Source organism: Cricetulus griseus, chromosome 3, assembly GCF_003668045.3.
Source record: "Cricetulus griseus strain 17A/GY chromosome 3, alternate assembly CriGri-PICRH-1.0, whole genome shotgun sequence".
NCBI lineage: Eukaryota > Metazoa > Chordata > Mammalia > Rodentia > Cricetidae > Cricetulus > Cricetulus griseus.
Genome location: NC_048596.1, coordinates 54,793,759 through 54,858,380, shown reverse-complemented (window position 1 = coordinate 54,858,380; position 64,622 = coordinate 54,793,759). Strand labels below are relative to the sequence as shown.

The 64,622-nt window shown below is 48.3% G+C and overlaps 2 protein-coding genes across 2 annotated transcripts; both read right to left on the bottom strand.

Annotated features, from left to right (window-relative positions):
• Positions 1-11,303: 11,303 nt before the first annotated feature.
• Positions 11,304-22,769, bottom strand: Rhod (ras homolog family member D). The gene is made up of 5 exons (XM_027408681.2): positions 22,544-22,769; positions 16,975-17,062; positions 16,100-16,209; positions 12,276-12,410; positions 11,304-11,881 (listed from the first exon to the last, which is right to left on the bottom strand). Exons 1-5 carry the CDS (start codon positions 22,673-22,675, stop codon positions 11,714-11,716), a joined length of 633 nt encoding a protein of 210 aa, XP_027264482.1. The 5' UTR covers positions 22,676-22,769; the 3' UTR covers positions 11,304-11,713.
• A 6,997-nt stretch (positions 22,770-29,766) lies between these two features.
• Syt12 (synaptotagmin 12) lies at positions 29,767-62,905 on the bottom strand. The gene is made up of 8 exons (XM_027408680.2): positions 62,646-62,905; positions 52,536-52,592; positions 45,095-45,288; positions 41,695-42,087; positions 38,978-39,193; positions 37,340-37,460; positions 34,966-35,099; positions 29,767-31,594 (listed from the first exon to the last, which is right to left on the bottom strand). Exons 2-8 carry the CDS (start codon positions 52,567-52,569, stop codon positions 31,421-31,423), a joined length of 1,266 nt encoding a protein of 421 aa, XP_027264481.1. The 5' UTR covers positions 52,570-52,592; positions 62,646-62,905; the 3' UTR covers positions 29,767-31,420.
• Between the last annotated feature and the right edge of the window lie 1,717 nt (positions 62,906-64,622).

Sequence of the window (64,622 nt, the reverse complement as noted above, 5' to 3'; positions counted from 1 at the left end):
GGAGGAAGATTCTAACACAGGTCAAGTGCTTTGATTAACTTTAAATATGTTAAATTACTTACAAAGTTGTTAATTTTCCTCTCTCCTCCTCCTTCTCTTTGACAGGGTCCCCCTGAAACCCAGGCTGATCTGGAATTCAGTCCCTTTTCTTTTTCTACATGCTCCTGCTCAGCCTACCACAGGCCTACACATGCCCATCAGGCTATTGGCTGAAAGAGCACTGGGTCCCAACCAGGTCTTTAAGCAGGGCATGGTGGTACATAGATGTAATCCCAAATCCTAAAAGGCCAGCCTTGTAACTCCTGTCCCAAATACGATTCAAGGCTTGGCAGTGGTGGCACAAGCCTTTAGTCCCAGAACTGGGAAGGCAGAGACAGGCCTGGTCTGAGTTCAAGGCTAGCCTGGTCTACACCAGGACAGCCAGAATTACATAGAGAAACCCTGTCTTGAAAAACCAACCAACTGCCCGGTGTTGGTGGCACACGCCTTTAATCCCAGTACTTGGGAGGCAGAGGCAGGCGGATCTCTGTGAGTTCGAGACCAGCCTGGTTTATAAGAGATAGTTCCAGGATAGGCTCTAAAAGTCACAGAGAAACCCTGTCTCAAAAAAACAAAAAAGCAAAAAAAAAAAAAAAAAAAAAAAAAAAAAAAAAAAGAAAGAAAGAAAAGAAAAACCAACCAACCAACAAAAAACCAAATAGGCTTCAAATATATAATGTGGCTAGTTTCAGCAGAAAAGAAATCAGGTCTAACTGGGTATTGTAGAACACACCAGTAATCCTAGCTAAGTGGGATCAAGAGTTCAAAGTCATCCTCTGGGTATATTCAAAGCCAGTCTGGGATACATGAAATCCTGTCTCCAAAAGGGAAGGAATGAAGGACCAAGCATGGTCTGGGACCATCCAAGTGGGGTTCACAATGGTGTTACACAGAGTCGGGAATTGATGACAGGGTAATGGAGCCAGACGTTGGTGGCACATGCCTTTAATCCCAACATGCAGGAGGTAGAGACAGGTGGATCTCTGTGAATTTGAGGCCAGCCTGGTTTACAGAGCGAGTGCCAGGACAGCCACAGCTACAGAGAAACCCTGTCTCAAAAAACGTAACAAAACAAAACAGGGTAATAGGGGCTCTTCTGTGATACTGCTAAAACCTCCTGAGACTTGAGCACAGGTTCAAACTCCTGGGCCAGGGGTGTGGGGATGTAGTTGAGAGCAATGGGAACCTGATAAGAGATGGGCTGGGGGATGTGACAGTGACAACAGTATTCATCAAGACATTCTTTTTTGTCTCTAGCAGGAAGGATGTAGAATGATGAATGAATAGTGTTGGAAAACTGGAGGCTTCTGAAGTGGCCAACTATAGTGGGGCCAGATGAGTAGCGTTACCTCCTGGCATGTGCTCTTTGCCAGCATTGGTGGGAGTACAGGAAGAAGAACATTCCTGGTCCAGGGGACTTTTCCAGCACCTCACATAGGTTTATGTGGTGCTGGGAATTGAATCCAGAACCCTAACACATTTTACCAACTGAGATACGTCTCCTACCCAATAGAAATATTTCATTTTAATCCCAGCACTTAGGAGGCAGAACTCACTCTGTGAGTTCTAGGCCAACATTGTCTACAGAGCAAGTTCCAGGACAGACTCCAAGGCTACACAGAGCAACCCTGTCTGGAAAAACAAACAAACCAAAAAAAAAAAAAAAAAAAAAAAAGGCATACAAATATTTCAATCATCTCCCCAAATTATGTCTCAAATGCAGGGATGAGTTGGGAGTGGGTAGGACTAGTGGCCCCCAGTAACTGCGCCCCTGATTTGCACTGACAACATCAGACTAGTCTGGGTTACCTGGACTCTGTAGTAGCTAAATGCAGGGTTCAGATGCAAATGCCAAGGCACTGTAGACTTATGGGAGCATAATGTTCAGTCTGGGTTCATTCTGGACTGATCAAATAGTCAACCCACTCTGGACCTTTAAAGTGTTGGTGTGGTAAGCCTTGCTCCTCTGGTGATAACCAGTGGAACTCGTTATTCTAGGAAATGAAATGCTGAGGCAAATCACACCTGTACAGGCTGGCCTCCTGTAACCAGGAAATGCTGTTCTTCCTGGGCCCTACTGCCCCCTACTGGTCCAGATCCAGCTACAATGGCTTGAAGCAGCTGAGTCTCCCTGTCCAGCGTCTAAGCACCCGGATCTGGCTGGCCTCACACTGCCTTTGATAATGTTCTTGGTCCCCCTGAACCTTGGTTTCCTCATCTGTAAAGAACTGTGGGTACCAATGGAGACAGGAAAGGAAAACGTCACTGAAGATGCTCAGCCAGATACAACTAATAATACAAATAGGAACAGCAGTTCCAAAGCAGCCCTGTTACAGATACAAGGAAGCCTTTTATTTGGTAGGAAGTACCTCCAATCCATCCTGTTGATTTCGGTGCCAGAAGTCAGCTGTGCTTTGGACTGCAGAGCAAATCATGCCTCAGGCCAGTCTCCTGCCGATTGTGATCTTGTCCACAAAGCTTTCATACAGGATTGAAGATGGGACTTGGAGGACAAGGGATGCATGCTGCCGTGGGCACTGCCATCCCCATCACAGTCAATGTTCAGAAGCTGTCAGTGCCTACAGTAGGAAGCAGGGTCTCATGTCCTCTCCTCCCAGAGGCTGCAGGAGGGCTGGAATGTCCTTTCTCCTAGGTTGAGATGAGAGGACCAGCCTTGAACATAGTCATATGTTTGCTATGGTTTCTGGTTTACAGAGCCAGCAGCAACCTTGCACAATAAATAATAACATTTATTTTGTATTTCATAACCAGTTACTAGTGTACACTAGGTGAATAAGTGAACAAACACTATTAGCATTAAGTTAGTTTTTTTTTTTTTTTTGTCTGTTTGTTTGTTTGTTTTGGTTTTTCGAGACAGGGTTCCTCTGGAACCTTTGGAGGCTGTCCTGGAACTAGCTCTTGTAGACCAGGCTGGCCTCGAACTCACAGAGATCCGCCTGCCTCTGCCTCCCGAGTGCTGAGATTAAAGGTGTGTGCCACCAACACCCGGCAAGTTAGATGTTTTTTAATGTGTATGGGTGATTTGCCTGCATTCAAGTCTATGCACCACATATGTGCCTGCTGCCCACTAAGGCCAGAAGAGGGAGTTTGATACTCTGGAACTAGAGCCTCCTTGTGGATGCTGGGAAGTAAACCTGGGACCTCTGGAAGAGCAACCAGTGTTCTTAACTGCTGAGCCATCTCCACAGCCCCACATTAACTTCTTTTGAGATGGGGTGTCTTTGTGAGTCAGGCTGATATTGAACTCCAGATTGTCCTACCTCTGCCTTCCAAGTGCTGGCATTACAGGTATATGCAGCCATGCTGTGTTAACTCTTAATTCCACCAGGTTTAAAAAAAAAAAAAAAAAAAGCGAGTGATGGTGAGACATGCCTTTAATCCCAGCACTCAAGAGGCAGAGGCAGTCGGATCTCTGAGTTTGAGATCAGCTTGGTCTACAGAGTGAGTTCCAGGACATCCAGGGCTACACAGAGAAACCCTGTCTCAACCCCTTCCAAAAAAAGGTGCTATTTTTGCCTACAATTAGAAATAAGGAAAGTTGGTGCCACTAACGCCCGGCAAAGAAAGTTTTTTTAATTAAAAAAAAATTGTGTGTGTGTGTGTGTGTGTGTGTGTGTGTGTGTGTGTGTGTGTGTACTATGATGTTCATGTGTCCATCAGAGGACAACTTGAGCCTATTCCTTTATGTAGGTTCTGGGATTCTGGGGTCATTAGCTTTGGTGGCAAGTGTCTTTACCATCTTTCTGGTGCATCCTTTTCTTTTGAGACCAGGTCTCACTATGTAGCCCAAGTTACCCTCCAGTTTGCTACATAGATAAGTAGACAAGGCAGGCTATGAACTTGTAGCTGTTCTGCTTCTGTTTCTCATGTACTAGGACTATAGCCCTGTGTTACCATGCTTTGCTCAGGAGCCAGGATTTGAAGCTAGGAAAATCCCTTTCTTTTTCCTATCTAACCTATTTCTCAGTAGCTTCTTATTGCAGGGTGAGCACCCTCACCCCCACCCTTCCAGTGTACAGGTATATAGTAGGCTGCTCCCATATTAGATCTCACTGTTCTCTGGCCTGGTCACAGAGGTTGACTCCCCTCCCTGGCCTTCAGCTTCAGAATGCCTTCCTGTCACTGTGAGTGTTCATCCTGGGATGTAAAAGGAGGCCAGAGAGCAAGGAGGGTGGCATGATCTGCAGCTATTACTTTCAGCCTGGGCAGAGGGCTTTGTGACTCAGTGTAGGCTCCACCCTCTCCCAGAGGATGCCAGGGAGTGGCCTGTCCTGGAGGAGATGACTTGAGGTCCTCCACCCCTGCCCCCTGCCTTCCAGCAGACAACCCCAAGGCTGGGCTGAGGAACTGTGGTCTGTGGCTCTTGGCAGTCAGAGCTGGCTTCCAAGTAGTATCGTCTCAGGTTGGGTCCCACTGTCTGGCCCTGCCCGCTGGTTGTAGGGAACTAACCGAAGCACTGCCGTGGGGGTGGGGTTGATCTGTACCACATTCTTCCTGAGCCCTGTGGGTGCTTAGGCTCCTGAAATGCCGACCTGATGGGAAGATGTCCCCACACCAAGATCATGGTGGATTTCTTTGGTATTTCTCACCTGAGGGAGAGGCCACATTCTTCCCTGGCTCTCACTGTCCCCACCCTTCTCACAGTCCCCTGTCATAAATGGCTTCCCAGCTCAGAAGTCACCGAGCTTTGACTTGTAGTGACTTGCTCCTTGTGTCTTGATGGCTGCAGTTGCCCAACTTGTCTCCTGGCATCTTCCTCCACCCTCCCAGACACTCTGCCTTGTCCTACTGCCAGAACTGTTACCCTAGGGAATCCAGCATGGGAAGAAAGGCCCAGGATCCTTAGCAAAGGAGTTTGCAGAGACCAGACCAAGTTTTGGCCTGTGCAAGTGTGCTCAGAGAGGGGAGAAAGTGGCAGGACGAAAACTTGGAGAAGATGGTGTGTGAGTTGGACCCTAAAGAATTTGGTGGTAGAGGGAAGTTAGGACCACACTACCTTGGTACTGTATCTCTAGGAGGATGTGGGGGCAGCCTGGTCAAAGGCTTAAAGGTCAGTGCCCTGTGGGTGTGGCCCTATATGAGCTACTGGAGTAGGTGTGGTCAGGTGCTCTTGGGATAAGGCCAGAAGGAAGTAGACTGGAGCCAGATCCAGCATAGCCCAAGGCACAAAGGGACTTTGGGTCTTCTCTGGGTGGGGAGGCTGTAAACAGCTTGGTGCAGTGTGGCTTCCTGCCTGGATTTTGTGCTGCCTCTGGTAGTGGCTTTGCCTTTTTGAGGTGAGAACCTGGAGGTTAGGGACTTGGCATGCCCTAGGCCACAGGAGGCAAGGCCTAGAGGAATGCTGCTCCACAGCAGGCTCCACAGCATTCCTCATCCTCATCATGCAGTAGACATTAGTAATGGGACCGAGCTGGGTATGGTGGCACAACCACAGCCTGCACAGATGGCTCAGCAGCAGTTAAGAATACTGCTCTTAGCCGGGCGGTGGTGCGCACTCGGGAGGCAGAGGCAGGTGGATCTCTGTGAGTTCGAGACCAGCCTGGTCTACAAGAGCTAGTTCCAGGACAGCCTCCAAAGCTACACAGAGAAACCTGTCTTGAAAAACTTAAAAAAAAAGAAAAAAAAAAAAAGAAAAAGAAAGAAAAAAAGAAAAAACCCAAACCAACCAACCAAACAAAAATAACCCAAAAACTTCGTAGGTGATGCATACCTGTTTTCCTGGCACTTTCTTTTTTCTTTTTTTTTTTTTTTATTATTTTATTAGTTCTAGTTAGGGAACAAGCTTATTTCAAGTCCCTTCTTCCTTTCCTGGCACTTTCAATGTAGAATAAGGAGAGTCAGAAGTTCAAGATCATCCTAAACTGGGCGTTGGTGGCGCATGCCTTTAATCCCAGCACTAGGGAGGCAGAGGCAGGCGGATCTCTGTGAGTTCCAGGCCAGCCTGGTCTTCAGAGCAAGCGCCAGGATAGGCTCCAAAGCTACACAGAGAAACCCTGTCTAAAAAATGTCTCAAAAAAACAAACAAACAAAAAGCTCATCCTAAGATACATAAGTAGTTTGGAACCAGCCTAGAATAAAACAAAACAAAAAACCCAAAAACTCAAGAGTTGGGGGTTGTGGCTTTTGGTGGGGTGCTTGCTAGTCTGGCATACCAAAAGCCCTGTATTCAGTGTCCAGCAAAGCATAAACCAGGTGATAGTGGACATTTGTAGTTCGAATATTTGATGTCGAGACATAAGGATAAGAAGTTCAATAAGCTGTAGAGAGGTGGCTCAGCAATTAAGAACACTGGGCTGGAGAGATGGCTCAGAGGTTAAGAGCACTGGCAGCTCTTCCAGAGGTCCTGAGTTCAATTCCCAGCAACCACATGGTGGCTCACAACCATCCGTTATGAGGTTTGGTGTCCTCTTCTGGCATGTAGGCATATATGCCAGTACACTGTATACAAAAAAAAAAAAAAAAAAAAAAAAAAAAAAAAAAAAAAAAAAAAAAGAAAAAGAAAAAAGAAAAAAAAATTTAAAAAAAAAAGGAAGAAAGAAAAAAGAACTCTGGCTGTGTTTCCAGAGGACCCAGGTTTGGTTCTCAGCACCTACAAGGCAGCTCACAATTGTAACTTCAGTACCTGGGGACCTGAGGTCTTCTTCTGGCTTCTTCAGGGACTGCATACAAGCGGTGCACAGACATACATGCAGACAAAATACCCCCACACATAAAGTACTAAAAAACATTTTTAAAAAGGAATATATCATGAGGTACTTTGAGGACCAGGGATTTGAGGAGTTGGGGATTCCAAATATCCAGTTTGATGTGCTCTGGCTCCAAGAGCTGTTCATTTTCTTTTCTGAAGTAGATGTAACAAGTCACCTCATCAGTCCAGACCCTGATTCCAGCCCACTCACACTCTTTCCACTGGGCTCCTTGGGCATGGCTAGAACTGTTCGTGTTTTGTGTTTCTTTGTTTTTATTTGTTCATTTAGAGTTTTTTGTTTGCTTTTCAAATTACATTTCTTTATTTAGGGCAAGCACAAGTCATAGCATGCATACGGCAATCACTGAGTTGGTTCTTTTTCTGCCACGTGAAGGTAGCAATTGTCTCTGCCCAGTGAATCATCTAAATGGTCCCTGATTTTTTTTGTTTGTTTTGAAGACAGGATCTTGCCCTATAGCAAATTTGGTCTTGAACCTGAAACAGTCCTAGCTCCCTGGTGTAACAGTCCTGGCTGTCCTGAAACTCTCTTTGTAGACCAGGCTGGCTTCGAACTCACAGAGATCTGCTTGCCTCTGCTCCTGAGTGGACTACTGTGCTGGGATTAAAGGCCTGCTCTACCATTGCCCAGCTTGGGAACTGAATTTAAAGCTCAGGCATGTTATTTTCTAGGTCCCTACTTCCTGTTCTGCCCCGCCCCCAAACTTCCCAAACTGGTTGGATCTGGGCCCAATCACCTGCTCTCTCCAGCACGTGTCCAAAGAAGCTGTGGTGACAGTGGTGAGCAACAGGAGGGAGGAGGCCAAGGTGGGGCTCTCTCAACAGACAAAAGGCAGTTCTGGGATTTTTCTCCCTAAACGGTGAGCTCCTTGGGGTCAAGACACATTGGTATAGACAGGGCCCAAGGTTGACAGCTGAGGGCCAGGGTCCAGGGATGGGGTTGGCAGATCTGATGCAAGTATATTGCACAGTCCTGAGATTAATCCTGGCCTAACTCTGTCCCTCATCTCTGTGAGGTGGGTGCTCTATGGGCTCTATCATAGCCACGGGTGAGCTTTACAAGAGGTATATCATAGAAAAGTACTGTACATGGTGTCTGACACCTGGTGCTAAGGCCTTAAGTAAATATGAATTCTTTTTTTTTTTTTTTTTACAACTGATTCTGCAAGAAAGTGCTCTCTAAATAGCACTGAGATGCCTGCAAGGGTTGAAGGGGATCTGAGGACCCAGCTGAAATGAGACTTGATCCCCTTACTGTTTACTTCTCTGACCCATCTACCTGTTTGGTTTGAATGAGTGATTCTCATGCTTGAAGTCTTTTCATGGACCAACCATGAAACAGTAGTCAGAATGACACTGGTCTGTTTTCTGTCCAGGTGCTCTGGGCTGAAATCTGAGTTTCTTGTGTTGTAATTTGAAGAATGTCAAGGCTTTTGGTAAACTCCATTGACTAAATCCAAGCACATATCCCTTAACGTTGCTGAGCCCTGAGCTGGAACAGAACCGGATCATCACATTATGTCGTGAACCTGAACCTTGGGTAGATTCATATGATACTCAATGAGAACAAGCCACCACCCTCCAGTTCAGCAGCTCCATTCAAAAGACCTCCAGGTGAGGGATCACAGCTCAGATAACAAGGCTAAGCCATAGCAGGTGAGTAGTACTGGGCACGTGTGGAAAAGTCCAGTGGACTGATAGGCTCCACTTTGGGTTTTTAGTCCAATTGCTCAACTTTCAGGACTGTGAATGAGTACTGCCTTGAATGTGTGAAGACAAAAGTTCAGTTCTAAGCACCACACACATATAATCCTCCTCCCAAATCCACTGTTGGGCTAAAGACATCTTTCATCTTGTTCCAGCCTCCCAAGTCGTTGTGAATACGAGCGTATGACATCATGCCTGGCAGAATTCAGTTGTAATATAAAGGCTCTTGCCTTATATTTGTCTCCAGAACACACATAAAAGTAGGAGAGACTCAACTCCACACAATTGATCTCTGACCTCCACATCTTTGCCATGGCAATATGTGCCCACATACACACATATATACACACAATGTTAACAATTAACTTGATAAGCATATATAGAATCAAGAAATCAAAAAAGATATTGGGTTGGAGAGATGGCTCAGGGGTTAAGAGCCACTCTTCCAGAGAGCCTGGGTTTGTTTCCCAGCTCCCTCGTGCAGCTCATAACCATCTGTAACTTCAGTCTCTGGAGCTCTGACAGTCTTCTGCATTCTGTGGACATCAGGCACGCACATGGCACACATATGATGCAGGCAAAACACAGAGAAACCCTGTCTCTCTGACTGCTGAGAGCCTTCTGGAAGCTGGGCCCCTGGGGGGGGGGGCAAAAGACAAACACATTTTAAGTTAGAAAAATAAAAACAGCCAGGTGATGGTGGCATGAGCCTTTGGTCCCAGCACTCCGGAGGCAGAGACAGGAGGATCTCAGGAGAAATTCAAGGCCAGCCTGATCTACCGAGCAAGCGCCAGGACAGGCTCCAAAGCTACAGAGCAACCCTGTCTTGAAAACAAACAAACAACCCCATTTCTATTAAAAAGAAAAGGCAGATGTGATTATGTTTAAATTGGTAGACTTTGGGAGTCAGTGAGATGACTCAGCAGGAAAAGGAACCTGCTACCAAGCCTTGATCACCTGAGTTGATCTCTGGGATCCATACAGTGAAAGGAGAGAACGGACCTTTGAGGATTATCTTTTCAGTTCATTATGAGAGTCATGGCATACTCCCCAGCCTCCCACAAATAAATGCATGAGGAAATACTTTTAAATTGGTAGTCTAAAAGCAGGTGGCACTCAATATGTGTGGGCCTCGTGGTTTCCTGACGCAATCCAGAAACCCTGCCTGAGTTTCCAGCCCACAGCCCTGCAAATTCAAACTCTGAATGTCAACACCAACTCATTTGCTTCACAAATACCAGCCTGGCTAGACCAGACCCCACGAGCACACCAGCGAGCACACCAGCACGAGCAGGTTCCTTAAGGCATAGCACTGGCACACTCGTGTGTGTGTGTGTGTGTGTGTGTGTGTGTGTGTGTGTGTGTGTGTACACGAATGCATACACATGCTCTACAGTGCATGTGTAGAGGTCAGAGGACATCTTTTTTTTTGGTTATTCGAGACAAGGTTTCTCTGTGGCTTTGGAGCCTATCCTGGAACTAGCTCTTGTAGACCAGGCTGGTCTCGAACTCACAGAGATCCACCTGCCTCTGCCTCCCGAGTGCTGGGATTAAAGACGTGCGACACCACTGCCTGGCTCAGAGGACATCTTTGGGGAATCAGTTCTTTCACCTTGCTAGGCAGACTTTCTTATTTCTGCAGGCTCCCTAAATACATACCCAGGCTTGTGAGACTTTGAGCTTCCAGGAGACTAGGGGCTTCCTGTGTCTGCTTCCCATCTTGACATGAGAGTGCTGGGATGCACTCACATATGTAGCTTACATTTTTTATTATTTATTTATTTTTATTCAGGGTTCCCTGTGTAGCCCTAGCTGTCATGTAGCTAGCTTTGTAGATCAGGCTAGTCTTGAACTTGAAGATTTACCTGCCTCTGCCAGAGTGCTGGGAGTAAAGATGTGTGCCACCACTGCCCAGCTTGATTTTATACTTTATGTCTGTGTATGGTTTGCCTGTTAGTTTATGCCTGGTGCCTATGGAAACCAGAAGCAGGCATGGAGTCCCCTGAAATTGAAATTGCAGGTGGTTGTGAGCCACCATGTGTGTGCCGGGAACCAAATCTAGGTCCTCTAAGCCACCTTTCTCGCCTCTAGCCTAAAAAAAAAAAAAAAACCAACAAAAAACAAAAAATAAAAACACTTTTGAGAGATAGGGTTTCTCTGTGTAACAGTGTTGGCTGTCCTGGAACTAGGTCTGTAGAACCAGGCTGCTGATCTCAAACTCAGAGATCCCTCTGTCTCTGCCTCCCAAGTGCTGGGAGTAAAGACTTGCTCCACTACTGCCCAGCTGTGAGCAAAGAGCAAATTCCTTAAAGGAAGTGTGTATGTGTGTGTTTCTGTTTCTGGAGAAGTCTGACATATAAATAAGATTGTGTACCTACCTTCAGAGCTAGGTACCTGCTATGCTCTTTGCATGTGTTAGTCCTCACGACTCTTACTCATGCTTATGGAAATTTCTGATTGGCCATTTTACAGATGAGGAAGCTGAGGCCTAGAACCTTCCCAAGGTCTCAGAAGTGATAGGATGGGATTCTTAGCGGTCCTGCCCTAGTGTCTAGGTGGGTGGCCTCTTCCCTACCTAGTTGTATGTGCTTTTTTTTTTTTTTCTTCGAGACAGGGTTTCTCTGTGTAGCTTTGGAGCCTATCCTGGCACTCTCTCTGGAGACCAAGCAGGCCTCGAACTCACAGAGATCCGCCTGCCTATGCCTCCTGGAGTGCTGGGATTAAAGGCGTGCGCCACCAACGCCCGGAATTTTTCATTTTGTGTATTTTTTTTTTCTTTTTCTACCTAGTCGTATGTAAAGATACTCTGAAGCAAGAGTCAGGACACAAATAACAAGTGATGTCATTTTAATTGTTACACTTATCAATGGGATGAATAAGATGACCAGGAAAGGGGCGGCAGTTTTGTCCCTGGTAAGATGGTCCCAAGAACCCTAAGTCCTGTAGGTACAGTTCACAGAACAGCCACAAGGTGGCGGCAAACCAGACTGCACAGACCCCATTCAGGATGCAAATCCAGCACAGGGAGTCTATTAACGGTTCCAGAGCTAAGGGTCTGAGAACCTGTCTCAGTCTAGAAATCCTGGGTCCAGGGACCAGGCCTCAGTGGAGCCCATCTGTGGGGGTGTGGTTCTACCGGCTCAGCCTGGGGACTAGGTCCAGCCCAGTCAACAGAGCAGATCAGCTTCTGGGTCTTTCTCCAACTGAGGGAAGTGGGAGGCAAGGTGAGTTCCAAACCAGTCAGGTGACCAGGCAAAAACTCCGGGTAATCCGCCGCCAGAAGTTACGACTGCGACTGCTGAGAGCCACCTTAGCAGCTTCCCGGAAGACGGCTTCCACGTTGTCATGGAGGCGAGCAGAACACTCAAGGTAGGTCACTGCGCCCACTGACCTTGCCATATCGTGGCCCTGCCAGGGATAAATAGGAGTTACTTTGAGTTGGGGATGCAGGATGAAATTCACATTGGTCTCTTTGCAGCCCTTTGGGCTATGCTAGGAATCTTGAGGACAATAGTGGGAAGTGGGGCTTTTCTAGGGTACCCATGGGCAACTACCCTGTGTGTTGCAGAGAAAGCCCAAGACCAAATAACATGGATCTAGGGGCTATACATATTCTATTCGTTCTTCTAGAGAAACAGAACCTTCTAGAGAGTATTCTGCTTTTTGCTTCCAAGTGCTGGCAGTTCCTGACTGCTGACTTCCTCCAAGACCGCCGAGTGTGCCACACACCTGGCACAGTAGAGCAGTATCTTGAATTTCCCTCTCCCAAGGCCTCTCACCCGAGTGAGGGCTAGTGTCCTACCCTGTGATAGGTCACGGGCTCCAACCCATTCCTCCGGAGCTTGTTCGCCAGCACCTTGTCCTTGCGAAGATCTGTCTTGCAACCCACGACGATAATGGGCACTCCTTTGCAGAAGTGTGTCACCTCTGGGTACCACTGCAGAGGGAAGAGTTGTGTGTGAGCCAGCGGGAGTTCTGACCCTCAGTGGGACACTCTTTGCCCTGTCAGTAAAACTATAACAAGGACAATGAGCAGAACTAACATTTAGGAACAAGTACTCAGTATAGTCTCTCATTTAAAAATTGCCATGCCCTGGTTTGGGATGTAGCTCAGTTGGTAGAGAGCTTGCTTAGTGTGCACAAACCCCTGGATTAGAACTATGGCACTGCATAAACCAGGCCTGTAATCCCAGAATTTGGGAAATGAAGGTAGGAAGATCAGAAGTTCAACTTCATCCTTAATTACATGGAGAGTTCAAGACTTGAGACACCGTCTCAAGAAAACATAGAGGTGCTGGGCAGTTGCGGCACACACCTTTAATCCCAGCACTCGGGAAGCAGAGGCAGGTGGATCTCTGTGAGGCTAGCCTGGTCTACAGAGTGAGTTCCAGGAGAGCCAGGGCTGTTACACAGAGAAAACCTGTCTCCAAACACACACACACACACACACACACACACACACACACATAGGGGTGTCTAAATACTTTAAATGTATGGTATGTTTGTATGTATGGATGTATTTTGGTTTTTCAAGACAGGGTTTCTCTGTGTAGCCCTGGAACTAGCTCTGTAGACCAGGTTGGCCTCGAACTCACAGAAATCTGCCTCTGGAGTGCTGGGATTAAAGGTATCTGCCACCACTGCCCAGTATTTCTCTTTCTCTCTCTCTTCCTTCTTTTCTTTCTTTTTTAGACAGGTTCTCTTTACATATCCCTGGTTGTTCTATAACTTACTATATAGACCAGGCCTGCCTGGAATTCATAGATCCACCTGCCTCTGTCTCCCAGGTGCCAGGATTAAAGGTGTGTGACACCATGCTTGGCTATAATTATCCTTTTTAAAAAATCTTATGTGTGGGCTGGAGAGATGGCTCAGCGGTTAAGAGCACTGGGTGTTCTTCCAGAGGACCCTAGTTCAATTCTCAACAACCACATGGTGGCTCACAACCACCTTGAATAAGATCTGGTGCCCTCTGCAGGCACAAGACTGTATACATAATAAATAAATAAAATCTATTAAAAAAAAAAAAAAACCTTATGTGTACGGTATTTTGTCAGCATGTATATCTGTGCAACATGTGTGCCTGGTACCCTTGGAGAGTCTCTGATGCCCTGGAACTGGAATGAGACAATTGTAAGCTGCTAAGTGGGCGTGGGAATCAACACTGGGCGCCAGTGTTCTTTCAGGCCCCATGTGTGTTTTCACTCCTACTAGCAGGTTCTGTAGTTGAGCTCGCTCTATATATGCAGTCAGTAAGGCATAAAGGATTTTATAACTTATACTTGGTCACTCAATTGGAAATGAAGGGATTTGAGCCCAGTAGGTGGGGCCCCCAGTCCAACTTCTCCCTCCATCCCTAGGAAGGTAAGGGCTTTTTTTTGGCTACCTCTAAAAATGGGACAAATACACATTTATTTAAAAGTAAGTAAGCCAGATATAGTGGTGCAGACCTTCGATACCAGCACTCGGGAGGCAGAAGTAAAATAGGAGGATCTCTGTGAGTTTAAGGCTAGCCTGGTCTGCCAGCCTAGCCCACAAAGTGAATTCCAGGATAGCCAGGGTTAGGTAGACAGATCCTGCCTCAAAACACAACAAAACAAATAAACAAGAAAGAAAGGAAGAAAGAAAGAGAGAGAAGAAACTTGTTGGGTGTGGTGGTGACACACACCTGTAGCTCCATGAGCCCCAGTACTCTGGAGTTAGAGACAGGTAGATCCTTGAGTTTATTTACTTATTTATTTATTTTTGTTTTTCGAGACAGGGTTTCTCTGTGTAGCTTTGGAGCCTATCCTGGCACTCACTCTGGAGACCAGGCTGGCCTCGAACTCACAGAGATCCACCTGCCTCTGCCTCCCGAGTGCTGAGATTAAAGGCGTGCGCCACCAACGCCCAGCAATCCTTGAGTTTAAAACCAGTCAGGGCTATATAGAAGACCTTGTATTTGCCTCAACAGGAGGGAGGGCCCCTAGGACACTAGGGCTGAGTTATTTTAGCCTTGACCACACATCTGAGGCACCAGGGATGCAAAGGAGGCTTTTCATGTTCAGGAGTATGTGGCTGTTTGGTGGGCCACTTAGGAAAAGCTGCTAAAACTCTCTGGGTCCTAGAACCCAATGGTACCCAGGTAGAGGCTCCACCAAGTCTGACCTAGGCAAGGGGCTACAGTGTGGCTCTATGAACCCAACTGTGAGGCCTCAGTTGGGCTGAGCCTGTGGGAACCTAGGCACCAGGATCACCTCCTTTAGAGCAGTCTGCACTAGATCCAGGACCTCCTGGCTCTCCTGGTCCCTTCTTTCTCATCAGCCTATGGTCTCTCCCCTAGCTGGTCTGGCTTTCAGGTCCTTTGGCTGTACCCTACCCAAATGGTCAGCCTCACACTCCCTCCAAGAAACCGGAAGATTCCGGCTACCACAGGCCTGTGACTCCCCACATCCCAGGCTGCTCCTCATCCCACGGAAACAGTGACTCTGCCTTCTGTTTGCTCTGGTCCAACTTCTCTCTGATCCATCAGTAAATCTGGGGCTCTGCCTTCTAGGAGGATTCGGAGCCTACCCACTGTTGCCTCTGCATCCCAGGCACCACTACTCCTACTCCCCCCCATCTCTCAAGCCCGTAACATTTGCTCAAGTAGTAGTTTTGAAGGAATGCATGTAGCCACTGTCCAGGCTGCAGCCCCAGAGTTGCCACTTTTTAATAAAAGTGATTCAGTCCTTGCCGGGAGTTGGTGGCGCACACCTTTAATCCCAGCACTGGGGAGGCAGAGGCAGGTGGATCTCTGGAAGTTAGAGGCCAGCCTGATCTACAGAGTGAGTGCCAGGACAGGCTCCAAAGTTACACAGAGAAACCCTGTCTTGCCTCGAACTCACAGAGATCTGCTTACCTCTGCCTCCCAAATGCTGGGACTAAAGATGTATGCTGCCCCTCTCCTTGTATGTATGAGTGTTTTGCCTGGATGTATGTGCACCACGTACATGCCTGATGCCTGTGGAGTTCAGAAGGTGTCTGATTCCCTAGAGCTGGAGTTAGGGATGGTTGCAGATGCAGGGAACTTAGCCTGAATCTTCTGCAAGAGCAATGAGTGCTCTTAGCCAATGAGCCATCTCTCCATCTCCTTTATTATTTTTAAAAATAATATATGTGGATGTGGCTGTAGAGTCCACAAGAGGACGTTAGAGTCCCTGAAGCTGGAGTTACAGGTGATTGTGAGCTCTCTGATGTAGGCGCTGGGAACTGGTTGTCTGCACAAACAGCAAATTCTCTCTCTCTCCCTCCCTCCCTCCCTCTCTCTCTCCCCCTCCCCCCTCCTCTCTCCTCCTCCTCCCCCTCCCTCCCTCCCTCTTTCTCTCTCTCCAGGGTTTCCTGGCTGTCATGGAACTCACTTTGTAGACCAGGCTGGTCTTGAACTCACTGAGATCTGCCTGTCTCTGCCTCCCAAGTGCTGGGCTTAAAGACATTCACCATTACTACCACCCAGCTTTTTTTTTTGAGACAGGATCTCATTGTGTATCCCCGAATGGCCTGGAACTCACTATGTAAATCAGGCTGGCTTCTCAGACTCACAGGGTAAAGGGTGATGAGCAGTTAGCCTGGGTGTTGAAGTTATGACTCCTTCACCCCAATACCTACCCTGTTGGAGACATTGTCAAAGCTGTTTGGACTGGTCACATCGAAGCAGAGGAGCAAGACATTGGCATCAGGGTAGAACAAGGGTCGGAGGCGGTCATAGTCATCTTGCCCTAGGCAAAGGAGAGGAGTCACTCTCTCTAGCCCTCCTGTCTCCCCAGCATCAGGGAGGGCACCTTAGCAGGGCAGAGTCAAGTTTTGTGCAGCATGTGGATGTCCCGGGAGCGGCTCTTTTTTTTGGTTTTGCGAGACAGGGTTTCTCTGTGTAGCTTTGGAGTCTATCCTGGCACTCGCTCTGGAGACCAGGCTGGCCTCAAACTCACAGAGATCCGCCTGCCTCTGCCTCCCGGGTGCTGGGATTAAAGGCGTGTGCCACCAATGCCCAGCGTTGGGGGCAGCTCTTACTTGGCTTGCCTGTGAGATGTGGCAGCCTTGGCCTGATGAAGCCATTGCTGGAAGACCCTGTTCAAGGAGTGAGCGTGAGGCAGAGGTCAGGCTTAGGAACCCACTTTGCCTTTGCTTGTGCAGCAAGGGCAGGGACAGATGTGACCCCTACAAAGGGGTCTTAGCAGGTCAATTATAAGGAGGCTGTTGGGTCTCCTTGAGTTTAGCTTTAACAAACCCATGTATGGGCAAGGCCAGGAGGATGGAGGTCAGGGGGTCTTAGAGAAGCTAAATTCAGGATGCAAGGCTTGGGACCCAGGACCTCTTGAGGCTGCCCTGGGTTGGGGAAGTGGGCACATACAGGTGGAAGGTTCAGGTTCCTGGAGCCCCTCTGATGCCAGCGCCTGTCCCCTGGAGACTGGCTGACCTCCCTGGTTCAGAAGACACTGGGGCTCTGCTTCTCTTTCCCACCCCTCCTAGAGACCCACACCTACCTGCTGTGTCCCAGATCTGGAGGTGTACAGGTTTACCCTTCATTTGCAGAGTGACATTATAGCGCTCAAACACTGTGGGGCTGTAGCTCTGAAGAAAGAGAACAGTTAAGGAAGCTTTTGAGGGATCTGATGCATGCCAGACCCCTGGGAATGCCTACATACAACCCCCTTGTTGTGGTTGTTTCTGAGAAGGCTCCCAGTGTCAGTGATCAGCCTTGGGGAAAGGCTTAGAGCCTGGTGCCAGGAAGGTCCCCATCATCCCTGGCCTTGTTTTATTTGATTATAAAAGGGAGAGATGAAGTCCTTGTGGAAGGGGTAGAATATTGCTACAAGGAGTCAATGAAATGGTATTTGGCACAGAGTGTTTGGCACACAGCCTGGTACAAGCAAGCATCCCATACATTAAAAGCCTTCTTTCTGACCCAATTAAATGCTTTCTTTTATAGGACCTGCCTTGGTCATGGTGTCTCTTTACAGCAAAAGAACAGTGACTAGGACAGTTCCTTTTTTTTTTTTTTTTTTTTTTGTTTTGTTTTTTGAGATAGGGTTTCTCTGTGGCTTTGGAGGCTGTCTGGGAACTAGCTCTTATAGACCAGGCTGGTCTCAAACTCATAGAGATCTGCCTCTGCCTCCCAAGTGCTGGAACTAAAGGCATGCACCACCACCACCTGGCTAGGACAGTTCCTTTTTAAAAAATTTATTTATTCATTTATTTTGAGATGGTCTCTCTACATATCCCTGTCTATACTGGAACTCGTTATGTAAATCCACCTGCTTCTGCCTCTTTAGTGCTGGAATTAACATGCCTGTCCCTTTTTAAAATTTTTTTTATTTCATTCATTCATTGTTTTTTCCAGACAGGGTTTCACTGTGTAGTCTTTGCCATCCTGGAACCCGCCGTATAGACCAGGCTGGCCTTGAACTCAAAGATCTGCCTGCCTCTGGAGCAGTGGTATTAAAGGTGTTTGCCACCACTGTCCTCCGAGAGCAATAAGTACTCTAATTATTGAAACTATCTCTCTAGTCCTGTTATTTTTCTAACTTTGTAGTTCAGGCTAGCCTGATGGGGTTACAGGTGTGCAGTACTGTGCCCATCATAACTCTTGGCATGTGTATGTACAGAGATTTGGGATTTTTGTAGGGGTTATTTTTTGTTTGAGATAGGGTCTTCTGTAGTCTTTAAGGATACCCTAATCTCACTGTGTACCTGAGATGACCTTGACCTCATCTTCCCAAGCCTACTTCCTGATGGTGCGCAGGTGTGCAGTACCATACCTGGCTGTTTTTCGGTTTCTTTTCTTTATCTTATGTATATGAGTGACCTGTCTTCAGACACACCACAACAGGGAATCAGATCCCATTACAGATGGTTGTGAGCCATCATGTGGTTGCTGGGAATTGAACTCAGGACCTCTGGAAGAGCAGTCAGTGCTCTTAACCGCCGAGTCATCTCTCCAGCCCTCTTTTTTTTATTTTTAACATTTAGAGTGTGCACACATACATGTGTTAGAATAGAAGCCAGAGGATGATCCACAAAAGTTGATGCTGTCCTCTCACCATGTGGAGGTTAAATTAGGAATTAAACTCAGGTCATCAGGCTTGATAGTTGGCACACATGCTGGAGGACCCATTGGTCAAAGGACAACCCTCAGGAGTCTGTGATCTACTATATGGGTCCTGGGGATGGAAGTCAAGTTGTCAGGGTTGGTGGTAAGTGCCTTTACCTGAGGAACCGTCTCCTTCTCCCTCTCTTTCTTTCTTTGTTAGGTTCTCACTGTGTAGCCCAGGATGGCTTGGAACTTACTGCATTTTTCAACCTCAGCCTCCTGAGGGTTAGGATGACAGGCATGAGCTACCATTCCAGGCTTAACCTCCTGTATTGAACCCCTTAAGCTTCTGTCACTTGGCCAGGGCTGGCTGGTAGGGTCACAATGTGGGGATACCTAGTCTCTTCCTTTCCCTTATCAGGCAGGGTTTCTACCTGACTATGACTCAGGAGGACTTCATGCCTGTCTTTCCGATGGCCAGACTGCCTGCCAGTCCTCTTAGTCAGGCCCTGGCCAGCTGGGAGGAGCAGTCAGTGATGGGGGAGTATTTTCACTAGGGCATGGGAGGCCATGCAGGAGAGGGAAGAGTGGTCACCTGGAGAAATAGGGAGAAGTTAGCATGGCTACTCTGTCACCCCCAAAACGAACAGGAATGGACAAGAACAGACAAGGGCCCAAGCTGCCTCCCTTTCTCTCTTTACATGCTCAGCTTCCTCTTCCCTTGGACATTTTTCCTACTGGAGGGGAAGAGAGTGTGAGGACAACACTGGCTTTGAGGTCAGATGAGCCTGGTTTAGGACCCAGCTCTGACAGCCACTAGTTAGTTGTGTGTGGCCTTGGGCCTGCACCATCACTGGTTAAGAGAAAAAGTGTCACCACGGGACTGCAAAGGGAAGACCTGTTGCAGCATGGATGGTCACTAATTACCTGGTTCTCAGTATCCATACCACCCCTATCCATCCTCTGTATTCCCTTTCACATCCCAAATTGTAGCCTCTGGCCTCCACCCTAGAGCAAGAACCTGTCACTGTGGAGAAACTGATCTTCTGCATCTGAGACCCTCATGTGGTTACCTACATGCCAGTTGAGGGGCTCTCCTGATCCGAGCTTCAGGATGTGGGATGACCCATAACAAAGCTCTTGGGAGACAGGCCAGTGCTTCACGAGTCTGTGAAGATGGCCTCAGCCCACTGCTCCCTAAGGCTCTTCTCCTGGACTCCTACAACCTTAGCAGACTTTCAGAGGCTCTGAGGAAAGTGATTTGCCTAGGGCCATGCACTAGCTGGGCTAGGCAGAAGCTGAGCCAGTGCTGTTGGTTTTTAGGGGCTACACCAGCCACTTTCCTCTTCTGAGGTCATCAATATTTGCTTCTGACATCATACAGACCAGATGTGAGCTGGAAGGGGCTGTGTTACCTCCTCACTGAGAAGAGTCACTGCCCCACCCCTTGTTTTGGAATGTGACTTTATCTATACCTTTTGAGCTGTTCTTTGACCCCCTAGGCAGAAGTGCTTAATCTTATCTGTTCAGTTTTGTTCAGTCAGAGACACAAGGGCTGGCCTAGGTTGACCCAGGATGGAGATGACTCAGCCCTGGGCCTGCCCTCCTGGGGTTCACAGACAGGTGACCATAACAGAATGAGGAGAGGGTTCCCCAGGTAAGATGCCTATGGAAACTGGAGCAGTCTGAAAAGACTTTGGACTTGGCTGGCTCTGCAGGCTGGGTCTCTCTCCAATCTCCTGGCCCAGTCTTGTAGGCTACAATGGCAGCTGAGACTTTTTGGGGACTGATGTCTCTCCATGCCTCATAAGCTCTATTTTGCCCCCTCTGCCTTGAACTTGAAGTTGGGTTACAGCCTGTGAAGGTCACAGAGGCTGCTCCACATTCCCAGCGTGCTCTCTTCTCTGCCCTTTGCTGCAATCAGAAAGCCTCAAGACTACCGGACCCTAAGCCTCCAGGCTGCTGGCTCCTTGGGCTTTTAGGGCTGCCTGAGGCAGAACAGGCTGAAACTGGTCAACAGACAACAGTAGTGACTTCAGAGGTCATAGAGTGCCCTGGGGAGGGCAAGATGGTCTGAGCTGGGAAGTGGAGGAAAGATTAGGAGGCATCAGTGGCTACACATTGAATCTGAGGTCAGCATGGACTCCTTGAGACCTTGTCTCAAAACAAACAAAACCCAGCACTGGGAGGCAGAGGCAGGTGATTGTCTGAGTTAGAGGCTAGTCTGATCTGCAGATGGGAATTCCTTGATAGCCAGGTCTACATACACAGAGAAACCCTGTCTCAGATAAACAAAATAACAACCAGATGTGGTAATGTTACATATCTATAATCCTAGCACTACAGTGGCAGGAGTATTTGAGATGAACCTAGGATACAAATGGAGACTTTGTCTCAAAAACAAAACTAGCTTGATAACTAACTAAAAAGAGCTCTCTCTCTCTCTCTCTCTCTCTCTCTCTCTCTCTCTCTCTCTCTCTCTCTCTCTCTCTCATGTCAGGGAACTCCCAGACAAAGGGAGAAAAAGGACAAGGTTGGTCCAGCCCCCTGGTGACTACTCTCACTCCAAGGTGTCCTGTAAAACATACATAGTTCATGGACTGAAAGGTGTTTCTATATGAAAATAGTACGGCCCCTGCGGTCAATGTCACCATCTAGAATGTCTGATGCAGGACAATGATGCTGAGCCCTCTGCCTCTGTCTCTAAGTGCCTTCCTCTGATCCTCAGCTGCCACAACAGTCAGGTTTCCGTGAGCAGCACCTAGAGACCTGGAAACTATCTCTTCAACTTCAAAAAATTGTGTAACTGGTCAAAGGAGGTGACGTCAATTTTGCAAACCACAAATCCAAAGGCTCTGAGCTGGGTATGGTGGCACATACATGTAATCCCAGCAACCCTCAGGGTGAGAGAGCTGAGGATGGAGCATTCAAAGCCTACACAGTAACATCCTGTCTCAAAAACAAAACGGAAACCACTAAGGTCCAAAAACATAAAAACCAATAGCTCACTGGTGTAGAGTGGCAAGCAAGCCCTGGCACCGTTTGCCAGACCAGCTTCTCCAACTCCTCCATTACACTGCCCAGCTCTGCGCAATCCCAGAGGCTGGAAGGATGCAGGGATAGGAAAGGAAAAAGACGTGCTGCTGGAGGCAAACTCAGGAGCACCTAGAAATCCCACTCCTCATGGAGGCATAGAAAGTGGGCTCAGCCACTGTTCTGGTCACTGGCCCTGCTGAACTGCCTGGAGAGCCTGTCCTGGAGGACCCACAGTCACAAGCCCAGAGAGGCAGGCTATACCAGGTACTGCACTGAGTGTCCATCAGCCTTCTGCCTCACCTTCCTTACTCCCTTCCCTCCCGTGAGGTTGCTTTGAGAAACCGAGGCTTAGAGTCAAAGCAAATCATAAGTCGAACAGGGCTCTTTAGAGAAGGTCTATGTTCCCCATTTTCCTCTCTATGGTAAAGAATGGGATTTGCACCATAGTGGCCAGGGTCGGAGAAGAACTGTACCTCCCAAGGGGCATCATTTATCAACTTTCAGTTGAGTCCTTCTCGCATGCAGACTTGGAGCTGAGCTCTTGACCCCTATCGGCTCGCTCTTGTATAAACTCAGGAGGGGACTGCTAGTCCTATCATGCAGTTAAAGAAACAGGCACAGAGAGGGTAAGGGACTTGCCCAAAGGCACACAGCTGTAAGAGGCAAAGGCTTGGTTTGACGCTGCCAGTCTGGCTCCAAAGTCCTCACTCTCTTAGCCAAGTTGTGACACCAACTGCTCTCTTAGGATTTGCTGTTTCCCCAAGTGGCCTAATTCAGTTCCTGTGACACCCCTCCCCCTAAATGCCATTAGTCTCACTTCGATCCTACTGGCTACTTCTGAAAAACTCTGCCTTCGACCCCAGGCTCTGTTGGGAACCCCCAGGAGGCTGGAATTGGGTATTTCCAGGCAGTTCTCGGCAGACCCACCCGCACACTGGTGCGTTCCAGCGCGGGGACTGCGCAAGGCCAAGGGTGAGGGCACTCACCTCTGGGAAGGCCCCGTCGGCGAAGACCATCATCAGCGATGTCTTCCCGCAGCCCCCGTCGCCCACCAGGACCACTTTGACCGAGCACCCGCTTAGCGGCGCCTCCTCTCCCGCAGCCTGGGCCGCCTTCATCCCGGGCGGGCGAGCGGGCGGGCGAGCGGACAGCCGTGCGCAGAGCAGCGGGTGGTGCGCGGCGGGCTGGCGGCGGCGGGCGCGGGGCTGGCTCGGCGGGACAGGAATGTGGAAGGGGCGGGGCGGCGGGAGGAAGTGGGAGCGGCAGGAGGCGGCCCGGGGGGCGGGGGGACACCCAGCTCAGGTGAGAGGCTCTGACCAGGATCGGGGTGCGGCGGCCAGCCAGGCGTGCAGCGCTCCTGGGGTACGGTCTCCTGGCGTCCTATCTGGCCTTTCAAGAAACACTTTCGGAGCATCGACTGTGCGCAGTCATTAAGGCCACAGGGGTGGGCGGAGACCTATGCCTCAGAGGGCACCTAGGGCTCCTGGGAGAAAAAACAAACAAACAAGTAAACAGGTAGTTGGAGAGGAGTTGAGGACAGGGAGGGAAGAAGCACCTGGCCTGGCCCATCGCCATGGGAGGGAGGTGATCTTTTATGAATGAATGAATGAATGAGTGAATGAATGAATGAATGAATGAGAGTTTCTGTGCTTGGGGACCTAACAATCCAGGCTTCCTTCAAATGTAGGTCAGGTGAGAAGGGAGTAGCCCGGGCATGCCCTCGTGGGTCCCTGCAGGACCTCTTTGGTCAGCACCAGCAATCTTCAATGAAGGTGAATTACTACCTCTTTCACCCAGGCAGGCAGTGATCTAGGGAAAACTGTGGAAACTTCCATCTATGGAGCTCGTATCAGGCTGTGGCATGTGGCTGATGCCATGAGTGGTTCTTAGTATAATACTTTTAAATGTTATTTTTTTTGTGTATGGGTGTTTTATCTGCATGTATGTCTGTGCACCACGTACTTGGTGCCCACTGCCCTCCGAAGGCTTGGAACTGGAATTACAGACAGTTATGAACCACCACATGGGTGAACCTGGGTTCTCTGGAATAGCAGCCAATGCTCTTAACCTCTAGGCCATCTAGCCAGCTCCTTGGTATAATATTTAATCAACACAGATGGTCCTTAGTTTCCAAGAGTCTGGGGGCTGGACGGTGGTGGCGCATGCGTTTAATCCCAGCACTCAGGAGGCATAGGCAAGTGGATCTCTGAGTTCCAGGCCTGCCTGGTCTACAGAGTGAGTTCCAGGACAGCCAGAGATACAGAGAAACCCTGTCTTGAAAAAAAACAAAAAACAAAAAACAAAAAAAACTAAACTAAACAAAAAGTCTGGAGCTCCTGCACTGTTTAAGTCAAAACCTCTACTATAAGAAGCCCAGAATGGGAGACATCAGTGTGAGAAGAACTACCTGAGGCAAGAGGACAGGAGAAAGACAAATGGACGCCTCACCTGGGGTAGACAAGGAGGACCTTTCTCACGGGAGAAGAGGAATCTTGAAGAAAAAGTTGCAGGTGTTTCAAAGAGAACATCAAAGAGGCTGGCATAAGGTAGCCATGCCCCCACCTTCCCATTGCTGGGATAGAGGGCGGGGTTTGGCTGAGGAGCTGGTATCTGGATGGTGGAGCATTTTGGATTTCATAAATAAATCTAATATTGAACTGGAAACTTACTGATATTTATATTGGGCATAAGTAGGCTGGGAATGTAGCACTTTTGCTAGAATGCTTAACTAGCACGCATGAAAGCCTGGATTCCATCCTCAGTACCACAAAAGCTGAGCTTGGATGTGCATGCTTGAAATTCCAGTACTGGTGAGGTTTAGGCAGGAGGATCAGAAGTTCAGTCAATGTCAGCTTGTCTATACAGAAAGTTTAAGGATAGCTTGGGCTGGATGTCCTGTCTAAAAAAGTGGGGAGAAGGGTCTCCTTGTCTCCCCAGACCTTGGGCTGGATGTTTACATGGAAGCTAAGTAGAACAGAGTCAGAAGTCTTTGGGTTTCATCTCCCACCCCCACACTGGTCATGACGTCACCCCCTATGGTATTCAAAATCAGGTGAAAAGAACCTTCAGCCCTACTTGATCCTCATTGTGTCCCAAGGAGGCAGTTTCCAGTTTCCCTCAGGGCGGTGGCCAGAGGTCAACTGCATAGAGGGAACCTCCCCAGGACAGCTCCACCTTTTGGATGCCCCTTCCCCGAAACTGCCCCAGGGCTGGGCAGGACATGTCAGGAGGCTGGGTGTGTAGCTGAGCAGGATGCCCCATCTAAGGAGTGGTGAGGAGGGGCCCTGTTCCCCCCATTCCAGTCAGCTGTCAGCCTAGTCATCCCCGCTGCTGCTGCTGCTGCTGCTGCTGCTGTCACCAGGCCAGCCTGGCGGGCAGGTGGAGCCGGACCAAGGGTGGAGGAAGCTGAGAGTCAGGCAGAGGCAGTTGGCCTTTGTTGCTGTAGGGATAATCACTCTAATGACACACTTGGCAACTGTCACACTTTACAGTTTCTCTGTCTACCTCCTAATAATACCACCACCCACCGACGGTGGTAGTTGCTATTCAGAGACTGTCCACTAGGAGGCACGGGTTGCTAGCTCCATTCTACAGAGGTGGAAACTGAGGCCTAGAGAGCGTACCTTCTTGTTTAAGCTCCAATGATAGTTAAGAGGCCAATGGCAGCACATGGACCCAGGTAAGACGCTAAAGCTGCCCCCAGATATTATTTCTTGTGCGTTATTGCTCTCAGTTCTCACACTGTGAGGTAGGCTCAGTGGATGGTCCTACTTCTTATTTTGCAGACTTGAGGACTGAACCCCAGGGGGAGGCTGCTGTTTAGATTAAGCCACTAAGACCCAGAGCCAGGACTTGGTCGTCCCCACATCCGCCCCAGCCTCATCAACACTCCATGCTCAGGCTCCTGCAAGAGGCCTATCAGTCAGTCATTGACCCATGGCCATCTGCCCTGGTGGCCAGGAATTTTCCCAAATCTGACATTACTGGACTCTGGACTGCACTGTTTTCCTGAAGTTTATTTTTGGAGTGGGGAGGTGGCCCAGGCCACACAGTTGGCCTCACCAGGGTGCTGTTTGCTGTTTTTCTGTTTACTGTAGCTGCTGCTGACTTCCGGCCTGTGGGTGACTCAACCCCCTCCAGGCCCCATCAATCCCAAGCCCAGAATTCTTTATGAACCCTGTGTGGCATGTGACTGCCCTGCAGACCTCAGAACAGTAGCGGGGGTGGGGCCAGCATCTGCCTGGAATGTTGTTCTTGGTGAAGCAGGTCTCCAGCAGCGCCATGACCACCTCAAGAGCAGGGACCGCAGCTGACCCATTTCTGTACCCCAGACTATCTCAGGCTGGCGCCAGCTGTGGTTCCGGATATTATGTCTAATTGACAGCCTGGCTGGACAAACACAGGAAGAGAAGAAAGAAAAGGATAGAATAAAGAAAAGAGGGAGGAAAGGACAGGAGGAGGAAAGGAGGGAGATGGGGAAGGAAGAAGGGAAGGAAAGAAAGAAAGAGGGGATTCAAAGAACAAACTGGCCAAATGGCTTAGTGTTGTACGTGCCTGTAACCCTAGTACCCAGGAGGCAGGCGGTTCTCTGTGAGCTCAAGGCCAGTCTGATCCACATAGCAAGTTCCAAGCTAGACAGGGTTACACAGTGAGACCTTGCCTCGAAAACAAACAAATACATAAGTAAATAAAGAAGAGATGAAGGATAAGTAAGTATAACTGTGACCAGAGGTGGGGCATATTCTGCAGCCTCTGCTTGCTCCAAGGATAGACCCCTAACTTTCAACCCCATTTTCTGGTCTGCCTTTACCCATCCCTGCAGCTAGGCATCTCAGGCTGTTCTAATTCTTTGCTGCCACTGTGTGGCCATTCTGCTCTCTGCAGGTCATCACCAGGGCTTTTCCCTGGGGTTCCTGGCATGGGGTGCTCGGTGTCTGTGTAGATATGGCCTTGCCTTTGGGGAGCCTTCGCAGTGTGACCTGGGGTGCAGCTCTTCAAGCCTTTGCATGTGCACTTGATGCTCCCCCTTTAATCCCAACCGTCAGATCCCAGAAGTCCTTGGACTCAGACTGGACTGTGCCACTCAAAACTTTGCCCTCACATAAACTGACATACTGTGTGCCAGACACTTGGCACACGCCATTTCATTCTGCTCTTTGAAATACATATGAGTCCTAGGCACCTTTGAAAAATGAAGAAACAGAAGCCTAAAGATGAGAGATAATTTAGCTAAGGTCCAGTTGGCAGTTAAACCTGGACATCGAGTTCCAGAGTTTGTCCATACAGAACCCTTAGAAATTATGCCAGGGAGGTGGCAAGGCCCGTAATCACAGCACTTGGGAGGAGGGCAGGAGAAATAGGAGTTCAGTGTTATCCTTATATACATAGTGAATTTGAGGCCAGCCCAGGATCTATGAGGCCCTGCCTCTAAATAAAAGGGCAGGGGGCAACTGGAGAGATGGCTCAGTGGTTAATAGCACTTGTTGCTCTTGCAAAGGACCTTGGTTTGGTTCCCAGCACCAAATGGTGGTTTACAGCCAGTAAATCCAATTTCAGGGTATACTATCCCTCTTCTGACCTCTGTGAACAATGGGAACACACAAGGTGCACACACATCCATGCAAAACATTCACTTGACATATAAAATTACATTTTTAAATTAAAAAAATAAAGTCAGAGGTGTGAGGAGCCTTTTTGTTTTGTTTTGTTTTTTCGAGACAGGGTTTCTCTGTGGCTTTGGAGGCTGTCCTGGAACTAGCTCTTGTAGACCAGGCTGGTCTTGAACTCACAGAGATCCACCTGCCTCTGCCTCCCGAGTGCTGGGATTAAAGGCGTGCACCACCAACGCCCGGCTCATGAGGAGCCTTTTATGGGCCAACTTGTCCAACACTCTTCATTTTTCAGTTGGAGAAACTGAGGCCCTGAGAGTGGAAGTAACTTTTCACACAGCAGATAAGCAGTCCTAGGCCTATGTCCCAGAGAACCCAGAAGGCGCTCCTTCCCAATCATCCTTCTGGGAGAGTCCAACTCCCAGTTGCACCTGCCTCCTGCTAGCCTCTTCCTCTACCTGTCTACTGTCTGGCTTTCCCTGCTAGGAAGGGTGAGCCAGTAATTGGAGGAACTGAACAGGGAGGGATCACTGTGGTCCCATGTCAGCACTCATTTAGCCCCCTAATTAACTCACTTTGGGTATCTGCAGGCACAAATGGGTTGCTCGGGCAGGGGAGAGGAGGAAGCGGTAAGAGATGCAGTCACCAGTCCTCCTCTTCCATGGGCAGACCTCCCTCTGGCAATACTGTGTCAGCTACTGACATCTTTCCTCTTGGATGAGATCTCAGAGAGAGGGGACCCAGACTCTGAAGGTGGCCCGTGGGCAGGTGGAATAGGGAAGATGAAAGGGTGGGAAAGGATGGGAGCTCAGGGACTGGGTTGGAAGGGGTGGGTGCAGGTGAAGAGTCATGAAGAAGATGGGGAAGGCTGGCACTGCCTCTGCCAGCCTCAACCATCCTGCTTCTCTCCAGTAGCACCTGTGATTTTTTTTTTTGTTTTAGAAAAATTTGTTCTTTATCTGTATTAGCGTTTTGCCTGCATGTATATATGTGGATCGCATGCATGACCTAGAGGAAAAAGGGGGGCTCCAGATCCTCTGGAAGTGGAGTTACAGACTGTTGTGGGCCCACCATGTGGCTGCTGGAAACTGAACCTGGTTCCTCTGTTAGAGCAGCAAGTGCTCTCAACCTCTGAGCCATCTCTCCAGCCTGAGTACCCCTTTAGAGTACTCTTTATCGAACCCCCTAGAGATAATTGAGCGACCTGCCTCCCTGCCCCTCTCTGCCTACAACGCTTTTTCACTTTCTTTCCTGGTCCTCACCCCAACCTGAGACCTGCTGTTGCTCCAAGCCTTTTCCTGGCTCCCTCCTGCCAGCAGAACAGGGACCTTCTGCCTCATCTGGGAGGCTGGGAGCCTCCATCTCCCTTGGCCTCTCAAGTCTCTGCCAGGCTACAGTTCTCCAGACATTCAACACCAGTCTGGTCTGTGACCTGTGGTCTACTGGGAATGCTAGGAATTTTAAATTTTCTTTATTCTTAAGTCAGAGGGTGGTGGCCGCATATGCCTTTAATCTCAGCACTTGGGAGGCAGAGGCAGGCAGATCTCTGAGTCTGAGACCATCCTGGTCTACAGAGAGAGTTCCAGGACAGCCTCCAAAGCCACAGAGAAACCCTGTGTGTGTGTGGGGGGGGAGGTAATGAGGAAAACGACCAAAAATTTCTTTGTTCTTGAGAATTCCATCCATGCATACAGCACATAGGATCAGATCTGCCCTATGGACCCCTTTTGGGGATTTTTTTTAGTTCATTTGTTTATTATGTATACAGAAGAGGGCACCAGATCTCATTATAGATGGTTGTGAGTCACCATGTAGTTGCTGGTATTTGAACTCAGGACCTCTGGAAGAGTAGTCAGTGCTCTTAACCTCTGAGCCATCTCTCCAGCCCCAAGGTTCTGGGAATTCTTATCTAGCTTGTGAGCTCCCAGGGGAAAGAGAGGAAGGAGAGGAGGCGAGTATGCTGGGATCCAGAAGGTTCTCAGCTGCCTTTCAGTGACTTTTGAGGAGTTGGAAAGGGGATAGTGTGACCTCAGGTTTGAGAGCATCATGGGCTTTTGAATCCTATAACCTGAACTTGAATCATAACTGTGACTTTCTGGCTGTGTGATCATAGGCCTGTCACTTAACTTCTCTAAGCTCTGGTTTCTACATCTCTACAGTTGCCTGCTTTTCAGGGCTACTGGATTGCAGGCTGAGTACCAGTTCTAAATGACCTTGAAAGGAAGGCGCTTTATCCCTCTCTGGCCTATGCTCTGCCTCCCTGATCTTCCGTTCCCTCCCCCTGAGCTAGCAAGGCAGAGAACTTTGCCCAGTGTTGGTCCCTTCCTGACCTCTTCTAATGTGCTCTCTACTGGGAATGCTTTTCCTGCCTCACATATTGAATACTCAACTAAGTGCCACTACTAGGAAGCCTTCCTTGATTGCCCCATCCCCACCTTTCCCTACCAGGACTGGTACTGGGAACCTCTCTTTAGAGCCCCCCTTGCCAGCAGTTCAGGAATGACAGCACACAGTAGCCCTGTGGGGCCCAAGGTCTAAGAGGGTTCCCAGTGAGGATAGTAACATGACTCTAGGCTGAGCAGGGCTCCCAGCAAGCCCCCTCCTGCTCCAGCTTTATTTTGGTTCACAAATCATTCCACTCGGCATTCTTGGTCACCACCACAGCCATCCGAGCACACTGTCAACATTTCATGCAGTATAGAAGAAAGGAACAGGGGGACAGAGGTTGGGGGATGTAGTCTGCCCTGCAAAACTGATTAGAGTCTGGGGCTTCCAGATGACAAGGTCTGGCCCAGCTACCAGTATCCCTGGTCCAGAATTCACTTCTTGATATTGGCCACAGGCTGAGAAACCTGGCTTCGGGAGGGTCCAGTTGTGGCAGGCGTCCTGCCTCCAGTCCTATTGACCTGTGTCTCTGTTCTAGCCATCCTTCTTCTTGTCATTGATGGTAATTGACTAGACCTGGGTCTCCGTGGTTCCTCATTGGATCTGAGTATTCATAATTCATTAGGGTCAAGGACCAGAGGCAGCTACCTGAGCCGTCTTCTTACCACTCCCCATGGCCACTATCCTTTTAAATCTGCAGGTGCCAGAGAGAAGAAGCCAAAAGCCACCACTTCTCTGGGATTGCCATTACCAAATGACATTTATGAAGGATGCGATACCCCCACTAATTCTGACCAGGTGTGAGCCAATGAAGGATTCTACTAATGATGTACAATCCGACCTTTGGCTTCTGAACACCTTTCCCCCAGAGTCCCTACTGGCTCCAGACTAAGGCTAAATATCCTTGAAGACTCGGTGTTAGGGAACTTGACCTAAGATGCCCAGTACTCCTAGGCGTGAATTTAGGCCTGCCTTAGAGCTTCCTTTCAAGAGAGGCCTGGCCTGGAGGGACAGCAGCCAGCGCTGGTGGATCTGTGCTGATTTGCACTGGATCCAAACACAAGGGCCTGGATCTGGGCCCTTGGTGATTTCTGGTTCTCTCAGGGTGTAAGGTCGGGAGAGCTTTCATGTGGCCTGCAGGCTTCCTCTGGGCCTAGTCTCCTGTTTTTTTCTTGTTCCCACAGCAATGGGAATAGTGTGTGTTTGGGATGGGCTAATTCATTCCCTTCTATTGCTTGACTATTCACCACAGCTCCCACTACCCTGCTAACTCTGGGTGCTGTTTACTCCCTAATCCTCAAAGTGCAGCTCCTTCCTTGTCTGAGAGATTCTCCCCGTCTCCCCAAACCAGAGGGCTGCTTCCCAAGTCCATCTGGATGGGCAGTTACTTGATTAGTAACCTGGATGGGAGAGGGCCATCTTGACTTCCTGGCGTGGTATCCTGGGTGCTACGTCTTGTTAACATAGCCCTCTCAGTACAGGGACTAGTCCCTCAAGACTTACTAGCATCTGGCTTCTAAGAGAATTTCGGAGGGGGGTTGGCTAGCTCTGAAGCCCATATGCCTCTGCAGGCTAGGGACATCCGTCATTAGGCTTTCTAGTACACAGTTGATCATTCTGCTGGGTCCCCAGCCAGCTCCATGTGGTCATTAGTGGGGAAATTACCCTAGGTCCTCAGGTGAAGAGCCACACCCATTCCTCCATGACAGTCTGGACAGAGGATCCAAGATGGCTGATGAGGACCCCCTGGGAGGAGGGGCAGCCTCAGTGTTCACGGCTCCAGCTGACTATGGAGAGGGCATCACTGGATAGAACTGAGATGGTGCCAGGCTCTGGTGGCTCTGCTGCCCATCTGGCCTGCCCTGGCTGCTAGTTTCGCCGGACTGGGTGCCACATGGACACAGGTCTGCGTAGTGTGGCCAGCATCTGGTTCCAGTGTGTGGTGCCCATGCCACTGGCTGCTGGCCCAATGATGACATGCCCCAAGTTGTCCCCACGGCCATCACTGCTGCTCTCAGCCACTGTCACTCGGAGAGACAGGTCCTGGGGAGAAGGAGACATGAAAGATTGGGACCAGGAACAGCTGAAGGGTTCTCCCTGGCTTCACGGTCCCAACTTGTGAATACCAAGCCCTGTGAAGTACATCCAGCCCTCTGAATCTTCCCACATGACTTGGGAGTGGAGACTTGTCCTAGTTACTTACAGATGGATAGCCAGCTATGATGTGACCTCACTAAGTGCTAAAAATTCCAGCAGGATTTAAAACCCATCTCTCATTTCTTTGTCTCTCAACATTTTTTCTTTAAGATTTATTTTATTTTTGAGATTGAAAAGATGGGCCAGCAGTTAAGTACACTTGCTGTTCTTGCAGAGGACCCTGGTTTGATTCCCAGGGCCTACATGATGGCTCAGTAACTCCAGTTCAGGGTATCCTAACCATCTTCTAGCCTTTGTGGCACCAGGCACACTTGTTATGCAGGCAAAATACCCCCACACATAAAATAATATAAACCTTAAAAACATTTTATTTTGAGCCGGGCGTTGGTGGTGCACGCCTTTAATCCCAGCACTCGGGAGGCAGAGGCAGGTGGATCTCTGTGAGTTCGAGACCAGCCTGGTCTACAAGAGCTAGTTCCAGGACAGCCTCCAAAGCCACAGAGAAACCCTGTCTCGAAACCCCCCCCCAAAAAATTTTATTTTAAATTATATATGCCATTATAGGGTATATGTGCATGTGAGTGCAATACCCACAGAGGTCAGAAGAATGCACTGGATACCTGAAGTTAGAATTACAGGTAGCTGTGAACCATCTGATGTGGGTACTGGGAATTGAACTTGGGTCCTTTGTAAAAGAAGTATGTGTTTGAGGCCTGGAGAGATGGCTCAGTGGTAAAGAGCACTGACTGCTCTTCCAGAGTACCTGGGTTCAAGTCCCAGCACCCACACGGCAGCTCACAACTGTCTGTAACCCCAGTCCCAGGGCATCTGACACCCTCACACAGACATACATACGTGCTGGAAAAACACCAATGCATATAAAATAAAAATAAATACCTTTATATATAAAAAAGAAGTATGTGCTCTGCACCACTGAGCCATATCTCCAGCACTTATTCTTGAGATAGTCTCATACTTATTCTTGAGATAGAGTCTCATGTAGCCCAGGGTGACTTTGAACTTGCTATGTAGCTGAAGCTGTACTGGAACTCCTGATCTTCCTGCCTTGGCCTCCCAAGTACTAGGATTACAAGTGCATGCTACCATATCAAGCTTAGAACTTAGGCTGTTTATCTATTTGTTGGTTGGTCTTAAATTTTTTGGCTTGTTTTCCTTTTAAAAAATAGGTTATTTTGTATGTATGGGTGTTTGCCTCCAGGTGTGTACGTGCACCACATGTGTACAATGCCCAGGAGGGTGCTGGGTCCCCTGGAACTGGAGTCAGGTGGTGTGAGCCACCAAGTGGGTGCTGGGAACTGAACCCAAGTCCTCTGGAAGAACATCCAGTGCTCTTAACTGCTCCAGTCCCTTGCTTTGTTGTTGTTTTTTGTTTGCTTGTTTCTGAGACAGGGTTTCTTTGTGTAAGTGTAATAGCCTTGACTGTCTTGGAACTTGCCTTGAATACCAAGCCTGCTTCTGCCTCTCAAGTACTAGGATTAAAGGTATATACCATGATGTTATCTCCCTTTTTTTGTTGTTGTTGTTCTATTTTGTTTTTTTAAACAGAGTCTCATTATGTAGCCCTTGTTAGCCTGCAGTTCACTATGTAGACCAGGCTAACTTCAAACTCATAGAAATCAGCAGCCAGCCTTGACCTCCCAAGTGCTGGAACTAAAGGTATGTGCTGCCATGGCTACCTCACTGTTTATATTTATCTATAGTTCAGGCTGGCCTCAAAATCCCTACAGAGCAGAGGATGGCTTTGAACTTCTGATCTCCCTGCTTCCACCTCCTGAGTGAGTGCACCACCAGGCCTGGTTTATGAGGTGCAGGATGTGTGTGTGTGTGTGTGTGTGTGTGTGTGTGTGTGTGTGTGTGTTGTATACAAACGAGTACATGTGTGTGTATGTGTAGTGTGTGTATGCGTGTGCATGTTTGTGTGTATGCATTCATGTATGTGTAGTGTGTGCATTCGTGTGTGTGTGTGTGTGTGTGTGTGTGTGTGTGTTGGAAACCCAGGATTTTGTGTGTGCTAAACAAGTGCTCTAACACTTGGGCTTTTGGCCTTGGGCCTTTGCTACCTGTCTTTAAAACGTAACATCGTTTCCTATGTCTCAGGGCTGTTCTGGGAAGAAAATTAATTAAACATGTAGGTGGGGATAAAAACCTAAAAACAGAAAATGTGTGACCTGGTACTGGCCTATCAACAGAGCACATACACAGGGGTCTCTCACTGGCCCTGCTGTAATCAAGTGAGGGCAGTGAGGGCAGCTGAGGGCAGTGTTAAGTAAGAACAATTTGTGATGTCTGCCCAGCTGTTCTTAGCTAGTTCCCAACCCCTGACCCCTGTAGCTTCATTTTTGGAAGTTGGAAGGAAGTGGCATTGTGACAAACAGGACAAAAGCGGGGTCAAGATTATGATCCTAGGACCAGCCAGATGTGCTGGAATGTTGCCTGGATTCCTGGATTTGGGACACCCAGAGTGAGGCTGACATCCAGCTTTCAAATCTTCAGGGGCTGGCAGGGTAGCTCAGTGGTAAAGTGGTTGCCTAGCATATGAAAAAGCCTTGAGTTCATCATCAGCTCTGAAAAACAAAGAAATCCTCAAGACCATCCCTAGGAGGGGACAAGGTACACCCTGCACAGTCCCTGGGCTGCAGGGCAGACTTCAGTACAAGGATGAAAGGACTCTCTTGTTGTTAGGTATGCCTAAGGATAGAAAGAGACAGTGAGAGAAGGGAGAGAGATCCCTACTCTCCAACTGATACGGCTTAAGATATATTCTCTGTGGTTCATTCTACCACCCACTACCAGTGTATGGTATCCCTGCGTCAGGAGTGTTCTCCCGGAAGCAGATAGTCGTCTGGAAGCCCTAAGGCAAGAAGATCCTAGTGGGGTCCTTGCAGTAGGATCTCTGAAGGCTTAGGCCCACACCTCTGAGCCCTGGGGTTACCTCTAGCTCATCTTAAGGTAGTGTGGTTCCTCAGAGCTCAGCTGAGCTGTCATCTCCTGCAGAAAGTCTGCCCTGACTACTAATGCAGGGGAAACTTCCAATGGGGTTTACAAAGTCTGGGGACTTCCATACCTGTCCTTTGTAGGCATAAAGAAAGCAGTGCCTGGGTCCCCAACCCTCACCACAGGCTGGTGTGTAGTGGTGGGCTCAATCAATGATTAACTAGAAGGAGGTTGGCTTGAGGTACCACAAGGCAACACTGGAGGGATGGCCCAGAGTCCTGTGAGGATCCAGCGCACCTCACCTGTAACACAATGGCTGGTACTGAGAAGATCATTGCTTCATTGAACACTGGGTTGGGGTCATCCCTCTTCACAGCCGTCTTCTTCTTGCTCATCTTCCTCCCATCCTGCAGCAGGTATACTTTGACAAAGGGGTCTGGGAGGAGGTAAGTGGGGGAAGGTCAGTAACATGCTTGCTTGTCATGGCCCTGTCTACTCTGGCTCTATTCACTGCCTCCAATTCCCTGGCCCCTGGCTATTGCCATTATCTCCAAAGTCCACTGCTTGGTATTTATTTATATTAAGAAATGGAGCCAGCTGGGCAGTGGTGGTGCACAACTTTAATCCTAGCATTTGGGAGGCAGAGGCAGGTGGATCTCTGTGAGTTTGAGGCCAGCCTGGTCTATAGAGCTAGTTCTAAGACAACCAAGGCTACACAAAGAAACCCTGTCCTGAAAAAAGAAAGGAAAGAAGGGAGGAAGGAGTGAAGAAAGGTAGAAAGAGAAAGAAAGAAAGAAAGAAAGAAAGAAAGAAAGAAAGAAAGAGAAAAGAAAAGAAAGAGAAAAAGAAATGTAGCAGTGCTATGGTGGCTCACGCCTTTAATCCCAGAACTTGGAGGCAGAGGCAGGCGGATTTCTGTGAGTTTGAGACCAGCCTGGTCTACAGAGTGAGTTTTAGGACAGTCAGAGATACACAGAGAAACTCTGTCTCAAAAATCAAAAACAAAACAAAAACAACAACAAAAAAGAAATGAGATCTCATTATGTGTTCCAGGCTGGTTCTAAACTCCTGAATTTACGGGATCTTCCTACCTGAGATAAAAGCTGCAAACTACAATGCCTGACTTGTTTGTTTGTTTGTTTGTTTGTTTGTTTTTCAAAGTGTGGTTTTGTGCCACCACCTGGCTTATTTATTCTTTTTTAAGATTTACTTTTATTTTAATTTATGTATTTAGATTACGTATATAGTAAGTGTCTCTGTTTGGGTGTAGATACATGAAAGCAGTGCCTACAGAGTCTAGAAGAGGGTGTCAGAGAGCTGGAGTTACAGGCAGTTGTAAACTGGCCAATGTGGGTGCTGGGAACCAAATTCCAGTCCTCTCTAAGAGCAGCAAGTGCTCTCTTAACCTTGGAGCAATCTCACCAGTTCTGTTTATTTTTGAGACAGTTCTTGCTATGTAACACAGGTTGGCCTTGAATTTGTAATCCTAGTGCCTCACCCCATGGACTGCTAGGAGCCACCAACCTGGTTTGCTCTTGGGCATTGATTGATTGACTGATACTGAGAGACAAGGTCTCATTATGTGTTTCAGGCTGGTTCTGAACTCCTGGGCTTAAGGGATCTCCCTGCCTCAGCCTCCAGAATGGCTGGGCATAGCTTGATGTTAGTTTAAGAATCACCTTGAGTTTCTGATTCTCCTGTCCACACCTCCTGAGTGCAAAGATTATATGCATGTACTACAATGTTATGGTTTTTGTTGTTTTCGAGACAGGGTTTCACTGTGTTGTGTGGCACTGGCTGTCCTGGAACTCACTTTGTAGACCAGGCTGGCCTCAATCTCACAGAGATCCGCCTACCTCTGCCTTCCGAGTGCTGGGATTAAGGGTGTGTGCTGACACCGCAGGGCCCATGTTTTATGCAGTGTGATTACTGAATCCAAGGTTTCATGCATGCTAGACAAGCACTCTTATCAACTGAGCTACAATCCCCAAACCCTTGAAATTATTTAAAATCCATTTCCCGGTTGAGAAGCCCAATGCACTCATGGCCAGTCAAGAGTGGGCAGTCTACTTCCTATTTCCCTCACACATATTCCCTGGGAGGAGGCAGACCAGATGCTTCTCTTGCTGTTAGTGGCCTGAGTACAGGTAGCAGACCTGAGTCACTGAATGCCAACACAGCAGAGCCTAACAGTGTGCAGCTCTGAGATACCAACTCTTCCTACTGCCCGGGGCACTAGGCAGGCAAGTCCCAAATGGTCCCTGCAGACCTAGGATGTTAGATCCCACATGGCCCCTCTCCACCCCAAGGGTTGGGGCACCGCTCCCCATTGAAAGTCTGGGTTGCTGCCCTGTCTCTGAGCTCAGGTTCTGACAAATGGATGCTCACTCTCCATTTCTTGTCTGGTGCCACAGCACAAGTGTGTTACAGATTCCTGCCCTCAGATTCCATCACTTTTCCCTTCACTCTCCACTCCACACCCTGGGCTGCTTGTTACCCTCCAGGGTTCCCATGTTTCTCTTGCTGAATTAACCTTTCCTCATCATGCCTGGCTCCTGAGCTTAGCTGAAGCCACAGGGGCTCTGGCCCTGTGCCTGGGACCTGTGCATAGCACTACAGCCCGCCCCTCACCCCCCCTCCCAGCCTCGTGGAGGAGCTGAGTGCATAGGCTCTCACCTGCTGTGGCCTTGTCATTGGTCCAGATGAGATTCTTGGCTTTCACCACAACCACAGTCAGACGCTCAGCTGTGGGCAGGTAACTGAGGGACAGCAGGATCTCTCCCACAGCATCAGCCACCTATGAAAATAGGTATGACTCAGGAATCTTCTGCCCTCCAGGGTTAAGGGGTCCAGGGAAAGGTGGACGATTCCTTCTGGGGTAACTCTTAAACCTAGGCACCCAAGCTGGCAGGATTGAGAAAAGGACAACCTACCACCCACTGCCATACCAGGGAGTATGCACAGACCCTCCCTTGCTCCCGGGTGTAGACCATGCCTTGGAAGGAGGCCCAGAGGTTGCCTGTCAAATGCACCAGTGAGATGCAGTTTTGTTCCCTCATTCAGGGCCAAGGAAAGCATTCTATGACTAGTGCAAAGAGATCTAAGTTGACAGCATTTGCTTAAGCAATCGTGGTCTCTGGCATTGTTACAATAATAAAAGTAAGCTTCAGCGAGTTCGAGGCCAGCCTGGTCTCCAGAGTGAGTGCCAGGATAGGCTCCAAAGCTACACAGAGAAACCCTGTCTCGAAAAACCAAAAAAAAAAGAAAAAGAAAAAGAAAAAGAAAAAAGAAAGAAAAGAAAAAAAGTAAGCTTCAGCTTGGCCCCTGTCTGAAATAACCCTCATTAGGGCCAGACCTACGCATCCCTAACAGTAGCTTATAGGAGTAGAACCTCTGATGATGTGGTAATAAGTCACAGAGATGAGGGGCTGGAGAATTGGCTCAGCAGTTAGGAGCACTGGGTGCTTTTCTGGAGGGCCCAGGTTTAGTCTCCAGCACCCACAATGCAGCTCACAATCATATGTACTCTAGTTCCAGGGTACTGGACATCCTCTTCTGACCCCCATGGGCTTGAGACCTGCACATGATATACATATGCATATCCAAGCAAACCAGGCAAAACACTCACAAGATTAAATAAATAAAACATCAAGTAAAAACAAATAAACACTAAATAATAAAAGAAAGAACTGAGAAGTGGTCAGGAGAGATGGCTCAATGGGTAAAAGCACTTGCCACTAACCCCAATGGCCTGAGTTCAATATGCACAACCCAAATGGTGAAGGTGAGAACCAACTTACTTGTAGAAGACAAGGGGTCTTCTGACTTCCACATACCTTCTCTGTGTGTATATGCATGTCCGTACACACATGCACACAGAAAACACAATAAATACATAAATAAATGTGATGTTAAAAAAATTAAAGAAGCTGGGTGGTAGTGGTACATGCCTTTAACCCCAGCACTCCTGAGGCAGAGGCAGGTGGATCTCTATGAGTTCCAGTCCAGCCTGGTCTACAGAGCAAGTTTTAAGACAGCCAGGACTGTTACATAGAGAAACCTTGTCTCAAAAAACCAAATAAATGAATAAATAAAATAAAATAAATCAAAGAAGAGCTATAAACAGTGATGTCTATAGAGTGTTTTTCCACCACATACAGTGAGTTGTTTCCCTGGAGTGTGGCTTGGAACCTTTCTCTGTTGTCCTAATGCTGTCAGGGTCCAAGTCTAGGGACAGGATAGCGGCATCTCTCCTGGGAAGTGGGTTTGGATAGTCTCTCCTCAGATGAACGGGTAGGCCAAAGCATGTGATACCTTATTCTGGTCCTGTAAGTATAGCCAGCCACTGAAGGGCTGCAGTGGGAGGTCCAGAACAGACAGCTTCAGCTCCACCACACCGGTGCTAACGTTCCTTTCATCCTCATCAATTCCGAACACAGAAAATCGAAGGCTCTTCTCCTGCAGGGCTGTGGGATCCAGGGGGACAGAGAACTTCTCATCGAAGAAGATGGAGTAGGCATTCCTCTGGATCTATAGAGAGAAGGGGCCATGGAGGGGCTTTCTGGTACCCATAGTCTCAATTCCTGTCCTCCTTTTGTGTTCAGCCTTCAAGATTTATTTTCTTAATTTTGTTTTGTTTTGAGACGGGCTCCCACATAGCTCAGGGTGAACTCCCGAGCTTCCTGCCACTAACTCCAAAAATTACAAGCATGGTCCTCCACACCTCACCTCCCTCCTCTTACTCTTTTCTGAGATGGGATCTCACTATGCAGCTCTGGCTGGTCTGGAACTCACTATATTGCCCAGACTAGTCTTAAATTTACAGTCATCTTCCTGTCTTAGCCTTCAGAGCACTGTGATTATAGTACCAGTTATCAGGCCTTGTAGACCTGAAGGTTTTTGGTTGTTGTTGTTGTTGTTTTGATTGGTTTTGGGTTGTTTTCAGACAGGGTTTCATGTAGTTCAAGGTGGCCTCAAATTCATTATGTAGCCAAGGACAACCCTGAATTCCCGATTTTTCTGCCTCAATCTCCTAAATGCTGAGGTCACCTTGAAGGTTTATAAGCCCCAATGTCCCCTTCTTGGTTATGGTCAACCCATTGGTCTGGCATTAGAAGCTTCCATAATTGATTCCCAGTAATCCTCATCCTCACAAGATGCTGTGGCTGCACTGGTCTCTATCTCCCCTGTCTGTCCAATTTAGCACAGCTGTGGGGCAGGCATGCAGTAGAAACCAGACAATTGTCCATAGAGTAAACAGCCACTAATACCACAGTCCCCTGTAAAGCCTGGCAAAGACTTTCTGATTGTCATAGGATGGATGGATGAGTGGACAGACAGATGGATGGAGTGACTAGGCAGGGCTGGGCATGCTTCGTTCCCTAGCTCACTCCCACTTTGGATACCATTGGCCTTCTCCCAGAAGGCTGTGGGCAGTCCTCAGCGAGGCTCACATGAGACTCTGCTTGCCCTTCTGTGGGAGCCGTCTGAGTCACTGTGTGGTGGTATTTACAGAGCAGCTCTCATCCCTGGCATCTTCTCTGAAGCTGAGGGGGTTGTTCGACCTGGAGGCAACACCCCACCCCCACAGTGAGACTGCTAGGCTGTGATGTCACGAAGCCTATCTTCCTAGGAGCAAAGCCTGCTAGTCTCCAGCTACTTTGATCTCACCCCTCTGTCTCTGCCAGGCTCTGGAAGGTTCTTCCTGCAGCCATTCCACCCCAATACACAAACCAGGAGCCATGTTACCACACAGTGCTCTGCCTCAGATTCTCCCAAGCTTCTGTCCGCCAATGTCCCTTCTCAAGGGACATGTCTTGAGTCACCCAAAGCCTTTCACGTGGCATAGGTCAAGAGAAACATAATGTATATCAGGCTCAACAGCAGCTCTCCATGGTTCTGAAAACCTGTCCTGACCACCTACCAAGGATTGAGTTAAGCACTTTGTATGTATAACCCCAGCCCTTCTTCATAATTGTGATGCTTATTTGACAGGAGGGGAAACTGAAGCCAGCTGCTTAAGTGACTTGCTCAAGGTCACACTGCCAGGTGAAGGTGGAACTTGGATTTTAACCTGATTCTTAACCACTAACTGCCATTGTACTGCCAGTAGAAAATTAGACCCTTGATACCACATGTATCAAGCTGGTGGTTAGTTCTAGAATTATAGGGGCACTATGGAGGGGTGGGGGTGGGATGTCTACCTCTGAGAGCCAGCCAGCTAATGTTCAATATGGTAAAAAGTGACGAGGAACATATGGGTCTGCAAGAACACAGAAGACCCTGGTCATGCAGGGCACAGGTCACTGAGGGTTGGCCTTGCCCATCTAAAGGGTTCAGGGTCTGGACTCCTACCAGCCTGCTGCTGAGCAGTGGGCATGGCTGTCAAGGTGCGGCACCTTGGAGGTATCCTGTGACCTCCTTGTTGGATCCAACTCCTTTCCTCTTGATTACTGATTGCTAAGGGTGGTATCAGCAGAAGAAAACAGATCAGAGGGAGGGTCAAGTTTCCCCCGGGGGTGGGGGTCAGACCATACCCTCTCATGAAAGAACACAGCTCTATGAGGGTGACCCTTTCATCTGGGGTCCAGAAACTCACTTTCCTCTCATGTTTTTTTCAGTCCCTGGGGTGGGCCTCCCTTCTTGTTCACAAACCCATGGAACCACACCACCACTGAGGCCACCCCTCCACCACTCACTCCAAAGCAAACAGCAAACGAGTCTGTCATTGAACTCTCTCCCAGATCTGTCAAATGAGCGGGTCATCTTTCTTCTTGCCAAGGCTCCATGTTGACAGATGTGGAGGTGGACAGTTATTCACTGTCCTTGAGTGATAGAAAGATTGAAATCTGTACACAGCAGGAGCCTGGTTCTATGCTTGGCTATTCTACTCCGGAGCCACATTCTGATCTGCTCTCCAGCGCCCCCTGTCTTCCTGTCTGATACTGAAGATCTGCCCACCAGCCCAGATGTCAGCTTCCCTGGAAGGCTTCAGGGAACCCAGTGCATTTCTCGGCCCCAACCCTACTTACCCGGGAGATGCCAACGATCTGTTCATCCGGCAGCAGACTGACACGCATGAAGCAGGATTCGAAGGTGGCTTCCTCCCGCTCCAGGAGGTCCTTGCCTTGCAACACCGCCACGTGGAGGGTGTGGGAGCCCGCATCATAGTCCATGCTAACCTCCACCTGGCCCAGTGTGAAATCCTGCCCAAAGGTGTTGCTCACAGAGGAAATGGAGTTCAGAGAGTCAGCAGATTGTGACTTGCGGAGAGTACCATAGGGGGCCAGGTCCAGTTCTCGGCCCATCAGCTCCAGGGGTCCCAGTTCACTGATGCTTTCAAAGGTGTCCTCAATACTGAGGCTGCCTTTGCGGCTGGGTGGTCCCCGAGGGTTGGTCCTCTGGGCATTCCACTGAGAGACTCTCTGCAGGTAAACAAGGGACAGGGAACATCACATAGGTCACACAGCACCATCTCTAGGGGACAGCTGAGATGACCTTTGCCTATTCAATCTCTTTTCACAAAACCAGCCCAGGAGTTCTGTGCTTCAGGCCCCTTTGTTTCTCTTTCTCTCTCTCTCTCTCAGTACAGGAACTTGCTTCCTATTCCTAGCTGGCCTGGAACTCCTGACCCTCCTGCTTTAATCCCCAAGTGCTGTGGTTACATTCTGCACCAACCATATCTAGCTTAGTTTTCTCTCCTTAAACAGAATGGAAGAAAATATTTTTTTAAAAAGATTTTTTTAACATTTTAAAATGATTTATTTATTCTTATTTTATGTGCATTGGTATTTTGGCTGCATGTATGTCTGTGTGACAGCAATCAGATCCCCTGAAACTGGTGTTACAGACAGCTATGACCTGCCGTGTGGGTGCTGAGAATTGAACCCAGGTCCTCTGGAAAAGCAGCCAGTGCTTTTAACTGCTAAGCCACCTCTCCAGCCCAAGAAAGCATTTTCTTAAACTACTTATTTGTTGTGACAAAAACTCCATACATAAAAATATCAACTGAAAGGACATTTATAAAAAGGAAAAGCTGCTGGGTGTGGAGGGGCACATACATAACCCCAAAATTCGGGAGGTAGAAACAGAAGCATCTAGGTCAGCCTCAGGTTCCTGAGATCCAGTCTCAAAACAATCCAACAACAGCCATTGAAGTGTCCAAAAGACAAGGACTAGGTTAAGAATCATGGGGTACAGTCACTGCACAGATGGTTGAGTAGTGTCAAAGGAAGATTACAAAAACTAAACACAAGAGCCGGTGAGATGACTCAGCAGGTATAGGTGTCTGCCACCAAGTCTGATGACCTGAGCTGGATTCCCAATGTCCACATGTTGGTAGGAGAGAACTGTCTCCTACAAACTGTTCTCTGACCTCCACACATGTACCTATTTAGCCAAGGACAGCCTTGAATTTCTGATCTTTATGAGTCTCTCTCTTGAGTGCTAGAAACAGGGTTTCTCTGTGTAGTCCTAGCTGTCCTGGAACTTGCTCTGTACACCAGGCTGGCCTCGAATTCATAGAGATCCACCTGCATCTGTCAGACGAGTGCTGTGATTAAAGGTGTGTGCCACACTGCCTGGCACAATTAGCTTTCTTTCTTTCTTTCTTTCTTTCCTTTTTTTTTTTTTGAGACAGGGTTTCACTAAGTACCCCTGGCTGGCCTAGAACTCACTGTGCAAACCAGGGTAGCCTTGAACTTGCTATTACTTGAGTTCTGGATTTAAAGGCACACGAAACCATGAACAACTCTTAAATAGCTTCCTTAAATCCTGACTCAAGGACAATCTTTTTGACAGTTTTCAACGTGTGTTACCAAAATGCTTCTTGGAAAAGTTGTCCCAATCCACACTTCCCCCAACAGAGTAGCAGGTGCCACCAAATGAGTGAGCACCTGATCTGGTAAAGGAGTCATGCTGTGCTCTCTGAAACTGTACTTCATGCCTGAAAAATCATCTGCCAAGTATTAAATGATCTCAGATTCAGCAGTGAGTATGAGAGCCTTCAAAATAAATATTAGGGCAGAGACACTGCTCAGTGGCTAAGAGCACTGACTGCCTTCTGGAAGAAGGTTCAATCCCCCCTCAGACACATGGGGGCTCATGACCACTTCTACCTCTAGTTCCAGGGGATCTGATGTCCTCTTCTGGTCTCCTCAGGCACCAAGCACACACCTGGTGCATAGACATGCATGCAGACAAAATCCTTATCTTGATTTATTATTTTTTTTCAAGATAGGGTTTCTCTGTGTAGCCCTGGCTATCCTGGAACTTGATCTATAAACCAGGCTGACCTTGAACTCAAGAGATTCACCTGCCTCTGCCTCCTGAGTTCTGGGATTAAAAGTAGCACCACCACCTGGTGGGGAAATTTTTAAAAAAATAATCTTACAACAAACAAACAAACAAACAAAAACAAAGAAAAGTACAGCATCCCAAACAATGACAAAGTTTTACACATTACACAGAGGCAGAAGCAAGAAGATCACTACAAATTCAAGGCCAGACTGGTCTACATAGTAAATTCCAGAAAGACATAGCAAGGCAATATTAAAAAAAACTCTAAATAAATAAAGTAGTTAATAGCTGGGTAGTAACATTTGTGAAAATGTTTTTCTCTTATTGGTATTTTTCTATATTTTTTTTCCTGATAGTCTTAGAATTTTTGTTACATTTTATTGATTTGTCTCTGCCTGTGAGATGGTGTGATGATGTGTCTGAACCACAGCTTGTGGGAGGAGTCTGTCTTCTCCTTCTACCATGGTCCCAGGTCATCAGTTTTAGTGACAGGTGAGCCTGTCACTTTACCTTCTGAAGCACCTCCCAGGCCCACATGAAAGTCTTGTGAGACAAGGTCTTACTGTGCAGTACAGAGCTTATGGCTGCCTTCAGCTCATGGTCCTTTTGCTTGAGCCACCAAAGGTCAAGGATTAAGGTGTGCACTGTCCCAACACCCAGTGTCACATGATACAGGTGTGGCATATCTCACACAACACAGGTGTCAACTGTCAGCATTTAGTCTCTCATGATAGGGGAGTTGTTTTTAAGACCTTTTTCCTTTATTTATTTATTTATTTATTTTATTCTTGTTTGTTTTTTAAGAAAGGGTTTCTCTGTGTAACAGCCCTATTTGTCCTGGAACTTGTTCTGTAAACCAGGCTGGCCTCAAACATAGAGATCCGCCTGCCTCTGCCACCCAAGTGCTGGGATTAAAGGTGTGGGCCATCATGCCTGGCTTTGGCTGTGATAGTTTTAAAAACTGTGATCAATCACTTACTCAACATCAAACATTTATTCAGCAGGCACAGGGCTAAGAGCTGATGATCTGCAGGGGTGTAAGAGGTTTGATCCCCAATCACAGAGGCAGCAAGGCCTGGAGGAGGGCCCTCAGAATGATGGTGGGATATGGATCTGCAGGAATGGAAGCCTCACCTTCAGCTTTGCCTCCACGTAGGCCTCTCCATATTTTTGCTGCAGGTACCTGTAGTCGTAATTAGGGAATGGAGAGGGGTTGGGGAAGCTCCCCGATGTCCAGAGCTTCCACAGACTCACAGCTGCGATTCCAAGCAGTGCCAGGGCCCCTGCAGCATAGACACCCACCTCCCAGCCAGCAGGGCTCTTGATGACTGCAAAGCAAGGACAGCCTGTCATTAGTGGGCTACAGTGATCACCAAAGTTGGTTACCATTAGTACTTAAATATTTACATGTTTTGTGTGCTTGGCTTTTTTTATTACGTGAGTATGCATGAATGCATGCGCCCGAAGGGTTGTGCACATACATGAGGTCAACCCAAGGTGGTGTTCTTCAGAAGCCTTGGTTTTGACACAAGTTCTGCTAGCTGGCCAGCAAGCCCCAGGGATCCTCATGTCTCTGCTTCCCCAGTGATGGGATTACAAACACATGCCATCCTGACTTCACACGGATGATGGGGATCAGACTCAGGTCCTCGTACTTGCATGTCGACCATGTGACTGACTGAGACACTGCCTCCTCAGGCCCTGTTTTGGTTTTTTGTTTTGTTTTGTTTTTTTTTGAGATTGGGGGGGTTCATGTAGCCCAGGCTGACTTGCTTTGTAGCTGAGATGACTTTAGCTCCTAATTCTCCTTCTTCCACCTTCTCAGTACGTCACCCTATCCAGTGACACTTAATGTACTCAGCACATTTTTATTGAGGACAAAAAGGGACAGCAAGATGGCTCATTGAGTGAAGGCGCTTGCTACTGGCTGATGACCTGAGTTTGACCCCCGAGACACCATATGGTGGAAGAACATAACCAGCTCCCATAAATTGCTCTCTGTCCTCCATATGAGTGCCTTGGCATGCCTACACACATATACAAGCCACAACTAAATGAGCAAATAAATAAGTATGTAGTAAATAAAAATTTAAAAAGGAAAATTAAAATTTTTATTTAAAAAATTTACTTTTGCCCGGCATTGGTGGCGCACGCCTTTAATCCCAGCACTCGGGAGGCAGAGACAGGCGGATCTCTGTGAGTTTGAGGCCACCCTGGTCTACAAGAGCTAGTTCCAGGATAGCCTCCAAACCCTGTCTTGAAAAACCAAAAAAAAAAAAAAAAAAAAAAATTACTTTTATACTGTGCTACAAGACTTGGTATGAGGCTTTTCGGATTCAGTGCTAAACAACTCTGCTTTTTTTCTTTCTTTCTTTCTTTGAGGCAGTCTTGCTATGTAGCCCAGGCTAGCCTCAAATTCTAGGCAATTCTCCTAGTTTAGCCTTCCAAGTGCTGAGATTATGCATGTGCTCTACCACACCCAGCTTAAACACACTCTTGAGATCTCTGCTTCTGTCCCCTCTTCCACAAAACCATACATTTCTGCTGGGAGACTTTGGCCAGAGCAGATGAAAAGCCTCGAATGGTGGTTAGATATCCCTCCGGCTTCAGACAAACAGAACTGCTTTTGCTTCTGTGGGTTCCCTAACCTCAAAGTTCTCAGAGGACCTCTTGCTTTAGAGAACCAAAATGGCCTTTCAGTCTTGGGGAAGAGGAGAGAGATTTAGAGGAGAAAAGAAGTGATTGTCTGTGCATCAAGCCTCATCTAGAACAACCCAACGTCCATCAGCTGGTGAATGGTTAAGTCAAAAAGTGACACACTCATGCATGGAACACGGCACACTCACTCAAAGGAATGTTACTTGGAAATAGCAAGGCAATGCTAAAACAATAGAAAGTAAATGAACCTTGAGAACATCCTGGTGGCTGCAAGGAGCTGGTCTCAGAGACCACATGCTGTGTAATTCTATTTACAGTCAGCCTCTGTGTCTGTGGGTTCCTCCCTAGTGGCTTCAACTCATCCTGAATTGTGGACTATGCAATCAGGCTATGCCTGTCCTGACTTCAAACAAACATAATTTTCCTTTGTCTTTATTCCCTTAATAGAGCAGGGCAACAAAAATTTACATAGGATTGACATTTTATAAAGTGTTAGGAGTCACCTAGAGATGGTCCTATACACAGGAGGATGTGTATAGGAACTGTGCAAACATTACATCATTAACTTGGTCATTTGTGGATTTTCTTATTTAGTGGGGGATCCAGGAATGAAGCCCCTGAAGATACTGAGGCACGACTATATAAGAACCATTTAAAAGGCTGGAGAGATGGTTCAAACAGTAAAGTGACTGTTGTACAAGATGAAGACCTGAGTTCAGATCCCCAGCACTGACATAAAAGCTAGGGGTGGTGGCTCATGTTTGTAACCCTAGTGCTGTAGGGCAGAGACAGGTGGGTCTCTGGAGCTTGATAGCCAACTGGCCAGACTGAGGGGAGACAGTCTCAAAAAATAAGGTAGAGAGCAAGTGATGGAGGAAAACACACAACATCAAATGGTAGCTTATACACACACACATACCACATAATAATAATAATAGTAAACATATGAGTCTGGAGAGATGGCTCAGCAGTTGGGAGCACTGTCTGCCCTTCCAGAGGACCCAGGTTCAATTCCCAGTAAGCACATGGTGGCTCACAGCTGTCTAAAACTCCAGTTCCAGGGTACTTGACACCCTCACCCAGACATACATGAAGGCAGAACACCAATGCACATAAAATGAAAATAAATAAATTAAAAAAAAATAATAAACTGTTTTGGTTTGGTAAATTGGGACAGTTGAGGGGATAGAGTTTCTTTTGGGGGATGATGGAAATATTTTAAAAATTCATTGTCCATTCATTAAAGTAAAGGCCACTGCTGTGTTCATTTTAAAGCAGTGAATTTCATAGTGGGTATTTTGTTTTCTGAAACAAATTCTCGTGCATCCCTTCCAGCCTGGCCCAGAGCTTGTCACATAGCTGAGATTGAACTTCTGTTCATCCTGTCTCCACCTCCCAAATGCTAGTGTTGTAAGTCTCCTGCCATTCCCCGTTAACTATATAGTATTTGAATTTATTTTATTTTGTTTTGAGATAGGGTCTCACTATGTAGCCCAGGCTGACCTCAAACTTGTAATCCTCCTACTTCAGCCTCTCATGTGTTGTGATTACAGGTATGAGCCACAATCCCCAGCTTATGTAAGTGGATTTTAACTCTTAGTAAATCTCTAACCTCAAATCAACACACCAGCTCTACTTAAGCAAGAGGTGTCCACAGGCTGTGCTTGGCCTCAAGAGAACCCAGAGGCTCTGTTCCTCTGCTGAGCAGGGCATACCCCACTGGGATGTCTCTGTTCCCACACAGTAATTTGGTCCCTCAACCATCCCACTGTGAATCTTCACCTTGTATAGTGTGTGGGCCACGACAGGACCACATGTACTCAAGGATCTGGCGTCCCTCTGCTCAGGATCCTGGCCATCTAGATGTTTCATGTGGCAGGTGACACTGGAGGCAGATAGAACTCTAGCCATTTCCAGTACTATTGCTGTACTCAACTCAAATAGGGAAACTGAGGCTTGGAAAAGCCAAAGAATTTGCCCAAGATCACAAAGCTGGAAATGAGTAGTGCTGGGGTTGCTATTCCAGCAGCCAGACTCCAGATAGAACGAGGGCCACATCTGGTCTTAACCTGGCTTAGCTCCCTGGAAGTGGCAAGGTGGAGATTGGCAGGAGGAAGGGAGGGTCTCTCTAAATGGAAACTGAGAGCTAATGAATACATTAAAAAATAAAGAAACAAGTCGGGCGTTGGTGGCACATGCCTTTAGTCCCAGCACTTGGGAGACAGAGGCAGACAGATCTCTGTGAGTTCGAGACCAGCTTGGTCTACAAGAGCTAGTTCCAGGACAGCCTCCAAAGCCACAGAGAAACCCTGTTTTGAAAAACCAGAAGAAAAAAAGAAAAGAAACAAATAACAAAAGCAGAGTGGAGACTGATCACTAAACATTGGGTGCGCATCCATGTCAGCATCTTGTGGGCAGGGGAGCCAGTATTGAGTGAGTGAGGCCCAGGTCCAGCTCCTGACACTAAGTAGCACAGAGATCAGAGTGGGGGTGTGCAGGCAAATGGATACATGAAACAGGATGCTGGAAATTGTGCTGGGAGTACAGGAAGGCTGAGGTGTGTGGAGAAGGGGTTGGATAGGTGGCTCAGCAGTTAAGAGTATTGGCTGCTCTCCCAGAGGACCCTGGTTTGAATCTCAGCACTCACATGGTGGCTCACAACTGCCTATAACTCTATCTAGTTCCAGGGGATCTGATACCCTCTCCGGGCCTCTGTGAGCACCATGTACACACAAGTAGTACAGACATACATGCAGGCAAAACACCCATAAGATAAAATAAAATAAAAAGAAGTATGGCAGAGTATGCAGCAGGGGCTAGGAGCTGTGAGCCAGCAGACAGGTGGTGACAAAGGATCTGAGCTCAGTGGGAGGGAGAGAGCAAAGCCAGAGGGGCTCTTTGCCTCTACTCCCCAAAGTCCAACAATCCAAAGGACAGGGCTGGACCTTCAGCCAGGCATTCCTTCAGCAATGAGCACTCTCTGCTGTCACAAGAGGAAAACCAAGGCAGACAAAGTCACACAGCTGAGTCACACACACCATCTGGGTTCAGGTACCTTGGCTGCAAGGTATATTACTAAGTCGTCAGCCTCTCTGGGCTCCAGAGTCCTCATTGGCAGAGGTGACAAACATCCCCATTCAGTAGTCCCATCACAGAGGATGTATAATTTGAAGGGGAAAAATCCCAACACATGTTATGTCTAGTGTGAGTCACATGGCTTATTTATAACAGAGGAGCTCTGAGAACATCCTGAAGGTCCCACCAAGGGAGTTGCTGGGGGCTGGCTGTTCTGACACAGGCAGGAATATCACTGGCTTTTGAGAATGACAACTTAGGTCGTTAGGATGGGGGTGATAGGGGACATTGCCAGCTTTAAGAAAGAAAATCACTCCCCAACATGATAGATTTCAATGTAACAATCACAGTGTAGGGACAAGGGCTTGTTTCAATCAGGTGGGGTACCCGGTGTGCCTGTGCATGCTTGGAACCTCAGCACTTGGGAAGTGGAGGCAGGAGGATCAGGAGTTCAAATCATCTTCAGTTATATAGAGTTGAAGGAACTGTAAGCATGAGCCTCCTACTTATTCTAGACTTTTCCTGTATATAATAGAATTCGGGAGCCAACTGAAACCACAACCAAGACACCTACAGAGGGTCTCAGGCCCAGGCATGTCAAGGTTCTGGAATGCCCCCGGAGTCTACAAACTGGGGGTGAGATGGGAAAGTACCTGGCTAGCTGGGCCATAGCAGGCCTGTCAGGAACAAGGGGCTGTCTAGAGTTTCAGAAGAGAGGCCCATGGTCCCAAGTGGATTATATCCAGGGGCACAGCAGAGCCAGGCACCCCTCATGTGGGGTTTCGGTGCTGAGGAGTAAATCTTCAATGCTGGTGGGTAGAACTGGGGAGAGCTAGGGTTGGCAGAGCTGGGGTCAGGAAAAGAAAAAACCCAGGCAGGTGACATGTAATGATAATGAATACACATTTATTGACTGATTTTACGGAATACCAGGAGGGATAGTGGGTCAGACTAGACATAAGATGAGGGAGGAGAGGAGAGGGACTCTAACAACAGTTTTTTTTTTTTTTTTTTTTTAAGACAGGGTCATTCTGTATATCTGGCTGTCCTGTAACTCACTATGTAGACAAGGCTATCCTTGAACCCACAGAGACTCACCTGCCCCTGTCTCTACAGGATGGGGATTAAAGGTTGCAGCATTACACTTGACCTAACAATAGCTCTCTTATGTTGTGCTAATCACTACTTCCAGGCTTTGCTTTAGCTCTTCCCACATATTGGCCCTCTGAGTCCTGGGAACCAGGATGTCCCCATTTTTCAGAGGAGGACAGGGGAGAAGCTACTGATTGTCTGGCTCTGCACTCTGTAGATTTCCACCTGAGACACAAGGCAGACAGAGCAGAGAAGACAGTCACACCAAGGAATGGTATGTACAAAGGCCGGGAGCTGGGAGAGCCCTGTGACATTAACGAAAGGCTACCAAATTCTCTGTGTGAAGACCAGTGGGGCTGCAGACGAAAAGTGAGGCTCTCTGGTTGGAGACTGAGAAAGGCAGTTGCTGCCCCATCTTGAAGTTTAGCCCTGGACCAATGGGACCTGAACTAGATAGAGTAAGAGCTGGTATGAGAGGGAATGCTGGACTAGGGGGTTAGGAGATTTGAGATCACACCCTGACCTGTTACTGTCCCTTTGTCACTAAGGGTCACTCCTCTCATTGTGAATAGGGAAAGGAACATTTGGAAGAAAGATATCAGCCATATATCAGCCATGACACCACCCAGCACTTGGTAGCAGGGTTATGGGAGTATGCTGGAGGGTCCAGGTCATATCCAAACTTAGAAGAATTGGAGGAGGGCAAGGGTGAGTCCCAGACTCTGGTCATCCCTGAACTAGGTAAATGTAGCATTGTCTAACATGGACAGATTCCAGGAGGGGGCCCAAATGAATGGATTCTATGCTATAAGCTCATCCATCAGGGGTCTCCCGGGAGCCCCTCGTCTCAGATAGAGGGAATCTTTCTTTTTTCTTTTCTTTTCTTTTCTTTTTTTTTTTGGTTTTTCGAGACAGGGTTTCTCTGTGTAGCTTTGGAGCCTCTCCTGGCACTCGCTCTGGAGACCAGGCTGGCCTCGAACTCACAGAGATCCACCTGCCTCTGCTTCCTGAGTGCTAGGATTAAAGGCGTGTGCCACCAACGCCCGGCTAGATAAATGGAATCTTTCTAACAGAAATGTTTCTAGGTGTGATGGCACATGTCTGTGATCCCAGCACTTAGTAAGTGGAAGCAGAAGAATCACAAGTTCAAGTTCATCCTTGGCTCCATAGAGAATTCAGGGCGGGTGAGATGGCTCAGTGGTCAAAGCACTTGTGCAAGGGTGAGGATGAGAGTTTGGATCCCCAGAACCCATATAAACGCTGGTGTGGTGGGCATGACAAATGTCTGTAATCCCAGCCTTGGAAAGCAGAGACAGGGATTCCCCAGAGCAAGTCTGGGTTTTACTGAAAGACTGCCTGCCTCAGCGAACAAGGTGGAAGAGCAATGAAGGGTGACTCCAGACATCAACGGTGGTCACCGGTGGCCACCATTTGCACACCTACCCATGTGCACAGACATACCTCCTATGTGTGCCACACATATTCATACATGCACCACACACACACACACACACACACACTGCAAAAAAATTTTTTTGAAGCCAGCTTGGGCTACATGAGACATGTCTAAGAAACAAACAAAACAACAATAACAAAAACACACAAACCAAACCAAAGAAACAAAAAGAATCCACTGTAGTGAAAAGTCCCAGGATGTTGTTGTCCCCATGGCTGTGTGACACCTCTCATCCCAGGCTTGGTGCAATTGCCTGAGGCTGTGGTCCTTGGAGGTCCTGTCTGGGAGACTCACCGCTCAGATGATATTCTGTCACATCCACGGCCATGATGTTCCCTGCAGTGACAGGGACTGAAAGGAAAAACAAAGTCAGCCACGAGCATGGTTCAGAGCATCACATTCCTCCTCAGTGGCTTCAGTGTGCCTGTCACTTAGGTTCCCACTCAGCTGCTCAAGAGTGCTTGGCCAAATTGGTTGCTCTACTGTGTTCCTCCTTCCCCACCCTGTGGCCCCTCCTCTTCTTAAGACTTATTTATTATTGATCCAGATGTGGTGGTTCATGACTTTAACCCCAGCACTCTGGAAGCAGAGGAAGAATTTCTGTGTGTTCAAAGCCAACTTGGTATACAAACGAAGTTCCAAGCCAGCCAGGGATACACAGTGAGACATTCTCTCTCTTAAAAAAAAAAAAATGATATGCCTCAGTGTTTTGCCTGCCTGTCTGCTTGTGTACTGTGCACATGCAGTGCCCAAGGAGGTCAAATGAGGACATCGGGTCCTCTGGAACTAGTTGTCATGTGGGTCCTAGAAACTGAACAATTAACCCAAGAGCTGGCTCTACCGTCCCTTTTTATATTTATTTATTTATTTACTTTGAGACGGGGTTTCTCTATGTAGCATTAGCTGTTGTGGAACAGGCTGGCCTGAAACTCACAGAAATCCACCTGCCTCTGCCTTCCAAGTGCCGGGACTAAAGCCATGTGCCACCATGTCTGGCCCCTCCTCCCCCTCCTTTTCACCTCTCTCTCCTTCGCCACCTCTACCTTCTTCTTCTTCTTGAGACAGGTCTCAATGTGTAACCCAGACTGGTATGGGATGCTCCATTTCCTTGCCTTGGCTGCCCAAGTGTGGGGATTACAATCACAGGCTACCACATCCAGATCCAAAAGTGCTCATGCTCATGGTATTTTCAAATACAGTAGATAAAGGCAGGCATGGTTGTACTCACTTGTAAACCTGGAGCTCTGGAGGTGGGGTAGGACCCTGTCTTAAGTAAAATGGTATTTTAACCTTTTTGGAAAAGGGGCTGAAACAGGGTCTCACGTAGCTCAAGCTGGCCTTGAACTTGCTACATAGCTAAGGCTATTTACCCTGGGCTTACATATGTGCTCCATTATGTCTGGATATTAAAACCTGTTTTTGAATGTGTGTGCAGTGTATGTTATGTGTGTATGTGTGTGGAAGTACACACACATAACCCCGAGAGTACATGTGAAAATCAGAGCTTGATGTCAGGATAGAGCCCTGGGATCTGCTTGTCTTCTTCCTGTCTTTGTGTCTGTCTTCCCCCAACCCCTGCATTCCACCTCTTCCTCCCTTGTCAATTACAAGCACACTGCCACATCCTGCTGCTTTTTTTTTTTCTTTTTCATTTTTTTGGGGGGGTTTCAAGACAGGGTTTCTCTGTGGCTTTGGAGGTTGTCCTGGAACTAGGTCTTGTAGACCAGGCTGGTCTCAAACTCACAGAGATCCACCTGTCTCTGCCTCCCGAGGGCTGGGATTAAAGGTATGCGCCACCAACTCCTGGCCACATCCTGCTTTTTTTGTGAGTGCTCGGGATCTGTGCTTCGGTCTTCATGCTTGCACAGCAGACACTCTGCCCCCAGGGATATCTCCTAGCCTCCCAAAGTCTCCTTCTAAACATTCTAAAACTCATCTGGAGTTGTTAGATAAAGTACAGGATACCAAAGGCACAGACATTTCAGATTCACTTTTCGTATAAGGCCCAAATACACGGGACATATTTATGTTAAAAATGATCCAGTGTTTACCTGAAGCTCCAGTGTTAGCAAGTGTTTGGATCTGCTAACCCTGCCTCATTACCAACCTAAAGCAACAGTTGGGAATCGCGACTGCTCATTAGGACAGGCCACTTAGTGCTTCAACTCAGGTTCCATGTAACTTGGAAAAGAGTCAGAAAGGGTGAATTCCCTGAGTGTTCTACTCCCAGTCTTTCCCTGAGTGAGACGCTTTCTTCTCTGCACACTCTTGTCTGCTGGGTTCCATGAACTGCTGAGGTCTATCTTTTTCTAGATTAAGACCTGGGAGCTCATACAAGCCATCACCTGAACTCAGATGACTACTTATTATTTTATTATTATTGTTGCTAAGAAGTTAATCTGCTTGGGATGTGTTCTGAGTGGGTGTGGAGAGGAGGATCTGGAATGGGAGACTAGAATGAGCTGTGCTCATTTATTTTTTCCTCCCCAACATAATATTTTTATTGATTATTTGGGAGTTTCACATAATGCACTCCGGTCACTTTCACTTCCCAGGTCCAACCCCTTTGTGACTCCCCACCCCCAAGTAGAAGAAAAATTATATATACCAAGTTCAATTTGTGTTGCCCATACACTCACCAGAGTGTGGTCAAACTCCCAGTGGCCAGTCCTTAAAGAAAACTGAGTCCTTCCCTGCCTCCCCTGCACCGGAAGCCATCACCTGTGAAGAGCTACACTTCAGGTTCTCTATACAATTTTTAAGAGTTCTCTTCAGTGGCTTCCTGTAGATTGGTTTTTTTTTGTTTGTTTGTTTATTTGTTTTTTGTTTTTTTTGCAGTGTGTGTGTGTATGTGTGTGTGTGTGTGTGTGTGTACTCATTTCACTCAAGGGAAAAGAAGGCTAAATTACGTTGCTCCACTGCTGGGTTCCCTTGCAGTTCCTAAGTGCTGGACCCACCCTCACCCCCACAACCCCTACTCCCATCCATGCCAAGCCTGCAAGCCCCAGGCAAGGTAAGAGATGGGGGGTCAGAACCTTAGAGCTTGAACCTGAGCTTGCTCGGCTCAGGGCACCTGTCTTCCCTTTCCAGCAGGAATTCTAATTATGAATAGCTGGATATTCCATCTTGTGCTGGCTAGTTTTATGTCAACTTGACACAAGGGAACCTTGATTGAGAAAGCACACCCATAACGTCAGGCCTAAGGGAGCCTATAGAGCATTTTCTTAATCAGTGTTTGTTGTGGGAGGGCCCAGCCCACTGTGGGCGGTGCCACCTCTGGCCTGGTGGTCCTGGGTTCTATAAGGCAGGCTGAGCAAGCCATTCAGGTTAGGCCAGTCAGCAGCACTTCTCTGTGGTCTCAAAGCTCCTGTCCCCAGGTTCCAGCCCTGCTTGAGGTCCTGCCTTGGTTTCCCTCAGTGGATTGTGATTCATGATGTGTAAGCCAAATAAACCCTTTCCTCCCCACGTTGCTTTGGTCATACTGTTTCTTCACAGCAAGAGAAACCACATATATTTAAAGACAAGCCAGATTCGGGTTGGAGAGACAGCTCAATGGTTAAGAGCATTTGTTGCTTTTCCAGAGGACCTGGATTTTATTCTCAGCACTCCCTTGGCAGCTTATAACTGTTTGGAAGTACAGTCCTAAGGCATCCAGTGTCCTCTTTTGACTCCCATGGGCATCAGGCATACATGTGGTATACATGCACATATGCAGGCAAAACATTCATATACATAAGAGAATAAAATAAATATTTTTTTATGCAAACAGCACGAGGCTTTATTGTAGTTGTTTAATGAGCTAACCCCATGCTAGCTTGGGCCTTTCATTCATCCACCATGGCGGGTGGCTGGGAAAGACCGAATAAAATAAATCTTAACATCTTTTTAAAAGAAAGTCCAAAAGATATTGTTTGAAAAAAAATCTTATCAGTGTGTCTGTGAGTGTGTGTGGAGTTCAGAGATCAACTCACTGGAGTCAGTTTTCAACTTTCGCACCATGTGGGCTCCAGGGACTGTCCTCAGGCTCGGCAGCAAGCACTTCCACCCATGAGCCTCCTGTTTTGTTTGTTTGTTTTGTTTTCTTCTTGAGACAGAGTCTCACTCTGTAGTCTAGGGAGGCTTGCAGCTCACTATGCAGCCAAGGATTACCTGGAACTCCTGACCCTCCTGCCTCTACCTCTCAACTGCTAGAATTATACCCACTAAGAATTAAAAAAATTATTTTTGAGTAGCTGGGCAGTGGTGGCTCACGCCTTTAATCCCAGCATTTGGGAGGCAGAGGCAGGCAGATCTCTGTGAGTTCAAGACTAGCCTGGTCTACAAGAGCTAGTTCCAGAACAGCCTCCAAAGCCACAGAGAAACCCTGTCTCAAACACCCCCCCCCCCCCCCCGCAAAAAAATTATTTTTGAAACAGTCTCACATGCCAGTACGGGCTCAAACTCCATATGTGGCTGATAATGATCTTGAACTTCCAATCCTTCTGCCTTCTCCTCCTGAGTTCTGGGGTTACATATGTGTCACTACACTTATTTTTATTTAATGTTAGGGATTGAACACAGGACTTCAAGCATATAAGGTAAGCACTCTACCACTGAGCTACAGCCTCAGCACTCTAATTCTGAGACATGGTCTAACTATGGTGTACTGGTTGGCCTTGAGCTGCTAGGCTCTAATGGGTGCCCTACTTAGCCTCTAGAATAGCTGGAACTACATGCACATGTCCACATGTCTAACTTGTTGACTCTCTTTTTTCCTTTCTTTTCTTCCTTCCTTCCTTCCTTCTCTTTTGGTGGTGTTTCAAGACAGGGTTTCTCTGTATAGCTTTGGAGCCTGTCCTGGAACTTGCTCTGTACACTGGCCTCGAATTCACAGAGATCCACCTGCCTCTGCCTCCCGAGTGCTGGGATCAAAGGTGTTCGACACCAACACCCAGCTAACGTGTTTTCTTTTAAGTGTAATCAATTCACAAACATAAAGGTGTCAACACGATTCAGGCACATTGGGACTTGGCTCACCAACCCTTCCAAGCATTCAGTAGGCTTTCTCTGGAATCAGTGTTCAGTGAAAGAGTGAAACTGAGACTTTAGCCATTTTGTGTGTGTGGATTCTCTCCGGCCTGTGGCTTTGGAGTCGAGAAGTTGGTCCTGCATATATAGGTCCTAGGGTATTCAGCCTTGTGATACAGGGCAGATGTGGGTTTGTAGCTGGCTTCTGGTTTCCTGATGTTGCTCCCGAGTTGATGAGATAAGAGTTGTCATGGTGATGGGAGGCAGTGCTAAGACAAAAAGGCTTCACCTATCTTGGCTTGAATGAGCCCCAGGCTTGAGATAATGATAGCAGTCAACCTCCCTGGGCCTATCTAAGCACCAAGCACAGTTCTAAACATCTATGCAAATATGACCTCGTTTAACCCTCTTAGCAAGGGCACTAGAATCATGTCTGCTCTGTAAGCAGAGTGCTGTGGAGTTAATGTACTATGTAGCTAAGAAGTGTTTGGCTGTCTGGCCCTGAGCTCCTAACCACTATGTCTTACTGGAGATAGGCATAGGCTTTCCAAAATTGTAGGTTCCAAATGGCTTGCTGTACAAACCTGGGGCTGTCCTAGCCCCCCCAGGAGAAGAGGCTTTGCACACACCAAACACAGTGTATGAACACACACATTCCAGTCTGTCCCAGCCTGGCTGAGATTCTGATAATGCCTTTGTGGCACAACTGGCACAGGCTGGCAACAAAAAGGAAAGACTAACCAAAGTGTGACACCTGCTACAGCATGTCTGGTACCAGCAGAACCTCAGAGGGTATCAAGCCTCTGACTTTTGGTATGTGTATGTTTATGGGGGGTGGGTTAGAGGTCAACCAATGCTGTCCAACTCAGACTTCGCAATCTTAATATCTACTTCCCTTATTTTGCCATGGGAACTGTGATATCTCGGAAGGCATAAATGACTGCTCAGCACACCCCCAGATAGAGCTTCCAGCTGTGCCATGCTACAAAGAGCTTGAAGTCAGGGCACATCTACCTAAGTAGAGGGAGGAAGAAACAGGAAGATGTGCAAATCCTGCAGGGGATCAGCCTAAACCCCAGGTTTGTAGTCAGCTCTGAATTTCAGATTAGCCCCTTCACTGACTCATGGCTTTAGACAATTTTCTTAGTCTCCCTTTCTCTCTGAGCGTCAGTAGTACCATCTATAAAAGGAGTTCGTGACTAGTCTTGCAATGTAAAATCTGTTGGTAGAGTGCTTGCTTAGCATGCAAGAAGACCTGGGTTTGGTTCCCTAGCACTGAATAAAACTGGGTGTGGTAATATACACATGTTCTAGCACTCGAGAGGTGGAGGCGAGAAGATCAGAAGTTGAAGATCATGACTGCCTATGTGAAGATGACAGGAGGGTGGAATGAGAGGCTAAGAATGAGGTGGCTTAGCAAATATTAGCTGCTGTGATTATTAGCCTGGCCAAAGTACAGAAAGAGCCCCCTGGCTCCCAGTCTGTGCAGAACAATCATGGGAGAAGCACTGTCCACCTGCCCATATGTTTTGTTTGTTTAAAATAAAATGAATTGTATGCTGTGTTTGTGTGCATGTGTGAGGTGTTTTGTTTTCGTGCATGTCTGTATACTGAGTGTGTGCCTGGTACCCACGCTAAAAGGGGACCTCAGATGCCCAGGAATTGGAGCTGTGAGCCACCATGTGGGCGCTACAAATCGAACCCAGATCCTCTGGAAGAGCAGCCAGTGCTCTTAGCCTCTAAGCCATCTCTTCAGCCCCTGAATTCTTTTTTTGTATGGACGTGATTGTGTACAGACAGGAATAAGTGTGTGCATAGGTGTGGAAGTCAGACGCCAACCTCCAGTTTCCTTTCTTGGGAGTTGTTTAACTCGTATTTTGAGACAGGGTCTCTTACTGACCTGGGGTTTGAGGATTAGGCTAGGCTGTCTGCAAGTCAGTCTCAGGAATTGCCTGCTCTGCCTCCCTAGTGTTTGCTTTTTATATGGGTGCTGGAGATTAAACTCAAGTCTTTATTTATACTTAAACATCTTACTAACTGAGCTATGTCCCCAGGCCAATATATAAAATATAATTTTTTTGAGACATGGTCTCAATATGTAGCCCTGGCTGTCTTGAAACTTACTTTGTAGACCAAACTGGCCTCAAACTCAGAAATCACCATGCCTCTATCTCTTAGAGTGCTATGGATTAAAGGCATGCACCACCACCAACCAGTTTCAAAATATGTTTTTTTTTTCAAACTAAGAAATTTTCATTTAAAAATGAAGTTCAGAAAAAAAAAAGGGGTGGTGGTAGTTGTATAAGTCAGTGGTAGAATGCTTGTCTAATATGTGTGAGTCCCGTGTTCTATCCCTGGTGCTGGAAGAGAGGAAGGGAGAGAAAGGGAGGAGGTGTTTCCTGCTTCCCTTGAACAGTGGTAAAGTATAGTGGGTCTACACTGAACTCCCTGCCCCAGAGATAGCAGGTGTTCTGACAATGATGATATATATAGTCTCATGCTCTTGGGTTCAGACCTGGCCCCTCCCCTCCCACCATTCACTTTCAGAGCCTGCAACCTGCTAGAAATATCCTTATATATAAGCTAGACTTGGAATGAGCTCAGAGAGGTTAAATGACTTGCCCAAAGCCAGCAGTGTGGGTGCCTGTCTAGGGCGTCTGCTTCAGCAGCCACAAACCCTACCCAGAACTTCCTTCCCCATGCCCCCCAAATACTCGGGGCAAATCTTGTTATAATCCCCACTTGGTGCAGGATAGAGAGGCTCAGGGAAAGCAGTGAATGGGTCCAACATTGCCCAGCCACTGCCTAGGGAGTTGACAACATCCCAGGTCTGCCTCTGCAGCAAGTGCCCTTCTTTTATTTATTTTTTATTTTTATTTTCATTTTTTGATTTTTTGAGACAATGTTTCTCTGTGGCTTTGAACATGGAACTAGTTCTTGTAGACCAGACTGGTCTCGAACTCACAAAAATCCGTCTGCCTCTGCTTTCCGAGTGCTGGGGTTAAAGGCATGCGCCACCACCACCCTGCCGCTCTTCTTAAAGGCTTAGTTACAACCCGAGAGACCCTTGGCTCCATCTCACCTCAGGCAATACCAGTGGGTTTTTATTGGCAGCCCAGAGGTTTCGGCTTTGGCTAGGGCTAGGATACTGACACGGCATTTGAAGGCCAGGGCAGCCAGTGGCCAGAGCTGGCACTTCAGATGCACAGTAGGGGCCAGCTGGGGTTGCTCCAGGCCCTCATCTGAGCTATGATGGTGCATCTTCCTCCTTGAGCACCACTCCCTACCCAGTCTACTGTCAGTTCCAGTCCCCACTGCATGGAGCAGTGTTCAGTGAGAATGGCCCCCGCTTCTCACTTAATGGCCCTCGCTTAATAGTACTCTCCTCAATCCTGCCTTCACAACACTGCGTGCTGAGTACCTAACTAACCAAGCCTAGTGCATAACTGGTGCCTACTAGATCTGGTGACTGAATACATTACTGGATCCCCGTTTCACAGATGAGGAGGAAGACAGGGCCCACACACATCCTAACATAAAAACTCTGGGCTCCATATCAGTGAAGGCTCTGTCTGGGCCTATGCACTGGGCCCTGTGTCGACTGCTGACCAGGCCTTGCAGGTCAGTGGGATGGTTGGGAAGCACCCACATCCCACTGTGCTGGAATCTGACCATGGCAGAGGCTCCCTCCCTGGCTTGTCAGAGAAATGGCTTTCCAGGAATTCTGTGTGTAGAATCAGAGCCCCTGAGCTGAGCTGAGCTGAGCCTCTCTTCTACACTTCACCTCCTTCTCCTTGCTCAGTGTCCTCACAACGTGACCAGCACCGTGGTGGCTCCCTTTATCTCTACCTTAATACCAGCAGGTAATAAGAAATCAGGGCCAGGTGGTGGTGGCACACACCTTTAATCCCAGAACTCAGGAGGCAGAGGCAGGCAGATCTCTGTGAATTCCAGGCCAGCCTGGTCTGCAGAGTTAAGTTCCAGGACAGTCAGAGCTGTTACATAGAGAAACCCTGTCTTGAAAAACAAAACAAACAACAAACAAATAGCAACAACAAAAGGATAGGAAGTACCCTATGGGGGAGCCCCAACCTTCCAGGCTGTGGGTTTCTTGAGGGACCTTTAGGTTTGAAAACCTTTGCAAGTGCGAAAGTGCATCCTTCCCCCACAACACTTTCTGAGATAACCACATCCTGGTGCCATCCCTCAGACACCCGCAGAAACCACAGTACAGACTGGCTGGGGGAGGGTGGCAGCTGACATTGGGCACCTACTGTGTACCAGCATCATGAAGGACTTGCCTTGTGTTAGCTCAGGAAATCTCCCTGCAGCCCTGGAAATGGGGGGGCGGGGTGGCACAGCAGCTGAGGCTCCAGTTTGTTAAGTGTGAGAAGTGACTTGCCCAGAGTCACTGGCAAGCACTTAGTTTGAGGCCGGGTGTGGACCCCAGGCTGGGAGCTGCCACTCTTCTGGGTTGCTTGAGAAAGATTTCAGATTACACTGTGAGGGTGGGAGACAGGGTGAGGGTGGGAGCTGGGAGGTTATTGTTATTGCCCTGGCCTTACTGGGTGGATGTATTAACACCTAGGTGGGTCTCCTTCCCTTTAGAGCCTCTGATTTCCTTCCCTTCTTTCCTTCCTTCTAGTAAGAGGGACTACTGCTGCAGCTCTTCAAACCAGGCACCCTGGCTTAACTGACAATCCAGGTGCAAGTTTCCCAGGTTCTTACCTAGGATGTGGACTCACCGACTGTAAGGGAAGGCACAGTCACTTGGCAGCTCTGAGGCCACCAAAGGGACAGGCTCAGGGTCCCTTCACCCACAGTGCAGTTTGCTGCCCCACGGTGTTCAACCCCAGTAAACATTCAGCCTCAAGGAAGCTGAAGGTCCCCTTAGGCTCTTTCCCGCAGCCTTCTTCCCAGGCCTCCTGGAGATGAGATGCGACGTGCCCCCTATGATGATGACAGTTCCTGCAGATCCTCACACCCCTCAGGATATCTGGGGACTGGAAGTTGGGGGGAACTGACCAGGAACCCCCCCCCCCGAAGGATGTAAGGCCGTGGCACGGGCAGTTAGGACAGCCAGGGTGTTGAGTGTAAAAGTGAGGGGTGTGCGCGGTGTGCAGGCTCAGGGGAGGCGTGTAAACAGCGGGGTGAACAGCGTGTGTGTGCACACGGGGACCGGAGGAGCCGGCGCCAGGCGATACGCAGTGCGCGGAGTGGCTGGCCCGGGGAAAGGGCGCCCGGCGTGCTGTGTCCCGCGTTGGTGTAGCAGCGCGGCGCGGGGGTGCAGACGCACGGAGTGTGAGAGGCCCTGGGTGCCGGGCGCAAGAAGAGGGACTGCGTCCGTCCGTCCGTGTCCAGGGCGCGCTTTGGGGCTGGGCCGGGGTGCGTACTCACCCCGGGTTCCTCCGTGGGGCCGCGGGTCCGACTCCCGGCTCTGCCTCCGCTCGACTGCTCCAGTGCCGGCCTCACGCTGTTGGCTAGCACAGGCGCCCGACCGCCAGCCGCTACGCCACCCCTGCAGTGTCGCAGGCACTCGCCTCGCGCCGGAGCCGCGCCTCGCGGATCGGGGGCTCCGCGGGGCCCGGCGGCCGAATAGAGCAGCGCCGCAGTCCGGGCACGCTCCCAGGAGCCCGCCGCGCGCTCCCTCGCGCCCGCCCGCCTGCCCGCCCGCTCCTTCTTGAATTTAAAGTGACAACCCCGAGAGCTCTCTCTACTCCAGGGAGCGGAGCGGCGCTGCGATGATCGGAGTCTGAGATCCCCAAGCGCGGGAGGTCCTGGGGGGTGGTCGACCCCAACCTCGCAATCGCCGGCCGGTGGACGTGTGGTGGGAGCCGTGTGCCCACCAGGGGTGTCCCGCCCCCTTTATATTATTCTCCTTCTAGCCCTCAGTTTCTTTGTCTGTAAAACGGAGCCACAAGAAAGCAGACCAGCAGGCAGCGCAGCCAGCAGTGTCCCCTTCTCCGAATGGCTAATACTCCCTTCCATGACTGAGTTGTGATTCTAGGCCATACCAGTCCAGGTAGCCTACCGATATCATCTCTTGTAAATTCCGCAGTGACCTTATCCGTAGCCACTCCATTTTTTTTTTTTTTTTAAAGATAAGGCTCAGGGTGGATACCAAGGCTACAGTGCCAAATGTCAGAGTCAGAACTTGAACCTGAATCTTTGTGACTTAAAGTCATCTTCCTTACTCCCTCCCTCCACACCCACCCTCTCTCTCTTTTTTTCGACAGGATCCCTCTCTCTGTACAGCCCTGGCTGTTCTGGGACTCACGATGTAGACCAGGCTGGCCTCGAACTTACAGAGATCCACCTGCCTCTGCCTCCCAAGTGCTGGGATTAAAGGCATGTGCCATCACACCTGGCTCAAAGCCTTTCTTTTTTAACCTCTTTGGGGTCATACTTTCTCTTCCAGAGGAATGAATGAATCATTCAGGAGATATTTATGACGCCCTCACCCAGGCTCTCGGCACAGTGCCAGGCGTGGGCGATCTTCCATCTTCCGGGAACAAGGGACAGGTCCTTTCCCTGCCTGCGCAGTCTGGCAGGGAGACAGGGCGGGTATTAGGAGGGTTGGGTGGTGCATACGGCAGGGAGGGGCGGGGAACAAGTGTTCCAGACACAGTAACCAGAACATCGGGCTGGAAAGGCACCTGACTAGGCCTCAGGGAGGATCTGGGTTCTAGCAGAGAAGTTGAGAACTTCCTAGGAGAGCCAACATGGGAAAGCTGGGTTGTCTGAGAGCTGTGATGGGTGCTGACTTCCCAGTAGAGGCTAGGACTGTGTGTCTTTGTGGAGAGCAGATAGACAAGCTTAGTCCAGAAGACCAAAGGGATGATGCAATTTCACCCTCACCTATAGGGGGCACTATCATTTTCAGGACCTGAAATAGAAAGGACATTATGTGTCATTTCCCATTTAACTAACCTTCATGGCTGCTTGCAGCTTTGGTAGGACTGAACTCATTTTATTTTTCTTTTCACTTTTAAAAATTATTCCACATATATGCATGTATGCAGGTGTTCAGGAGGCTAGAACCAGAGTTGAAGGTAGTTGGATGCTGGGAACTGAACTCTGGTTCTCTGCAAGCGCTCCTGAGTCCATTGTCTATGAAGGCCTGGTGAATGACTGGGTTGCTGCTTTAGGAGGGACTGGGGACTTAGGCAGGTTTGAAAGAGCTTCTTCTGATGGAGGAGCCAAAGATAAAATATCTGTGGGTTCTCTTCTGGTATAACTCCAAGGGGCTGCTACACAAACTGAAATAACCTTGGAATGAAATCTTGTTTAAAAACCTTCGACAACCACAAACAAGTCCACACATGCACCAAGAAATAAGACTAGAATGTTGACAGCAGCTCCAAACTGGAGACC

What these genes read in the sequence shown, in the direction of transcription:
- Rhod (XM_027408681.2), bottom strand. Translation starts at nt 22,675, where the DNA reads ATGAAGGCGGCCCAGGCTGCGGGAGAGGAGGCGCCGCTAAGCGGGTGC. An exon ending in TTGACAATGTCTCCAACAGG is followed by an intron (nt 12,411 to 16,099) that starts GTAGGTATTGGG and finishes TTCCCTCTGCAG; the next exon opens with TGGTACCCAGAGGTGACACA. An exon ending in AGCCCGTGACCTATCACAGG is followed by an intron (nt 11,882 to 12,275) that starts GTAGGACACTAG and finishes TATCCCTGGCAG; the next exon opens with GGCCACGATATGGCAAGGTC.
- Syt12 (XM_027408680.2), bottom strand. Translation starts at nt 52,569, where the DNA reads ATGGCCGTGGATGTGACAGAATATCATCTGAGCG. An exon ending in GACAGAATATCATCTGAGCG is followed by an intron (nt 45,289 to 52,535) that starts GTGAGTCTCCCA and finishes CTTGCTTTGCAG; the next exon opens with TCATCAAGAGCCCTGCTGGC. An exon ending in ACGTGGAGGCAAAGCTGAAG is followed by an intron (nt 42,088 to 45,094) that starts GTGAGGCTTCCA and finishes GTTTACCTGCAG; the next exon opens with AGAGTCTCTCAGTGGAATGC.